Source organism: Aquila chrysaetos, chromosome 10 (genome assembly GCF_900496995.4).
Source record: "Aquila chrysaetos chrysaetos chromosome 10, bAquChr1.4, whole genome shotgun sequence".
NCBI lineage: Eukaryota > Metazoa > Chordata > Aves > Accipitriformes > Accipitridae > Aquila > Aquila chrysaetos.
The window spans coordinates 41,152,344-41,216,053 of NC_044013.1; the positions used below are offsets into that span (position 1 = coordinate 41,152,344).

Here is a 63,710-nt window from a genome sequence, read left to right on the forward strand (position 1 = left end):
TGTTGTGTGTCAGTTGAAAGTAGGTTTAAATTAAGCTGCCCAGCAGTGCGTGGCCAGCGGAAAGGGAAGGGGGAGGAAACACCTTCAAAAATGGCTTTCCCAGCATGTCCTTGCATTTTCCCCAGCGGTAGATGGACCCTGGAGGTCAGCAGTTCTGACCGACTCCTGAGCAAAGGGGGTTATCCCTTAAATTTATCCCAGTTAAACTGGGCAGCTCGTTATCGCAGCACGGTGAGGGTGGCAGAAGCGTACCTGGGTTCACAAGGCAGCTGGACGTACACACGTGGAAACGGTCGGGCTCGAAGCTGCCGAGGCTCCAGCTGAGGCAGGACGTGGCTGCAGCGCATTGCCGCCTTCTCTCTCAGGTTTATCCTCATTTTCTAAACTTCTGCTACTTGTCGCTACTGAAGACGCTTCTGCTTTGGAGGGAATTTGTTCTGTCCTGCTGTTTAACTGCTTTACGGTTCTTACTAAACCCCTGGGAGGTCTGGGTGTCGGGACTGCGCGCTCCACTGCAAGAGAAGTCACACCCAGGAGAAAAATCCTCAAAAGCTGCATTCCGTAGAAAGCCTCATTTCCCATTTCTAACTAACCTGTTCCATGTAGAAGGTGAGAACGGCCCATCTGTCTTATTCGAGAGGCGCCTACGATTTTGCCGTGAACCTCACGAAAGACTGCAGCTGGATCCAAGCACCAATCAAAGACCTATTTTTATTTTTCTCTCCCTCGTATCATTTGTATACAGCTGGTCTGCGCCACCCAAACCTGAGTCAGGGCCCATGTTTAAGTTCCTTGTATTACCTGCGTCTAGTGGGGAGCCTGAATGTCGCTTTTTCAGCAGCAACGTGCTCCTACCTCGGATGAACGCAGGCAGGGAGCTCTGCACGACCACCACCCACCCTGCTTTCACGTACCGCTGGCTCTGTCTCCCCCAGCGATTTGAACGCCCGTGTGGTTTGGATGCCCAAAATCTTAGATTTGATAGAAAGATAGTTTTGGCAAGAACCGCAAGTGCTTATCCCTCCTTCAGGTCTGCGTGTTTATTGCCTGTGGTGGGGACCGACTCGTCTGGTTGCTCACACTCTTGTATTTACAGCTTCCCATGTGCCCGCAGCAAGTGGAGAAGGGCTGGCCAGGGCTCGCTGCCCCGTTTCTAGCAGCCATCTCTATTTCTGCGGAGTTTAAACAGAATTGTCAAATCCCAACCCTTTCTTCTTTCGTAAATCAAATAAATATCTGTGCTTTTGTCTCTTCCATTTCACTCCATCCGTCTCTTCTAAAGTTTTTGCAAGTTATTCAAGCTGCTGCCTGGTCCTTGCGAGGGGGATGACGGTCCCTTCACGAAGCTGCTTCATCCTTTGCCAGAGCTCTGCCCTCTGATCTCACCAAACACGTTTTCTCCCTCCCAAACCCACCGCCTGTCCTCCCTCGGTGTTTGTTTGGGCTCCGTGTGTCCATCCCGGCACCCACAGCTCCTTCCCAGGGCTGCGTTTTTTTGGGATGTCAATGGGTGCTAGCTGGGTGCGAGCGTCTCCTCTGCAGCAGGAGGGACCTGTCGGCAGCACCCTGTCAGCTGTGGGGTGACTGGGGAGAAGCAGCAAAACAGAGGTAAAAGATTCCCCCGTCGGTCTGATTTTCAGAACCTGTATTGCATTTTTGGGTGCTTTTTGACTTCTGTATTGAAATAATGAAGCAGCCTTCTCCTCCTCGCCGTAGGTATGAGCGACCGGGTAATTCAGTCGGTGACAGGGTTACGATATAGCTCGTGTAACTATTACCTGGTTGAAGGGAATAGGAGTTAATGCGTCCCTTTCATGCTACTGAACTATTTTTGCCTTAAACCAGCCCGCCTCTATTTGTCACCCAGCTGACGTAACTTGTTTTACCTTCAAGTCATTTGACGCCGTCTCACCTTTCTGATAGCGGGACTCTCCCTTCTCACGGGGGACATTTTGGCTTGACAGCGCCAGCCGGTCGTGACCGACCCCCCCGCTCCCCGCTCCCGTTCCCCACCCCGCGGGCTGAGCCCGCACGAACTCATCGCATGCAAGGCGGCGGCGGCGGCGGCGGCGGGGGGGGCGTGACCGTCGACTCGGAGGCGTGTCTAGCGGGTAGGGGGCGTGTCCGTGGGCGTGTCCGTGAGCGCGGGCGGGCGCCGCATTGTGCGCGGCGGTGGCGGCGGCGGGGGGGGCGTGACCGTCGGCTCGGAGGCGTGTCCGGAGGCGTGTCTAGCGGGTAGGGGGCGTGCCCGCGGGCGTGCCCGTGGGCGCGGGCGGGCGGCGCATTGTGCGCGGCGGCGGCGGCGGGGCCGGGCCGGGGCCATGGAGCGCTGGACCGGGCGCGTCGCGCTGGTTACCGGCGCCTCCGTGGGCATCGGCGCGGCCGTGGCGCGGGCTCTGGTGCAGCACGGCATGAAGGTGGTGGGGTGCGCTCGTAGCGTCGACAAGATCGAGGTACCGGGGTTGGGGCCGGGCCCGCGGGCTGCGTGAGGCGGCGGCGGCGGCGGCGGGCCGGGCCGGGTGCCGCCGGTCGGTTCAGCCCCGCTCCGGGCGGTGAACGGTGGCCGGAGCCTCCCCGGGTTGTGCCGGGACCGGTTCCCTCCCGGGTCCCACCGGCGCTCGCAGGTCGGTCCCCGCCTCCGTGGGGGCCGGGCTGCCGGCCCGGTTCTCGGCCCCCTGCTACGGGGACGAGCCGGCTCCGGCTGGTGCGTGGGGGCTTCCCCGGGTGGGCGCCTTCACGGGGGGCCCTGTGGGGTTTTTCCTGGCTCGGAGGAGCAGGGACGGTCAGTCGGAAGTTGCTCGAGGAGCAGGTTCAGTTTTGGGGCGGTTTGGTTTTGGGTTTTTTTTTTTAGTTGGTGGTGTTTTTTTTGAGCTGCTTCTTATCGAGGTTTAAAATAGCATCTGGGTGCCTGGCCCTGCGGTGGGCTGTGGGTCTTGGCTGCGAAACGTTTAAGGGCATGTTAAATCCCGCTCGCTTTCCAATGTCTGAACGCTGGCCTTCAGGAGTTGGGACCCTTTTATGAGTTAAGGTTAAAAGAGGGTTTTGGTCCTTAACGTGCTGTTGACCCCTAGGACGAGCATCTCTAAGAGCTAAGTCAAAAACCTCATGACCTTGGCTTAAAAATAAAGATGCTTAAAAGAAATAGTTTCTGTGGGTTCCTTTTTTGTAGTTGGATGCATTTGTAGGCTTCACCTCACAACGGCACGAGCTAAAGCCTAGTTACTTTCCAAGAAGTTTCCTCTGAGGGAGGAAAAAAGTTACAGTCAGACAGCTTAAACGTTGTCATCTTGGTTGTTTGGTGCCTGCTGAGCCAAAGGAGATTTATACGAACATCCAGTGTTTGTATTTCCTTAGCAAAGGTGATAAGGACTCCCTATGCACAGTTGACCACACCAAGAATAAATTGTCCAAAAAAATCATGGAAAACAAGGCTTGACGTTGCTGGTGTTGCTGAGAAGTGGGGTTAAATAAAGAAATGCTCGGAAGAAACAAAACTTTTTCCGTTCTTCATCATGAATCAGAAGGACACCTCTTGCAGAGAGGAGAAAATACACCCGCGTGACTTAGTTAACTGTCCTTTGGGGCTTGCTTCTAACTTTGGACTTCCCGACATTTTGATACTGTGGTTTACAGGGAAAGCCGAGCTCTCCAAAGGCTTTCCCGCGTGTGGCTGATGGTGTTTAATGTACTTCCATAGCCTGGCTTCATGAGGCTGTTGTAGCCTCACAGTACCTGGTAAAGGGTGCTGTAAAGGATGCCGTTGTTTCACATTCCTCTCCAAAAAACGACAGAAAAGCCATTTCCAATATTGCCGTTTCCAATATTGTCCATTCTTTGGATTTTCTTTTGAAATCTTTTGATTTTATTTGGTAAAGAAAATCAGTGGAACTTATGTTTTCCTTCAGTGCTACAGAGGAGTTTCCTTCCTTTCTAAAGCCTGAAAGCCTTCCTTTCTGAAACTTTTCTGGCTAAAATACAGTATGGATTTAAGAAAGAGCAGTCTTTTAAAGGCTTTCCCTTTTTATTTGAATCTGCACAAAACGCAATCGTGTTTTATATAGGTGATATATGGCCTTGTGTGGTATGCACATGTACTGAGCAATGCTGACTGTCTTCCAAGTCTCTTGTTACTGTCGTGTTTCAAAAACTTGTGTTCAACCCCACAGCTAATGTTTGTCCCTGCTTCATTCTTTCTCCTGTCCTCTCTAAGGGCTGAATTGTGTTTGCACGGTCATTTGTTTTGGTAGGTGGCCGGACTGTGTTTTGCTCCGTTGCTATTCTGGTTTTATTTATTGTGAAGCATGTTTCTGTAAAGAGGAAGAAAATCCCAGAGGTGCTGCTCGCTCGGGGAAGGGAAGGTGGTGAAGCACGAGGTGGTCCAGGCTCGCTCTGGGAACAGGTCCATCACCTTGGGCTGGCTGCCAGGGATGCTTGTGTCAGCACAGATGAGGCTTCTTACCGACTCCTGCCATGCCTTCAGAGCAGAGTTGTTGATGATAACTAAGCTCTCCTCCAGGAGCTTCACTTTGTGGTTTTTTCCTTTAAAAAAAAAAGGAGGAAGATGTTCAGGCTTCAGACTATTGAGCTCATACTGGGACTTGGGACTTTGGACGTGGCTGTAAGAAGCCATCTCGAGGAGCAGACGTTGGCGTTGCTTGCAGGGATGACCATGCTCCGGCTGGCATGGCGGGTGATGAAGCCAGACCCCATTTCGGGAGCTGCCGGTGGGGCTCCTGCCTGCTGGAGGGGCTTCGGATGCTCCGGGCAGTAGGAAGGCAACGGGAAGGTCCGTGCTGTCGGCGCTCTGCGAGCATGTCGTTACCTTGATTAGTTATTGTATAACCAGATCTATCCACAAAATACACTCATCTGTTATCTCCGGCTGCTGATTTTCCAAGGCATTGTTGGTCAGGAGCCGGAGGACGGCATCCTTGCAAGAAGCTGGGGGGGGGGTTCGAAGGATGTGCTAATTCGGGGAGAGTGGCTCACACGTAAAGGGCGGGATGGGGAAAGCGGTGCTGATGTTCAGGGCTGGGGCGCGGTGACGGAGGGACGAAAGGAGAGAAATACAAAGGAGCTGAAGGCTTGGTGTTGTTACATGTAAATAAAGGAGAGGTTAGAGCATCACGGCCATAATTGCTGCAGGACAAATCTTGTTGCTGTATACAATTGAATAATTCGCTCAATACCACTGTGGATAATGGTGTATGGGGGAGCGAACCCCCAAAATAAATCAAGGCAGCTTGAAATGGAAAGAGTGCAAATGGTATAGTTTAAACCCAGGAATACAGTACTCATTTTGTAGCACATAAGCATATGTTTTCATTAATGCTATGCACTAGTCATCCATTTTAAGGTAAAGTGGCTGGAACCACTCTGTATGGTGGTTTTATAACCTACTGTAAACTGGTGACTGAAAGAGTATGTTGTCTTGCGGGGAATTTAACTCGGGCAATAAATGCTGTGTCAAGATTTCTTAATCTCTTGGAAAATCAGATAAGGGCTTGAGGCAAGATAATGAAGGAATTGCAAAGTTGCGGTTTTGGTATTAAACCTGTGTCACGACTCCAGTGCTCTTCGTTTGACTTTTGAAATAAAAATGTTAATGGCTTACAAAACCTGCAAAAGTATCTTTTTTTTTTTCTTTTTCTTTTTTTCCATCCACTGGCTCTGTAGAAAAGCCACGCGCTCAACTTGCCTTGAGTTAGTGCTCTGGCTGACTTTGGTGGTATCGTTTCAAAACTGGATTTGATTTTTCTTTTGTCACATCCTCATACATGCAGGCATGGCAAACGCAGGCTCTGGCAGCTGGGTTTCCCCTCTGTAATCCTATCTAGCCCTTTAAACCAGTGTTGACCCTCCTGCAGTCCTTGCTCATAAGCAGCCTTGTGTTCCCCACTCGTGCCACTTTTGTGAGTGGAGGCTCTTCGTGTGGGTCATCCAACAGTAACTTTAATAGTCAGACTTTGAGGAATAAAATATAATTAAAATGGCTTTATTTTACTTTTGCATGCCAGGAGGTACTAACAGCTGTCATAGACATTTTGGCATGTGTTCTTGCTGAGTGTTTTCTGCTGTTCACATACCTACACATGTTCCAAGTCAGGAGCGAGTGTAAGTGCCTTAATGAATTAGCCAAGAGTTTTTAGCAGCCTGTAAGACCAGGCTTTGGTGGAAACTGCTCCCTATTAGATGATTACATTCACAGGGACCCCTCGCTGATCACTTGGGTCTCCGGCCTGCGAGAAGACTTGCTGTGATTTAATGACTTGCCACAGCTTAGCTGGTATGCAATAGTACGTTAAGCCACAGTCACTCCATCGCACAAACAAAAGGCAGAGTATCTCTCAGCGCTTTTGATGGCTTCGCTACAAGGCTCTTCAACTTTCTTCTTCCTGATGTTTTCCAGAAATTTGTATTTCGTGTCTGACTTCTTGCAGCAGCACAAAAAAGGGAGAGAGTTTCCCCATGCGTGGGACAAAACGTTTCCCCCCTGGCTGGCAAACCATTCTCTGGTCTTTTTTTCAGCATGATGGATAAGTTTTGTCTTGCAGTGTTCTTCCCCTGGGGTGGGGGAATACTTGGGAGGGTTTGTGGTAAATGTTGGGTCTGGCTCGGAGGCATGGTAAAGGCATCGAGGTACTCCAGCGCTTTTCTTTTGGAGCACAGGAAGGCACAAGACAGGGAGCTGTTTCCAAAGAGTTTGCAGTTGACGCTTGGTATTACACTCTTTTTTTTTATAATAAAATTTAATTTTATGTATTTTTATATTTACTTCTACATTTGTAGAGAATGGCAAAAGTGCTGGCAGGAGTTCTCCCTCCGGCCCCGGTGTTGGAGCACTGGATCCGTGCATGCATTGTGGCTGTGTGACCAGGGCCATTGCCGATGGGAGAAGCTGTGGTTGGCGCAGTCCCACCTGCTTCAGGTCATGCAGCACCTCATGCTGCTGCACTCAGTTTTTCTAGAAATCTTCCAGCACCTCGTTCATTGCTTTGATACCTTGCTGTAGGGTAGCCAGCGGCATCTGTCACTTATTTTGTGATTTTTTTTTTTTTTTTTTTTTTTTTTTCAAATTTTGCTTTTTTCCCAGCACCTTCCAAGTGTTGTTAATTCATCACTTGGAACAGACTCATCTGGAGAGGTGCAGGAAGTCAGACAGTTCCTGCAGTCCTTCATATCACTGCTGGAAATAGCTGAGCTGGCGGGGTTATGGCATCGGGTTGGAGCGTACGGAGCTGTGTGACTCCAGCATGCCGACCCTGGGCTCCCAGTCTGCGATGGGAATGCCTTGGGTCCGCTGCAGGCCAAAAAACAAAGCGTCCGGCTGCTCCCGGGAGACCAGTGAGCATCCCCTGAAGCTGCGGAACCTGGCTGCTCTGCCAGAGGGGCAGGATGTTGGTGGGGGAACCCGCTGCCCTCCCAGAGCAGCGAGGCTGTGTCGCAGGGAGATCGGGGCCCTTGGGCAATGTCTTGCTTCTAGGTGTTGGAGAGATTTAATCGTGGATGTCGTGTTCTAAAAAAAATATTTTTTTTTTTCTTTGTTGGGGTTCGGAGAGCGAGCTGTGCAGGAAGCAATAAATGTGGTTTAAAATACAAGGTTTAACCGATTAATTCTAATGCATTTGTGACAGTTATTGATCAAAGGTAACATTTATAACCAGGGACTGCATTGTCAAGGTTAGATCTTGCTCAAGAAATAGCCTTTGATAAGCTGAGCTATTGATTGCAGATTCGAGCAGTCCAATCTCTGAAGAGGCTAGTGCTCTTTTCGTGAAGCAGCGCCGTGCTGGTGTGGGAGGAGGAAGAAGTAGCCAAGCCTTCTACCTGGGAGCTGAGCACCCCGAGTAGCCGTTTGCGGGCTGGCTGATCACTTCCACCGGTCGCTGCCCCGGCCGTAAGGTACCAGGGAGGCTCTCGACCCCTTCGGTGCTCCAAGGCGATTAATTAACGGCTAAATTGTTTCATAGTAGCTGAACGTGGAATTTAATGACATTGCGTGCAAACCATGTTGATGGCTTGGAGGTCAACTGGTTAAAATTTTGGCCTCCCCCTGTGAGTGTGTGTCGGGGAGGGGGGGGGTCGAGCTGTGGATGTCCCTGCAGTGCTGGGTGTCCATGGTGGGGTCTGTCCCTCTGCCCTACAGCTGGGGCTGGGTCTCATGGGGTGTTCCCGAAAACACAGGTTTCACCCTCCGTGCCCACGCTGTCTTAATCTTGTGCCTTAACAGCAACGGGCTCGTGGCTGAACGCGAGAGGCATGAATTTTGGTGCCTGGCTCCCATCCGTCGGGCAGCCTGGCTGAGGCCGCCCGCTCCTGTCCTCCCCGTGCCGAAGGTGGGTGAGCCGCTGTCCCCAAACCCTCGTCGTGGACCTCGTCGCTCCCCATCTCCTCTTGCCCTGGACCCCTTGCTCTCCTGGCATGCAGGCTGCAGAGCTGCTGGGCTGCGTGGTGGCCCGATGAATTACTTTTTAAGGCAGGAGGAGCAACTCCAGGCCGGATAATCCCAAGGCACGGTCTCCATGTAGATGAATGACCTTCAGCATCTCCTTGGCCTCTGGAAGGGCTTGTTTTGTGTTTTGCGAAGGCCTTGCCTCAGGGATGGTGGGTACTCAAGGCCTCTGAGGTGCTTTTATTGCCGTTTGTCCCTGACCAGATCCTTTCCTGATAAATACGACAGAGATCCCCTAATTGCTGTCCTGAGCAGTGGGAACAAATGCTTTGCTGGCCTGATGGTTTTCCTCAGCCTTGAAGCTCAGGAGGCACGTGGGGGGAGGGTTGCTTTTAAACCGGGTTGGATTCATCCTCCTTCCCCCAAAACGTGCTTTAAAAACATCTTATTGCAGCAGCCCCCCCTTACCCGCTTCTCTTCTGCTCCCTTTGGCTTTGCAATAGAGCAGCGATACTGGGGTATGTCTTGCTTGCAGCCCTAAAAATAAGTAATAACTGAGCCTTTCCTGGGATTTTGGAGGTGTGGTGGGGTGCTTGTTCTGCCTTTGCCTTGCTGTGTAACAAGGCAGATCAGATAGCTGTCTTGTGCCTCAGTTTCCCCGTGTAAAACCTGGCAGCTGCTGCCCTGGGGAGGTGGGAAGGCTGTACAGGAGCAGTGTTCAGACATGGAGGGGGCTTTCTGGCCTGTGTTTCGGGTTTATGGAAAGTGTCCCGGGGCAGGGAGGTCTGGACGCAGCCGGCACAGTGTTGGGGAATAAATATGATGGTGGTTTTCCTCGGGCTTGTTAATAGTTTAAGCTCCGCAGAAAGTAGCGGCTGTGCTAAAGTCGAGCTTTAACCCTTGCTCCTGCCAGTGTCCATGTGGGAAGTGTTAATGGTAATTTCCTGGCTCTCAATATCATTATTTTGCCTTGGTCAGTCCTAGGTGGGTTTGCGCCCACCCTGGTTCTGTAGGGTAAAATGGGACCAGGGTGCTGCGGGAGCAGGGGACCTGCGGTCTTACTCCTTCAGCCAGACTTTTCTCCCTGTTAGGCTCGTGCAGATCAGCTGCAGCTCTGTTCAGCTTAACTGGGGATTAGCATTGGCATAGATGTGAGCGGCGCTGAGCCCGCTGTGTCCGGTGGCGTTGGCGTTGGTACAGATGTTTAATCGCGGCACCTGCAGCTGTGCAGCGATGGAAATGGTAATCCCTGCTGTCGCTGCTGCTTGCTCCAACCACGGCTGGGCTGGGGCGTGTGGGAGCCTTCGTCGCGCTTGTTGGTGGGCCGTAAATCTGGGGTGTATTAAAATTCAGGACTCGTCACCTGAATTTTGGTACTGGGGAGCGTTGGGAGCTGGTGGCGGAAGGCCCGCTCCTCTCCTAGTGTGTGTTAATCTGTCTTTTCAGAAGAAGATTTGTTGAGGATTACACGGGTGCAGGATGGGAGCCGATGAGACAGAGATGTGTCGGGACCGTAGCTCTCGCCCTGCCCTCGCAGCAGGAACGCTTGCTGCCGTATGGATGGCGCTGGGGGAGAATGGGAAAACACCCAGCTCCGTGAGCTTTGGAGAAAAGCCAGGGCTGTGCTGCGGGGTGTTGAGAGGGGAAAAGGCCGATCTCATGGTCTGACGGCGAGGACCTGCTGTTCTGGTACGGCTGTTTCGGTGACAGCGGTGGGTGCTTTGCAGATGGCCGTGCTGACAGGCGTGTTGTGTCGCAGCGAGGTGTAGGGCTTGGCCAAGCTCTGGGAGCCCAGCGGCCGCAGTCGATGCTCAAGTTTTCCTGGGCCCCCAAGCAAGGAGGTCAGAGCTCACCGGTGGGTTATCATCTGCTGCTGCTTTGTCTCGCAGGTGGGGATGCTGGGGCTGGGAAGGGGGAAAGCCTCCCGGTGAGCTTGTGACGGAGCTGGGAATGAGTCCTGGCTGTCCTCGGGAGTGCTTCCGAGTCTCACCCACAAGGTACGGTGATATACTCCATTACAACATATGTTCTTCAGGGTGGGCACGTGCTGATGGTTTCCATGGACCTCAGATAACACCCTAGATCTTTAGGGTATTGCTAGGCATCTCAGACCTTCCTTGCTGCAAGATTAGGTGGAGTTTGATTTAATTAAAATAACTAAATAAATTTTTTTTGACTTCCTAAGCGTAGTGGAGGTGTGCTCGCCTGTGGTGGAGATGACACAGAAGGCATGTGCCGTGATCTGAGGGTGTCAGGCTGAAGCTCAGGCTTGGCTCTGCCCTCCGAGTGGTGTGTTTGCAGGTTGCCTTGGAAATCTGCGCTCGAACGGGCGGCGATCCAGCCTGCGACACGTGGACCTGCGTCGGGTCTGCTGCGTGCAGGCACTTGGGTGTCTTGGAGCTACGTGGTCTTTGAACCCTGCTTGTGAAGGCAGCCAAGGGCTGGTGGAGGACTGCAAGTGGCTGCAATACAGCAGCTTCAGTCTTAGTAATATTGAGTACTGGGGTTCTTTGAGGAAGGAGAGCATTTACGTGCCTGGCTGCGTGGGAACCTGCTTTATGCATGTTGGAGCTGAAGAGCAGGCAGGCACCTATGATGCTTGTTTTAGGATAGTCATACCTCAGAATAAGCAAGAGATATTGCTCTAATGAGCTGTCATTGTAGGAGCAGCGTATTTCCTCCTCCCCCACGCCAGCCTGTAGCAACGTGATCTGAGCAAGCAGTAAAAAAAAAAGTGCCTTCAGCTTTGACGTAAGGAGCGATTGTTTGAATGCCTTAAGGTAGCAGGGACGTTCAGGGCAGCGTAAATGGGGCGATTTGGCTCGTGTGTATGACACTGGAAATTTAAAAATAAGTGAGCTAGGAAAACATAGTCTTGGATGTTGGATGTTTAACTACTGAAAATGTGCAGGGAGCAGAGAGGGCTTGGAAAAAAGCAGTGTGAGTCTGGAGCAGTCTGGGAGGACAATTACCAGTACTGGGAAGACACGACTGCTCAACCAGACCCCTGTTTAGCAGGGAGTCTGGCTTCAGTGCCTGGGATGAAACCAGCTGAGTGGCTTCCTTGAGCCACGCTGCACCCACGGGCAGGAGATGGGCAGGAGATGCCACTTGGCCCCTACAGAGCCTGTGGGACGGGTTTGCTGGGCGAAGGGCAGGTACCGTGTTGATGTTCAGTGTCCAGAGCCTGGGTAGCATCAAGGAGACATCACAGAAAGCTGATGCCAGGGGTGTGCCAAGATGTAACTTTGCCTGGTCTCTGGTGGGTATTGTGAATCGTGGCAGCTCCACGGGCGTGAGGATCCTGGCAGGAGGGAGGGCTGCTGTGCCGTGCCATGCCATGCCACCCTGATGGTGACCGTGGTCACGACTATCTGGCTGGGACTATTACCCCTTAGATGCCTCTCCACAGTCTGCTTCTTGCTACTGGAACTTGATAAACAGCAAAGAGGTCCAAGAGGTTCCCCAGGGTTTTATTCCCTTCTCTTCCACAGCATGAGATCTGATTTTTCTGGGTTATTTATTATATAAGTACTGATTTTGTATGCCACCTCTGAGTCTTTGCAAGGACTGTAAAATCAGTATGTTTAGGATGATACAGGGTGAAAAAAAACACATACAGGGACTTAAATTTTGTCCAAGTTTTGATTGCTTTTTCCTCTGCCTGTGCTGAGAGGTGGGTGGGTTTCTGGAGCAGTGTGAAAGATTCAGACTGCTCTAGGAAGGGGCTCAGTGTGATTATCTTCATTTTACAGATAGGGAAACAGCTCTGAATCTTGCCCGTGGTCACAGAGCACACTATGGAAATAAACCCCAGTCTAGTGCTTTATTCACTATATATCTCTTCCTCTATTATACTGTTGCACTGGTGTTAAATCTTAATTAAAAGAAGCTTCAAAGTTGCCAATCAGTAAAATGAAAGGATTTGTAAGCCCCCAGTTTTCTTTCACAACTGTGTTGCTCTTCGTTAGGATTTTTCTCCTTCATTTCCTTTAGACAGCAAAAGTAATTGGGGTGACTTTGGTTTCTTTCCAGTTGGTTTCTTGGTACAGCCTTGTATTTAAGCATAAGCAAAATCAGTAGGATGCAAGTACCTGTGATGAATGGCAGGTCAGATTAAAAATTACCTAATGGTTTCTTCTGGCTTTAATCTCTCTGAACTAAATGTGTCTGAAGTTAATAGGATGGTTTGCCAAATAAAGCCCTACGTGACTCTTTTCTTTTTTTCCTCCCCTTAAGAGTCCCCTTAAAAGTTTATATCAATTAGTTTTGTAAAACCATTTTACCAAGACTGAATCTAAATGCATGGCACTGTGCCCTTTACAAGTGTCGTAGGCACAAAGAGCATTAACCCCTTCTTGGGAGAACTGATGTATTCTTAACATACAGAAAATGTCCCATAAATGTGAGGCATCCTTTTAGACCTCTAAAAGCAGACAACTAAATAGTACATAGTAAGCATCATGACCAGGTATTCTTCTTTGTCTTTCTTACATGTAGGTAGGTGTTAGGTGGTTTTTTTCATTTGCTCATGCATTCATCCAACACCGTTGGAAGCTGAAATAAATCATGGCGATGTCAGTGGAAAAATTGGTGTCTAAGCAAGAGGCACATCGCAGCCTGCGTATCTAGTGCATACTGCCGTATTGGCTTGCTATATCACATGAGTAGTTTAGATGCCCTTTGTGGAAAGCTAGTCTTCCATGGATGTTGCAGAACTTGCCGGGTACTGTGTTCATGCTGGGTAGCGTATCAGAATTACAGGGGCGAGGGCTTGCATCCGTGGCAGTGGATGGCTCTAGGTTAAACATTTTAATGCATAGGGTATCTGTTTCTTATTTATGTTGCATTATGCCAGTTTGTACCAGTAGCTATAGTACCTGGCTGTCCGTTTCCAAGCATCCAGTGGTAACAGTGTGGTATAGAGATGCTCAGGTCTTGTTTCAAAGCTCCATCCCCAGCTGCTGGAGGTGTACTGGCCCTCGTATGTATTGGTGTTGCGTTACGTGGTCACTCTCAAGTTGCTAATGAAACCTGGAAAACCAACTTTTTTATTCCCCACCCCCCTCCGCCTTGTGCGTGTGGTGTGCTTAAAGTGGAATGAGCATTAATTGAGTGACTTAACGGGTGCTCTGAAAAAATATTGCAAGCTCCCTAATTCAGAGAGTTCCTTTACATAAGTCTTCTCTTGCAAACTTGCCCGCAGTTGATGTTTCTTTGAAGAGCCTGTGATGACTCTTTATCTGTAGATGGTTGAAGCACGTTCAGCTCTGCCTGGATGTCAGTGGTGTTCAGCACTTCATTTTCAAAGAGAATTTGTTAACACAAGTGTAGCCTGAGAGATGAAAGGATCTGTGTTGAGTCTCGTTTGAGGCGGCGAGACGCCAGACAGGAAAAGAAGGATCTTGAGAGATATTTGATTTCTCTGGTCAGTTGTGGCAGAGAAGTCTTTCTCTGAATGAGAAAGAGCTTTCTCTTGGTGTACCTAAGACATAAGCTAAGGAGATTGCCTGGGAAAACAGGATGGACAACTCTACCACAATAGCCACTGCTGTCCAGAGCACTCCTTGTTTCATCTCCTCCTTCATCTGGGTTGCTGTGCTGCAGCCCGTGGTGTTTAGACCCTGTCTGCCTCCATCGAGGAGCTGTACTGAACAGTGAAAGGTTTCACCGAGTAGTGAAAAGTGACAGCTGAACATGGAAATGGAGATATTAAACACAGCATTTCCCTCTGGGCTGTAGATGAGCTTGTCTGTCCTTTCCCGTCCATGCTGATGGGCCCTGCTTTCTTCCAGCCAGCTCTCCTGGCATGAGTCCTCTTTTGGGACATTTGTCCCAATCCCTTGTGCTTGTGTGTCTCATCTTTTAAAATCATTGGCGTTGCTTGATTCAAGTTCAGCAGGGCTGAGTTCAGCTGGACCGGTTCCTGCCATGAACTGTAAGCTTTCCTCCCCGCAGCTCTGCGATGCACCATGATGCTCAGCCTCCGGTTGTAATGGGTGCCCTGTTTTTCCTTTCTGAGTGTGATTATGCTAACTTTGAAAGGCAGCACCCTGCTTTACTAGTGACGAGCACTGACACCAGCAGTGAAAATTGAAGGCACCACTGGAAAGATAACTCAACCTAGCTCTCGTTCAAGCAAACTAAACACAGCCTGGCAATTTCAGGAGGTGCCAGGACACTAGCCCTCTTCCAAGAGCAAGTTAAGACCATACTTCTGGCCATAACCTGGTGAACTAGGAAGAAAAAGTGCCAGACGTGAGCCGTGGTACTTTACGAGCAAATACTGAATGGGATGGATCCCTTAGTGGAGTGCTTGAGTTTGGCAGTCAGATGGAGAGAGCTCTGAAGCTGTCACCTTGGTGCCAGGTTATGAAGAATGTGGTTGAGGGCTCCTTGCCCATTTTTGTCTCCTGTATCTTTGCAGGAAGAAGGCCCCATCTCTGGAGTGGTTTAGCACCTTCCAGCAGCCCTTCATACTGCTTTTAATTTTTAAATGCTGCTCTTGCAGATTTTTCTCCCAACTGTTTTCTCAAGTGTGTACTCTGATCTTTAAAAAGTATATATTTTTCTACTATTATCAGCGCATAATCAACAAGATTGCATGTATAGCAAAGTGAAACCAGCCCCGGGAGGGTACAGAGAGGTACAATTCAGTCCCAGGTGTACCTTTGTTCTCCGTCGGGCAGAAATATTGTCTAGCTCAGCCCAAGCAGAGCTCTCCAGAGAGCATGATGCTGTTGGGATGTATCGATCTCTGGGCTGAACTCAGCATGTCTGTCCCCTTCTTGCTTGGTGCTGTGAGAGCAATAATAATAATTCTTATGTTACTGCAATGCCTTGACTGAAGCGGTACCCAGAAAAGAGAGCGGCTTCTGGACCAGACCCTTAGACCAGGGCTGGTTTCGGCTTGTGGTCTGTGAAAGCTGTGGATTGCTGTGAAAGGCAAATCAGAAAAGCTTAAACTTGCTGTTCAGGGACTTGGCCCACCTCTGCGGTGGTCTTACGTATGGAGAAAGATTGAAAATCATTTACTGAACACAGCCACTCACCTCAAAGTAATTAAAATTAATGTGCTTGGGGCACAGAGAGGGGTTTGGAGGTCCTGGCTTGTCTGTCCCTCTCCCAGTGAGGATGCTCAGCCCTGCTCTGTGTAAAACTAGGCTAAGAGAAAGTTGGTCACAGAAAAAGCCACCAAAAAAGAGCACACTTTATGATTTGGAGTTGGGAGCCAATTCACATCTTCAGGTGGATTTTTTTCACCTTTTTGGACTTTGTGGCATCTAACCAAGTTGCCAGCCCTCCTTGTTACCGAGGCACGTGGCTGTCCTGTGTTGTGCTGGCTGGGGAGCAGAAAGCTGATTCTAACAAAACTGCAGGGACCAGGACCTGCAGGTTTCCTGGGCATGCTGGCATCTGATCTGTGGGATGGCATGCATTGGAGGCCAGCTGGATGGGAGCTGGGCCCGTGCTTTGGTTTGGCATTTGCCAGGTCCTGTGGTGTTTGTGAATTAATGCAGCCCCACAAGCTCTCCTGCCAGCCTGTGCCAGGGGAGCAGGTGCCATGCTGTCTCTGATTTTTTTTTTTTTTTTTTTTTCCTTCTCTTTCCACTTTCCCTTATGTTCCATCTCTTTTTTCTTTGGTCTAATGTTTGTTTCAGAATTTGGACATCAGGCTGGCTGATGAACTCTGTGAATGTCACCAATGCTGGGTGTTTTGGGGGGCAAGTCTGCCTCTGCAGCAGCCGCCAAAAGGCCAACTCTGCTAAATGAAAGGGGCAGGGGACCCTGGGGCTTGCTAGCTTCCCCTGGGAGAAAGACACCTTCGATACTCTGGTTTGTCACTCCTGCTTTCATGAGAGCGAGTGTGTCTAAGGCCAGCGTGGCTCTCCAGGCTCTTCCCCGTGTCAGTACACATGGTGGGGCTGGTTTCAGCATCTGCTTTCTCCAAAATGTGGCAATTTCTCCATGGATCCTCCTGGAGGGCCAGGAGGGGGCTGGACCAGTCTGGGAGGTGATGCTGTACCTCAGAGCAAGCAAAAAAAAGTCAACATCCCTCTGGTGTGAGCCAGCCCAGTGGTGTTTTGGGTGCTTCTGGGTACCGTGGCTGGTGCCCTGGCTTCCCTGCATCCTTGTTTCTGGCTGAGGCTGGGTGAGCTCCAGGGCAGGCGCTCTGCTCCGAGCTCGGCTGGGGCCGGGCTGTTCCACAGCCACCTTCATGTGCAATCACCGTCCAGCGTCCTCCGCTTCCAGCCAGGCAACTCCTGTGCTGGGCCTCGCTCCTCTTTTTATAAACGGCTGTGAATTGCAGTCCTTGGTATGCAGGGAGGAGCCGGGAGGAGTGGGAAAGCTGCCTCTGGCAGGAGGAGAGCTTTATTGCACCCGCTGAAATGTCACGTTGGTGAAACCGCCGCAGGCGATGGCGTTCGAGTGATTTGGTGGACGTTTGTAGCCAGAGTCCATCTCTCCGCAGAAACCAGACATCACGTGGCTCTCGCCTCACGCTGGAAGCTGTCACTGTCGCTAATATGACACATCAGAGATGAGATGCTGCTTCTCATTAGCATCAGGGGGTAAAGGGCATCCTCCAGAGGATTTGGCGCGGTGGCTGCCGCATCATTAACGCAGGCGGCCAGCAGCAGCTCTTGGCCTTTCATTTGCTTTATATCATCTAGTCTGATAAAAGATCTGGATGCTTGGAATAATTGTTGGTAATGGCTAACGAGGAATTGTCAGGCATGCGATTGCCACGTCTTTTATCCGCGCAGCAGTGTGGCAGACTTGCAGCCTGGTGCCACGGCAGTATATATTTGTTTTTTGCCAACACCTGCTCACCTCAACCTGCGTTGCCTGGGGTGATGGACGAGCATGGAGTGTGTCCTCAAGTTTAATAACTTAAAGGCCAAAGCGCTCAGACTGTCATGTATATCGATATTTCTTTTTTCTTAATTAGCATTTACAATTATTCTTCCCTCGTGCCTGCTTTTAAGACAGGCTCACCGGGAAGCCTGCCGTGTTTTGTTAGCCCTGGGGTGTGTTTTTAAGCAAATGGCTGGATAAGCTACTCCATGAGGAAAGGAGGCCAATGGCTGTTTTCTTCCTTCTTTTCTATTCCCTAGAAATTGGCGGCTGAATGCCAGAGTGCCGGCTATCCGGGGACCCTCATCCCGTACAAATGCGATCTCTCCAACGAAGAGGAGATCCTGTCGATGTTCTCTGCCATCAAGACCCTTCATCAAGGAGTTGATGTCTGCATCAACAACGCGGGGCTGGCTCGCCCGGAGCCCCTGCTCTCGGGGAAAACGGAGGGCTGGCGGACGATGATAGACGTGAGTAGTGCCACTGGGAGAGCGGGAACTGTGCTAGATTTTTATTTCTTCTGGCCACCAGCAGCGTTGTCCCCATCTACTTATTTCACATGTGCAGAGCTGAGGACCTGCTTCCCATCTGGCTCTGACACGGCCTGGGTTTGCTGATTGAGAAGTGGAAAGACATCATGCACTCCTGAGCCACATGCCTTCAGCTTGGAGTATGAAAACATTCAATACCTTCAGCAGCGTTTTTTCCTTTAGCTCGATGGCTTTCTGAAGGGTGATGAGCCTCACTTTTTTTTTTTTTCTTCAGTAAAATAGGAAATTGAATGCCAAGCACTGGCTTTTGTAGCTAATCCTGTTAGTTGTGGCAGTGGGTTGTAAAATGGGCAGATTCTTTTTAGCTTAAAAAGCTATAATGCTTTTTGTCTTTATAGCTTAATTTTCTGCCCATAATCTGGTTAGAGCTGGATATGAATGAGGCAATTTCATATGCTGAACTGGGAGTTTGTGCAAATGGTCCATGCCATTTACTAGCAGCGCTTCTCCCTGGGTCTTGCTGTCCTGAGGTGCTGCTGTGCATCTTTTTGGGACTTCACCATCTTTTGTCATTATGTGATGGCCCTTTTCTGTACATAGCAGTGGTAGCCACAGCTGTGGGACCCCAGGCCAGTTTGCGTGCCCTGGCAACAGCCCTTTTGTACTGGCCTTCCTGCAGCTCTGGCCGGTGAGATGCTGAAACAGGAGCTTTTCACGAAGGTGATTTTCCCCTCCTGTACTTTTGCACGTGAAAGCATTATCTTCATATGAACAGGAGTCAAACTCATGGCTTTGAGTAAGTCTTGTAGAACCTCCAGCAGCTATGGGAGCTTGTCCTAGTGAAGGAAAAGACATGTCTATTTGAAGAGCTGCTTGAAGCTGTAAGCTTGGGGCCTCTACGTCTGACAGCGGAGTCAGACAGGATCTGTGGGCTCCTGTGGCAGCTGGTGTCTGTTCATCCAGCAGTAGTTTCAGGGACTGTGTAAAGCAAAACAGAGAGGCACATCGAGGCCTCAGACTCCTGCTGCCAGGGCAAGAACTGCCATATCCTGGCTAATTAAGTTCTTGTTAGGATTTTGGCTGGTCTGCTGGCTGCTGTGACTGCAGCCAAAGCGAGCTCAGCTCAGCTTTGTCTGCCCAGCCGGGCTTTTGTGGGTTGCCCAGCCTGGGTCACTGCACAGCCGCATCTTCCCGTCCCTGGTTGCCATGGAGTCTTTAAAGAAAATGAAGTGAAGTGTAGCTGAGGCTGAGCTGGTACAAAGCAGGGCACTTCCCAGTGTTGTCTCGCTGCAAGCCTGGCCCTGCGGGTCGCCTGCGCCTTGTAAACTCCTTGTCCTGGTCACTGTGATCACATCTTGTGTGGATGCCTCTGTGGATGCTGCGTGTCCCTCGTGCTCATTTGTCTTTGTTCGCACGCATGGCTTTTGCCAGCTGAAGGCCCTTCCCCTCTCTGTGCTCCTTTCCCTGGCTCCTCAGGTGGGAGTGCTCCCTTTATCTCACCTTCCGCCACTTTTAGGGAGAAAGATTTTTGGAACGGGGATTGTCCTGTGTGAAACACTCCAGTGTTGGTATTCACGGTGGCTCAAAGTTTGGGAGCCTGTGGCATCCCCCTCCTTGCGGGTGCTGCTGTGTGCACCCTTTGGAGCTGCTTCGGGGTGACAGATGGGGTGGAAGGAGAGGCAAGGTGGTGGCTCTACAAGAGCAGCATTAGGAAACCAGGCTGGGGACATGTTTTATTCCCAGAGGTGATCTGTATGGCTATATCTGCTGTCATTGCTTCACAAAAATGCTGTTGTAGCACTAGGAACAGACCTGAGACACACCCGAGCTTTCTTCCTATACTGCCGGATTTTTTTCCTCTGACCAGCTTCCCAGCAGCTGGTGGGTTTGCTCTTGTGTGTAATTGAATAACACTTGTACCTTTAATGCAAAGGTGAAGCCCTGGGACACTGTAGAGCCAAGCGCTTCACCCACCTCAGCCTAGGCAGCCTGACAAGCCTGGGCTTTGCTTTTTAGCCTGCTGGGAGGCGGTAAAAATAGCTCAGGGTTTTTCCTTTTGCTGTGTGCTCCCGTTTTGTGGCAGCAACCTCCCTGCTTGGGAATCTCGCTCTCCAAGCGTGCCGTGGCTGTGCAAGCACCGGCGTGGCAGTGGGGTTTGAGGAGGGATCTGCAGTGACAGCTCTCCCCGCTGTGGCACGCCAGCCCCAGGGAAACACTCACCAGGCCTATTTCTCCTACATGCTCTGAAGCTCTCGGAGGGTCAGGACGGGGGAAGGTTGCCAGCACCTTTCATGGGCCACTGGGCTTTGCAGAGCTGAGCGGGAGCAGGGAGGCTTCTTCCAAAGGTCGCTTGGAGAAAGGTGTTAGAGAGCAGCACCGTTTGAGATGCTGTTGGAGAGTTTCAGTGTACTTCTGGGCTGCAAGACAGGAAAAGTTTCTAAACAGCCATCGATCTATCGATTTAGGAGGCATTAGGGCCTTAAATTAAAGGCATTTTTTTCTTTTTGGTAAATTGATTTTTGTTTCCATGCATTTTTTATGAGCTTTGAGGCTCTGTCTCCTTCCAGGCTCCCCTCTCAGTATACCTATTCCATAAAATTTCTTGCGATACATCTAACAGTCGAAATCAGGTTATCATTTACTTATTCCTCCTATTTTTTAATGTTCCAGTTCCTTATTGTCTGGTATTTATTCCCAAGGGGGGAGCTGCTTCTCCTTGGGCTGCAGGAGTCGTATGTTAGGAATTGTGTCTCCGTTGCTTTACAGCAGCACAGAGCCCAGCGTTACCAGCCGGTAAATTTGGTGTGTATGCAGGAGGGAGCGTGTTATCGCAGGCAGGTTCTAAGCCCATCATCTTTTGGTTCGCAGCTTCCCCCCTTTTCTCTCTACTTGTTTGTGAGGTTGTGCTTGACATGAGGCTGGAGCAAAGTCCTCCAGCCGTCCCTGATCCAAGCGGGAGTAGCCGGGGCTGGGTGCTGTGTACACACTGACTCCAGGCTCTGGGATTTGAACAGCTCCTTCATGTTTTACCTACTGACCTTTACAGCCAGGAATTCAAGCTGAACTTTCCATTTGCACTGTTCAGGGCACAAAGGACTGCAGCACGCATCCTCTCCCTCCTCTAGACGCTAAATGGGTTTGATTCTTCTTGGCATTATTCATTGACCAGCAAGGCTCTGTTCTCCTTGCTTTTATATACCATCTGTGCAGAGATATGTTTTCTGTAACCTGTGTTTTTATATACGCTTAGGAGCTGGGATACTCATTTTGATGCCTTAGAAAAGGCTGATTCTGGGAAGTGAAATGCTCAGTGCTTCCAGGAACAGGATCTTTTATGTTCTCCCAACCTGGCAATTGGACCTCATTAATTACTAGAAAATGTGCCTTCATTGTTTCTGTTGCATTAGCACACACACGTGGCAGTCACAGACCTGCTGCCTTGTGCAGTGTGCTGTGCAAAGGCAGAGCGCAGATTTGTTAGCCATCTTTGCTAAGGGACCTTTGAACCTTTTGCTCTAAAAATAGGAACGAGGCTGAAAAATGTCTTGCGTGGATATTTGTTAACAACAGCCTTTAGATTGTTTCTCAAAGCGATACAGCCCTAAGCCTTGCTCATTTTCCAGGCACATTTTTAGGTTCCCGAGTGCCTGTTCCGTGTTTTGAAATGGGATTTCACCCAAAAATCCTGTGGGTGCTCTCGGGAAAAGGCAGCGAGGCAATTCCAGCTCAGTTGCCTTCCAGCCAGTTGTTTTGTTGTACCACGGTGTCTTGCTGTACAGGCTCTGGACTTTCCCATGTGGCTGTTGATTAGTATCTTGCTTTGCCAGTGGTTGTCAAAATGTTGTAATTCTACCCACACAAGGAAGCATTGCTCAGCATGAATCACAGCGTTGGAGCCGGCTCTCAGGCTTTAGGCTGATGTTACCCTCTAGTGGCCTACGGAGATGGAGTAGAATCAGGGAGTGACTGCACTAAAGATGTGGTGCCTGGTGGGTTCAGGGCGTCTTGGGGCAGGGAGGAAAGCAGGGATGTTGCTCGTCATGAAGGCTTTTTATACTAAAAGTTGCCTGTATCCATATTTGAAAGGACTGGCTCCTCACTTGGTTAGTGTATCAGACTGGAGCGGGTTACTCCTGCTTTCCTTGACCACCTTACTGTAAAATCCAGAAGCCTTCCATGCCCTGCCTGCTCTGGGCTTTGCTCCAATGCTGAGGTGCTGCTTCTGCTGACATGTCTGCTAACTTTCTTCCTTGCACAGCCAAGGTAAATCTTCAACCTGGTGCCAGGGAATTATCTCTGTAGTTCCAGGTATGATCACTGACATATCCGGCAGTGACTGTGTGCTCAACCAAAGTGCACTTGGATGAGGATGATGACTCAACTTGTTGTGTTGCCTGGGTACCCCAAGATCAGATAAGCATGCTATTTATCTATCGCCAAGACAAAAACTCACGAGCATGGCCTCTAGCAATGAATGGGAAATAACGACCGAGACAAAAGCAGTGACCGAAGATCCTTCAGCTGACCCCGCTCGTCCTTTGTGTGCTGCTCAGTAATTACATCTCCCGAATCCATCCCTTTCTGCCTCTTACTTTCTGGTCTCCAAACTAATGTTCCTCTCTTGCATGTCCTTTTGTGCTAGCAAGTCATAGTTAGCCTGCCCCATTCTTGCTTACAAGTTTCACAGCGATGATAGATAGCCAACCCTCTCATGTATCCTTTGCTCGCTGTCCACATGGCCTTGTTCCTGCTGCTCCTCCCATTTATAGTTGCATCTGACTTCTGATTCATCAGAAATTTAGTTCTTCCTGAATATTTAGTTGACAGTGGTGTTTTTAGACCTGTCTGGCCTGCTTATTTAGTTAGCAAAGTGACATGCCATTAGGTAGGACACCTGGCAGTGTGTCTTGCCTTGAAACGGTGTTACATCCTTTCTAGAGGGCTTCAGCAGACACCTTCTACCTTTCAGCCACTTTTCCAAGTCTAAACCACTATAAACTTGAGCAGTTAGCACTGCTGCTGAGACAGCTTGCTCATCAGTCTTGCACACACCTCTGGGTGCTTTGTATTCCAGCTGGGGGAATTTCCATACCTCTGTCTTCCTGGAAACTTTGACTCTGTGTTTTATGGTCAGCAAATGCTCAAGGCATCTGCACATTAACGATGGCACATTGCAGAGGTGATATGACTGAGTTTAACCAAGCAACAGTGTGCTGGGCAGTGCTGGTCCAAAGAGCAAGAGCCTGGAAAGCTCTGGATCCTGTGCTAAAGGACTGGATAAGTTGCCATGTCCTTTCTTCCTTGGCTTATCCAGTTAGGGCTGAGGAAAATGTCAGCGGACAGGGTGACAGACTGGTGGCTTTCGTATCTGCGGGGTTACTTACCCGCTCTGGCCTTCCCCATGGCACAATGTGATCTTTGGCTTCATTTGTGCACAGGAGGCTCTTTGCTGGCTGTGTGGTTTGCAGTGCCTCTGAGTGCCTGGCGCTCTGACAGGCGATATCTGGGGATTTCCTCGTTAACTAACTGACCTAATTACCTGCTGTTAGTGTCCTATCAGCTGCCCAAACACCAGTGTGCTCAGTGCTGTACAAAATAAACAACTTTGTCTCCTGGACAGAGTGCTGACTGTGGGGAAGTGGGTTCGTTCTCCCTTATATTGCACTCTACCCTCACACTTGCCCGTAAAACAATTAAGTCCATTAATTTCTGGCAGAGACCAAGGCTGTCTCACAAAACTGGGTATCTGTGCCTCCCCTGCCCAAACCCCTTGTGACTGCAGCCCTGAGCTTGGTCGCAGCGTGATGTGGGGTGTGCAGCAGGCGTGCAGTGCGCGTATGCGCATTTCCCTCTGTTGGCGTTTGCAGGAATTGCTGTGGGTCGGGGACTGGAACCTGCATCCGCAGCTTTGGGCGTGCGGGGGGCAAGTCAAAGGGTGCCAGGCAGGGCTGCTGGTCTTAGTTGCTTCTTCTTTTCTCTTCCCTCAGGTCAATGTGATGGCTGTGAGCATCTGCACCCGAGAGGCCTACCAGTCCATGAAAGAGAGAAACATCGATGATGGGCATATTATTAACATTAACAGGTATGCAGGGGGGAATGTGGGATCAGCCACGTGGGCCTCCTCCTCCCCACCTTGCAGTGAGGATTTAAGCAGTGGTGCTTTGACCTTGGAGTGGGCTGATGGTGCCCAAGCAGGGGTTTTCCAAGGATTGCAATGGTTGATTTTCAAACTACTGTTTTTTAACCTCTGCTGGTCTAAATGCAAGAAAGACTGAACCAGGGAGGAAAGGATAATGCCAACCACTTGCAATGGTGTAGGGCTGAAGATTGAAAGTTCTTGACCAGCTCCAGAAAACAGCTGTGTCGAGAGGAACCTCTGGTGGTGTGTGTTTCCTGCAGGAGCAGAGAATTCCTCACGTAGCCACCATCTCAGTGTCTCTTTCTGTTTGTTACGGTGGTTTGAATATCCTGTTGGTTCCTTCTCAGGACTCTGCTTGCTCCCCCACCTCTCAGCACTTTTCCTTTCTGCTCTCTTCTCAGCATGAATGGCCACAGCGTCGTGCCACAGTCGGTGGTGCATTTTTACAGTGCCACCAAGTATGCAGTTACAGCCCTCACGGAGGGGCTGAGGCAAGAACTCAGAGAAGCAAAGACTCATATACGAGCTACAGTGAGTACTGTGGGCTCTCTTCTGCTGTCCTGCTTTTGTGGGTGGTAGAGAGCTGGCAGGCTTTATGGGGCAGAGGTTTTCCCTTTGGAAAACAGGCAAGGAAATGCAAAAATAGTGCTCAGCACACTGGGAACGTTCAAGTCCTGTGGCCAACTGTCCCTGGCCACCTCTCTTTCCCAGGCAGAGAGAGACAGGTGCAGAAGGCATGGCAGCAATGAGCTGTGTCAGGGAATAAACTTTTTGGGTGCACAAAGTGGGCAGTTCCTTGTTGGGGAGCGAAGGGGGCTCATGACAGCAGAGGGAGGCAGTCAGCAGGGCTGTTTGCTCTCATTCAGGACTTGAATCTCAGAAGTGAGGTGTCCAGATGTTAATTTGTATTGCAAGCTTTTCCATCATTTTCTCTGCTTCTCTGTCCCTTTGGGACATGAAGAGGGAAGTACCCATCAGCAGTTTCCCAGAGGTACCTGCCACAACAGTCATTAAGGCAAAGTCTGCTGTCTTAAACTATTCCCCTAGAAAAAGGGTGGAGAGGGAGAACAATAGAAAGGGGACTGGGGTTTTTTTTTGGCTTTTTCAGTGCTAAAAAGTTTTCTCTCCTTTTCTTTTATTCTTTTATTGAAGGAGAATTACAAATCCTATTAGGATGTGCTCTGCTTTTTTCCAGTGTATATCTCCAGGACTGGTGGAAACGGGATTTGCTTTTAAACTTCATGATAATGACCCCGAGAGAGCTGCTGCAACCTATGAGAGCATTCGGGTAGGACATGGAGAAATGGAAACAGAGGGAAGTGGCTCTGATTATAGTTTTAACACTCTCTCTCCTGGCTAGTAGCACAAGGAACTAGTTCTGCAGAGTGCCCAGTGCTTTCCAGGATGTAATCAGCATCCCCAAAGTCTCGGCACTCAAACCTCAGATTTTGCACTGATACTTACACGCTATGTAGATTTTTCATTCAGGTTCAGTTTCCCATTCCTATATTTTTCCTTTTATTCTGATGTTCCCGTAAATAAATATCAGTCAGCTTTGGCATTTGGCAGGCTATGACTTCTTTATTGAAGAGAAGATATGTAAGCAAACATGCCTACACAAGGAGAAATGTGAGAGCATGTTGTCTTGCAGGTGGCTAGCACAAGATTTCTTGTGCTTTTCTGGGAATTTTTGATAAGGATGGCAATGCCTGACCTGGCAGAATTACTGTGCCAGTAATAAGATTATTCACAGCAAATGGAGAACTATCAGCACCAGACATGGCCTTTGTTAAATTTTTAATGGATTCTTTTTTTCCTGCTTGCTTGCATCTTTTTGACATGCCCCAGTGACACTGTCGAAACTCGTTATTGATGGCTAGGAAAGGAGCAATCTTGTGGTTAACTTTGAGGTGCCCTTTGACTGAGAATCTCTTTCCTGTCTTTCCAGTGTCTCAAAGCTGAAGATATGGCTAACGCTGTCATATATGTCCTCAGTGCCCCACCTCATGTACAGGTAGGCTGTGGTTGGGTTGGAGGACTGCTGTGGGTGGCTGAAGGCAGAGTGGGTAATTGCTGCCCTGACATTTGCTAATCAGCATTGCGGCCGCTGTGTCAGGTGTGTGCTTAGCAGAGCCTGGGCTGGGGATTAGCAGTGATCACGTTTGTTTACACTTCCCTTATGGCAGCTATAGGATTGCGCCGCTTGGGCTGCTTGCAGCCCTGCGGATCCAGCAAAGGCTGCTCTGACCCCAGAGAAGGACTGCGCGAGGCAGGGGGAACAGGAGGGATATGGGCGTGTTTTGCTCTTTTTTTGGATGGTGCTGTCTGAGACTTGCTGACAGTCTTGCAACTGGGTCAGGTTCTGCCAGCTGCCGGATAACATGTTGGGCCTGATCCTGCCAAGTGCTGTGCACCTCCCCAAGGGTGGTGTGAGGTGCTTGTGCTGCCAGCGGGACTTCCCTCCTGTGAAGCAAGAAATAAGTGACCAGCTCTGAGCTGGAGCCGGGAGGAGGCAGAAGCAGTGTCCAAGTTTAGTATATGCAACATAAAAGTTCCTGTTGCAAAAGCAAACTTTGATCATGAGGGGTTTAGCAGCCCCTTGAGTGAACTCTGCGCCTCTGGAGCAAGACGTGGCCGTCTTGACATCGGATCAGTAGTGATAGCTGGCCTTCTTGTCTTACGAAGATAAAAAGTCCTGCCCATGGCCGATCAAGCAGTGCTTCTGCTTGACCTGCTGTGAGCAGGACCAAACTAAAGACTTGAACCATGAGAGTTTATGTATAATCAGTGTCATCTTGCACTCTTTTCTGTGCATGTTTGTGCTTTTATTCCTTCCACTAAATGCAGAGCAGTCACATTCACCTTAATTTATTTCTAATATCTCAGTTAAGCAGGCTCATTTCTGGTCACAGAAACTTTCTTCATGTGCAGCTTGCCATTGTAATGGTGCAGCATGGAAGTGCCCAGTGCAGGATTTAAAATGGACTTCAGTGCTCCGGTAAAATCCTGTGTTGGTCTCTTCTAGATTGGAGATATACAGATGAGGCCCACGGAGCAGATATCATAGCAAATGAAGAGGACCGTGAGCAGCACCGTGTATCCACTCCACTTCAAACCCTCTGGCAATTTAGGGTTTTGTCGGCTGGCTAGCAACATTTTAATCAAGTTCCAAGGATCACGTTTGAAGAATTCTTTTTCTCTCCCTCTCTCTGAGCTGGTGCTGGTGCTGAGCCAGTTTAAAAAGAAATAGTAGTGGGTCTCTTTCTCCCCCACTCCTTTCTGAAACTGCTTAAGAGTAAAATGTATTTGAAAATAATGCAGGGAAGTGGTTTGTGGAAGATTGTTGTCTCCAGGCTGGTTTATTCTTCCTTTTGCTTTCTTTTCAAGGTTTGTTTGATCTTATTTGCTGATGCTGTGTCTGGACATCGGTGAAGTGGCACAAAATGTCTGCCAGCTTCAGTGTGCTTAGGGTTTGAGATTTTCAGTGGATGTCATGCATGAATCCATCTAAATTTTGGGTTTATTTTCATCACATTGATTACTGATGGTAATGATGCATGTGATATTTTCTACTTCTTTTATACTCCACTGCCCTAAAGCCAGTGTACAATCTCACCCACCTCCCCAAACCCTCCTTTCCCATTCACATGAATTATGCCTGCCAAGTTTGAGGAAGTATAAATGTGTGTGCTTGCTATTTCTCTTTCTTTCTAGGTAGGTAGGTAAATAGTTGGAGGAAAAGTACCTGTACTTCTGCAGGTTAGAATGATCATCTAAGTGGCATAGTTACAGTAAGAGTGAGTTGTTTGGTATTTTTAATAAAAACTAAATGTGTGCTGTCTTGTGATCACCTCTATCCTTGGTATCATCTCCCAGCACTCTTGATGTTTTTGTATGTGATATTTGCATGCATTGACACTTTTCTGGAAATATTGATCGGTCTTAGAAAGATGTATGGTGCTGTTTAAATGCTGGTGCTGATGAGTTGGAAATGTTGAAAGTTTGTTTATATGCAGAGATACAAACTCGGAGAGAGAGAGAGTGAAATGAACCATGCCGAAGCTGTCCGAAATGAAAAGATATTAGTAGGGGCATTTGCCTATGAAGCAGCAGGTAAAAGGTCTGGTTCAGATCTCATACTAGTTCTACGCTGGTGCAGCCCCATTGTTTTGCTCTGGATTTATTCTAACTTGAGGGAGAAGAGAATCAGCCTCAAAGCTGATACATGCAGAGCTGGAGACGACTTGAGTTGTCTTAAGACTCTTGCAGTGTGGCAGAAACACGTCTGTGTGTAGTCTCTGCTGCAGAGCTATGGAGCTGTTAAAGTATATGTTGCCTTAAGATTGCAGACTCGCTCCTGCTGCACTCTGGACTTTCTGTAGTGTTTCGGAAGGCAAACCGTTGGTTTAGGTGGAGTAGGTAGGGTCAGTTGATTGGAGCGGAGGATTGGGAGCCAGAGAAACTTGGGTTGGATTGTTTTGCTTACACCAGTATAGCTCTGTGGGAGTTCATCTGTGTTACACCACCGTAAGGGAGACCAGCACTGGGCCACTACATCATGAGTTTCAACTCCCTGTAAAGCCTTGGGCAAGTCACTTTACCTCTCTGCCTCAGTTTCCCCGTCTGTAAAATGGGGATAATAATACTTACCTACCTCACAGGGGTGTTGTGAGGACTCACAAACTTTTGTAAAGCACTTTGAATATGAGAAGCGCTATGTAAGTGCTGAGTGTTGATATGAAGTATTATTATTAATTAAATCTTGTGATACATAGAATTCCTTGTGCCAAAGGTGAGCTACTGTGGAAGGATACAAGGAGAAAACTGATAAAATGTTCCTTTGTAATGGCAAAACAAATGCAATTTGCCCCTTTTTTTCGTCTTTATAAATACATGCTCATGGTGTGTTCTGTCCATTCCTCATCAGTCACCAGTTTCTACTGGCAAGTACACATAGCGTCATCTCTGGATTTGGCTTTCTAACTTACTGTGAGTGACATTCATGCCCTGTGGTGCAGTCTCGCACTGCTGTAATGCACTGCCCTCTTCCACCTTGCCGAGGTGGTGGCTTTGTGTGGGTTCTTTGCACAGAGCTGGGTTTCACCCCCAGCATTGGGTTAGATAGTGTCCCGCAAGGAGCGGCCAGTCCAGGTCTGCACACAGCCAGCGATCCTCACTGCAGCAGAGAGCCTGCGCCAGCTGGAAAAGCTCTTCAGTCTCCGTGCCACCGTGATCCTCAATTCGGAGGCACTTGGCTAAGGAAGGTTCAGGCACTACTGTGCTTTTTTATAACGTCCCTGTGATGTTCAGCTAGACTTGATATGAAAACTCCTAGTGTTTTCTGTAGGGCTTCTTTTGCAGGAGCCTGTTGAAATTCAGCAGATTCGCTGTGCAGTGTGTGCCATCTTTTTAAAGAGAAGATGGTTGCACTAGGAGTTGGAGGCCAAAAAAACAAGTTGAGAAATGAGGAACTTCTGAGCAGAAAAAATACAAGCAGGGATGTGGGTACCACTGGTGAAACATCTGAATTGGTGGCTGCAACTGTGTACAAAGTTAAGCAGATGTTGAAATGCGTGGCTGAAGAGAGACCCAACTTAGCTTTCTGCTCTGCAAAAGGAGGCTTCAGAGAGAATTGCTTAAAATGTAAGGCCTTGAAAAAGGGCCAGTGTGGGTAGTTGCTCCCTGCAAATACAACCTGGCTGACCTGCAGCCCTGGAAGTTTGGGTTTTTCTTCCCCAAGAACATTTGTAACATTTGCAAGTCTATAAAATAACCTTGAAATGATATCCAGTATATTTTTCCATTTCAAATGTGTTTTTAGGGGATAATTCCTGCTGCCCGTTAACTTCCCACGTGAAGCGCGGCCTGTGGAGGGGTTTGTTGCGGGTTGTCTGGCCGCTCTGCCTTGCGTAACCTGGTGGCACCTTGAGCCACCTTCCTGGGATGAGATGGGATTGGCAGCACGACTCTGAGGCATTTAAAAACCCCGAACAGGAGGGTGGACCGTGTAATTTATCAGTAGGTTTCTAATTGTGAACTGTAAAATAAAGAATAAAAAGAGAGGCACACTGTGGTTCTTTTGTTGTGTGTATGGTAGTTTTTGTGTTAAAACATACCATCCTTTTTACTGTTCACAGCTAAACCTTTCTTTTGTGAAGAGTTCAAACAGAAATGTGTGGGTTTGGTTCTTTGTGAGAAAAACTGTAATTGCTTTCTAGAGCAGAATAGCATCCAGTTGTTTCACGGATAACCTGTGGAGGTTGGACTCGCCTGTCCTTGTTCAAATGAAGCCGCACTCCACAGGGGTTCGCTGAAATCCCCAGGTAGGCTGCTGGGCACGGCTGGGTTTGACTAAACTATGCAAGGGATGAGCCGCTGTTGGTACTCGGACTTGGATATTGAACTCTTCAGTCTCTCGTGCTTGCCTCAAAGCAAGACAGATTACTGTCGTCATTAACTGAAGGCATTTTTTGTTCCCCAGTCCCCTTTCAGCTTGTCCAAGCGCAGAGGCACATTCCTGAGCTCAGGTTTGCTGTCGTTGAAATACAAGGTTTTTGCAAATAAGTAATGAATAGCTGAATTGGCTGCCATTGCTGAATTTGAGGCAGATATTTTGGATACCTTGTAAATAGGTAGAGAGCATTTGTAGAATTAAAACCATGTTTTTTTCCTATTCTTGTGCTTTTTTTTTTTTTTTTTTTTTGTCATATATAGTATATATCATCAGTTACGTTAACTTGTTTGCTGGAGGTACAGCAGTTTTATCTGGCAGATTATGTGATCTCAGGGGACTAGTCCCAGCTCTCATTTTTGGCGGGGGGAGGAACCACGAGCGCAGTTGGCGCTGGTAAGCAGCAGGAAAAACATGGTTTTACTTGAGATCTGTGAACCTGCAAAAACAATTTCATTATATTTTTGAGGCCTGAGATAAGTCGTCAATGCTTCAGACTAACAGTATAGAAAAGGACTGAAACACTTCTGGTTCTCTCTGCAAAATCCTTTTAAAATAATACTGTTGTCGTTTGTCCCCCATGACCCATGCAGGCACGTTTGACTGAGGGATAAACCCCTGGAAGCCCTAAACCTATTGTTGTGAATGACCTGGCTCCCTGTTTGCCTGTCCCCTTGTCTACCCATTTATGAAATTAAAAGATGGATATAAAATAACGCCTAATTAGAAAAGCAGCATTTTGGTGTAAAGTTACAGGTTCGGAGTGAGTGCCCAATGCTCTCAGAGCCCTTTCTGCCTGTGTCTGGAGAAGCACGTTGCCATTACGGTACCTGGGCGGTAATTAATTAGGCTAGGACGTTGCCCTCAGAACGTGCATTTCCAGCCGATGAGATGCTGTTTGGGCAGTTTCCATTGTCTGTGGGGTTTTACAGCCCGCCTGAGCACACGTGGCCTTTGAGAACGAGGTCAGAGAGAAATCCCCACTCCCTGGGCTAACTGCAGTTCAGACACTCATTTTTTTAATATTAAAAATACCTGGGCTAGGCCAGGGCCAAAGCGCTGGTGCTTTTGTTGCTGGACCTGGGTGGTGCCGGTTGTTTGGGCTGGGGTCCGTGGGATGCAGCCCCTCACCCCAGTCTTTGTGAGATGTCCTAATGAAGCGGTTAAAGGCTGTTTTCTGGTTAATTAAGGCACTGTCAGTGGAGGCTGAGGAGGGGGTGGGTGTGTCAGCTCCCCTCTGACTCAGGGCAGCACCAGCCCTGCTCTTTGCAGCCCTCGCCAATGGGGTGACCCAGCTCGGCTCAGGGGTCCGGGGACAAAGCCCCCCTTCTCCCTCACGGCTGCTGGGGGCCCCTCGTCGGGTTCTGGCTCGGGGGGGGGAAGCTTCAGTGCCCGGGAGCTGAGTTGAGGCGACGGGAGCTGAGTTGAGGTGAGGGGAGCTGAGGGGAGCTGAGGTGAGGGGTGACCGTTATAAGAGGCGGGAAAGAGTCGGGTGCCGGCTCAGCTGCGCTCCCGCCCACCGCCAGGGGGCGCTGCCGCGCGGGGCGGGGCACCCCTCCCTCCGCTCGCTGGTGCCGTCGCGTGCCCGCCCGGAAGCGGTAGGAGCGGGGAGGCGGCGGGGCCCACGCGTGTCCGCGGCGGCCGCTGCGACCGGCAATTCCTCCTGCTGTGCCGGGGAGTCCCTTCAACCCGCCCCACACGTGTCCGTGCCCACTGCCGCCCTCCCGGTTTTGCGGCCGGGCTGTCTCTGGAGTGGTTGTTCCCCCCCCCCCCCCCGCGTTCGTGTCCGTGGGGCGGTGCGGGGCCGCCTCCTGTCAGCTCAGCCGCGGCCTGAGGCCGCACCGTCTCCCGCGGGCAGGCCGCCGGCGCCTGCCCTGGCCTCTCCTGCGTGGAAAGGCCTTTAGGGGCAGCCATGGAGCGAGCGCTCAAGTCCAGCATCTGGAGGGCCGTGGGGCTGTCACCCGCGAAGTGCGGCGGCCGTGGGTGGTGGGGGGTGAGATACCGCTCCACTCGGGAGCAGCGGCCCCCGGCCTTGCGTGGGGATGAGGAAGGGCCACCCCGAGGCGGGAATGGTGGAGGTCAGCTTCCCCCACCGGCCCTCCCGGAGGTTTCTGGAGCGGTGGCGGACTCCCGTACCTCCCACGAGGGCCTGGCCCCACAGAGACGGCCACGGCCGTGGCACGTGTCGTACGAGAGAGGGGCCAGGCGGGCTGCGGCAGCCAACAGGGAGTTGTGGATCTCGCAAGAGACTGACTTCTCGAGGGCGAGGAAGAGGCTGGAAGGAAAGCCTCTGTCCGTCGAGAGGACTAAAGGCTCAGAGATCTTGTTTGGGATCGCGCCGTGTTCCCTGGCCCTCTCTCAGTCGAGAAGGGACCTGTTCAGGTTGTTCCTCAAGCAGAGCAGCGGCTCTCAGCGGCTCGTTATGAGTGAGTTTGTCCTTCAGGCCACGGCCCGGGGAGTCCCCGTGCATCACGTCAAAAGGAGAGAGCTGGATGCTCTTTGCAGAGGTGGGGTCCACCAGGGAGTTTGTTTGGAGGCCACTCCTCTCCGTTTCAAGAGTTTGGAGGAAGCTGAAAAGCCTGATTTGGGGGATGAAGAGCGTCCGAACCGACAGCTGATTTGGCTCGTGTTGGAGCAGATCCAGGATCCCATGAACCTTGGGGCACTGCTGCGCTCTGCGTACTTCTTGGGGGTGGACAGAGTGGTGACAAGCCAGAAGAACAGGTATGGGGTTGGTTATCTGCTCCCTCAGCTTTTCTCTTTCTTTTCCTGCCGGCTCCCAGAGAGGTTTCTAGCCTGCATTGCTTGACAGCTTCTTTAGAGGGCTTTCTAGGACTGAGCTTGAGAGCTGAATTTGGCTAGCTGCTGCTTTGCGTTGCGCTCTGCAGGGAGGCTGCGGGACGTGGTGTTCCAGGCTGGTAAGGAACCTCCCTGGGTACTTTTTGTTTTAACCCATTTTGTGTTTCAGTTGTCCATCTGTGCACAAAACTGCTGTAACCTATTTTCCTGGGTTAATTTCTGAGCCCTCTTATGCTCCATAGGAAAATATATCCATATAGCGAGCGAGATCTTTAGTGGGCTAGTTGGAATTGGGTTGCAGAGGCAAGAGAAGGAAATACAGAAACAAAAATTCTCCTGGATTTCTTTTTTTGCTGTCATATTACACTTTTCCTTTCTTTTTTCCTTGCAGCTGCCCCTTGACTCCGACAGTGAGCAAAGCTAGCTCTGGAGCTATGGAAGTCTTCGATGTCTACAGCACAGATGATCTCCGGAGCTTTTTGAAGGTAGAATGATCCATGGTTTTTTTTGGTTTTTTTCCCTTTCCTTTCAAGTAACCTCAAATATTGCATTTGTTGAACAGAGAGGAGTACAGGAAAAGGACTCAGTTATTTGCAGTGTCCTGTGCTCCTGCTCTGCATTCCTGTTTGCTGCCGGTGGTCTGTGCTGTCGGACCACCTCTGACAGGCGTGCACCCCCAGTCCCATTCCATCGGGTGGGGTAACAGGTCTGAGTTGTGGGTCTTTTACTGGAAGATGGCGATAGCAGGATAATGCTGTGTCTATCTCCCGTATTCATGCTGCTGGCTTGGTAAGATGGGGTCTGTCTTCCTTTCTCCACATAGAGACCAGAGCTAGCGCTGCTGCCTGCAGCAGGTCTTGCCTGGCATCTGGCAGAGGCAGCATCCTGGGCCCCAGGCACATGATGGCAGCATTGGGCAGCCTTTGGAGCAGGGGAGAAAGGAGAAACCAGGGCTGGTGTGAGCTGCTGAGAATCTTTTTATGCTGTACCTATGCAGTGAGGTGAGATAGGGCCCCTTGCAGAACGTGCTGCAAAAGGAAAGGGAACGCACATGGAAAAACGTGATTTAAACTGAAACAAACCCAGGGATGTTGGTTTGAATTGGCAGAGCGCATTCATCCCGTGGCAGCACCGTGTGACTGCCCTGACTCCTCGTGGAGGTCCCCTGTGCCCTGGCTGGGGACCAGCTGAATATTGTGTGCACGAGGAGCGGGGAGCTGCAGGCTCTCATCTGCCCTCCCCTGTTTGTGTGGGATCCCCCAGACCTGGGGGAGCAGTGGGGTTGGAGGTTTCAGCACGGGGTGGGAGGGCAGAGACTGCAGACCCTCAGGGGAACGGAGGCACCCGGTCTGCGCTCCCGGGGTCGGTGCGTGCCTGTGTCCCTTTGAGGAAGAGCTCGTCGTAGTCTGGTGCGACTGCGAGGAGGGCGAGCAGAGGTAAGCCTGGGCTCTTCCCGCTTGGTGCTAGAAGACCCTCGTCCAGCCGTACAATAGGTCTGTGGCAGCTGGAGCTCTGGATGATGGTGAAATGAAAGATACATAAAATACATTGATATTTAATTGAAACAGCTGGAAGAATCACTTTGTTACTGTAAAGCTTGAATTATTAACATTTTGAGCCATTGCAGCAGTTCATTTAATTGGACCCAGATTCCCTGGCCTAACCCTTGGCATTGCCTGGCTGGTGTAAATTTGATATAACGTAACGTAAAAAGTGCCAATTTCACAGGAAATGAAGCTGGCAAGAAGCAGCAGCTCTTTTATTGTTAAAATGGATTTCCAAGACAAATAATTAAGGCTCGTTTTACTAGGGTGTGGAAGGGAAGGCTGGTTCTTTGGTTGTGTGAGGCACTAGGTGTCGAGTGCCCTGCCTTTTGTATGAGCTGATTTTTGGCATCTGAGTTTGAAAACGTGCACTTGTGTTTGAAAAGTTGTGGGCTTCTGATGGCTGAGCCTGCACTTGAGAACTTCCACTGCGTTGCTCTGTGCATTAGCCTTATGCTAATTTGTTTAACACTACTCTTTTTGTATGCTTTCCTGGCAAAAACCTTCCTAGAACTGTTGTATGGGGAAAAAAAAAGCTTTTCAGTTGCTGTTTGTTTGCTTGCTGAACTGGAATAAACACCAGAAGGAATATTACTTTTTTTTTTTTAATTTTTTTTTTTTTCCTTAAGTCAATGCTTGTGAGCTGATACTGGGAGGACTCTGGTGGTAAAAATTCAAGGGATGCCAAAAAACCCTAGAAAAGCCAGTCAGCTTAACTGAAAGCATAAAAAAAAAAGTGTGTTTGCATACATGACTTATTTTCTTTTTAAGCTTGAAAAGTAGGTGATTTTTTAACATTTGTTTCCTTTCCCTTTCTAGGCTAAAACAGCAGAAGGCTGGGAAGTCGTGGGAACAGTCAGCAAGCCAGAGGATGTGGAAAATGTTCCTGTCATCAGTTGCTTGGAATTTCGGTGGAATAAACCCGTTATTATAGTAATAGGTATTTCAGTTTACAGAGCTTTGGGCTTGGTGGAAGTGCATGTGTGAGGGAATGATCGGGGCGATGTTTCACTCGAAAGCTAGTTGCAGGTCTGTTACATTACATCACATGTTGGTCTGGAAAGGAAAAGCTGAGCAAGAAGGACTAGAATGATCTGGCTGCAAATAGGACCTAGAAGAAGAGGGGGAGCCGAGAAGCCTCCCAGTAGGAACTGCAAGAACAAACCAGTTTGTGTAGATGAACAGGGAGTTTAGTAGCTGGAGAGGGTCTGGATGGCAATTTTCAGTGGCAGGACAGGTGTGGGTCAGTGTAGCCACAGCGTGTATTTTTGCATTGTGTTCTGCGGTGCTTTTTATCCTGTCCTAGAGGAAAATCCCCAAACCTGGATTTTCTGTGTTGACAAACCACAAACCTGAATGAGAGACCCAGGAGGTATGTGCTTGCTCTTGCTGTGCTGAGGTTGTAATGGTGAGCTGTGCCATGTCTTTGCTCTGTCATGTTTCCCCTTAAAAAAACCCGGGAGTATATCTCTGTGCCCAGGTCTGGAAAGAAGCATGAGGAGCTGTTGCTGGGGATGACCTGAACACAAAGCTGGGCTTTGTGGCACGGAGACCAGTCAGCGGCTGCTTTTGTACACCTAGGAGAAGGCAGGGGCTGTTGGCTGCTGCAGTACCAGCAGGAGGAGCAGGCGTAACCTCCTCCCTGCCAGACCTGTGCACTGTTTGAAGCAATGGGTGCCGCTTTCCTGAGCACCTAAACTGGGTGATTCCTACAGGGCCCTCTGCTTCTGCCCCCTCTTTGTGTGGAGGATACTTGAAAAGGATGCTGTCTTTTGTAGGCAGAGTTTGGGGTTGTGCAGCCTCCCAGAAGGTGAAGAGAAGGGGAGTAACGGCCTCGTGGCAGCTAGAGAAAGAAATTCACGCAGGAGTGCTGCTCTAGGCACCCTTGTGCGGCCATGCCATAGCTCCCCACTTTGTGTCACCTGGCACAAGAGCTGGTTTGAGCTTTCACACTTGGAAGTAGTGTCATGCTGGCGATGAGCCATCAAGGGGCTGTAATCCTGCCCCGTGCTGTGGTTTTCTTGGCTCAGAAGACATTCCTTTAATTAAAATGTTTATTGAACTCCGAGAAATACTGACAAGACAACACCGCAAATCTGGCATCTCTACAAGATGTGTGGAGCTATATTATAAAGGGAGTAGGGAGGCTGGCAGCACTGCTGATGGACCACAAAGAAATGCATCCCAGAAACGACGACAACACCAGGAGAAAGGAAGGGGGTGAAAGCGGCAGTGGTGTCGTTACCTTGAATTATGAGAGATTTCTCCAGGAAAAAGTCCAAATATCCTTTTGTCAAGGGAGATTGGAGGCTGATTGGTAGATGCATGAGGAGAGCTCCCGGACCTTGCAGCAGTAATGATTTCAACTCTCTGCTGAGCACTAACTCTTCGCTGAAAAGAAAATTGAACATTACAGTCGTCTGATGCTGAGGTTGTTTGAAGAAACGTCCTAGATCTGAATATGTAGCGTACCTGCAGCTGCAGAGAGCAGCAGAGATAATTTAGCACAGTAGTGAGCTTCCTAGCCTTGCACAGATTGTCTTGTAAGTTAAGCATTTGCAGACTTGAATTCACCCTCCTGGCATCCTCGCTGGCTTGGCAGAGAGTGATTTGGACAGTCCAGCTTAATCTTGTCGGCACTGGAATCATTGCCGAAGGTGACAGGCAGGCTGGCTGCCCTGAAGACTGGGAGCCTTGTGCGAACAGGAACAGATTGGGAGCAGTTAGATATCTGAGCAAGAAGAGTTTCTGGGTAATTTGTTCTTCTTACACATGCAGTCTTTAGCTTGGGGTTTAAGGCTATTCATGGAATTGGTGGTTTTATCAAGATGCTCATTTTGCATATTTCTCTGAACTGTCAGCATGGCTGCTTCTGCCTGGATTTGAACTTCCTGCACTGGAAACTGCAGTTGGTACACTGGTGTTAATTGTAAACGGGGCAGGAAACCTGTTTTTTATCATTTCAGCCAAGCTCTAACTCTGGTCTTTGAGGCCTGTCAGTGAGGGACAAAGCGAAGAGATGGAAGTCAAAGATCTGAAGTGGGAAGTGTTTTGTTCACCAGTATAAACTAGGATCTAATCTGATTCAGTCAATACTCCCTCCCTTGTGTCACACTCTGTGCAAGTCTTTTTGCCCTGAATTTATGGTTCCTAATTATTTTAAGCAGCCAGAGCCATAAAAAGCTTTGTAAAAGCTGGAAGCAAAATTGCTGCCTTTATTAGGAATCGTAAGACCCTTATCAGGGAGAGGAGAGGATTGCTACAGGAGCTATTGCACCTCTGGCAATAGCTGCTGTCCCAGTTGGAGAGTCCCACGAGAGTGTGGTTTGAGAGGCTCAGGAGGCAAATACGACTGTAACTTGTAAAACTTTTCTGTGTTGAATCAGGAAAAAGTAGGATAATACAATCTTTTTTTTTTTCTTGAAGCATCCCTAGAGAGCCACAGTCTAGCGATGAAGAGGCAGGCTGGGCCGTGGGATGCCTGGCTTCGATTCCTTGTGTCACCCGGGCTTCCCCTGTGACCTTGGATAACTCACCCAGGCCTTGTCTGCACTGCTAGCTTACAGCAGGAGGAAAATAATGGTTAGGATGGGATTTCGGTTTTCTGAAGGTTTGTTTACCCCAGCCAAAGGATGCTTTTGCCTGTATGGCTTATTTCTTGTGGGAAGGTGAGGCAAGATGCATTACCCAAAGCATTCTTTTCCTTACACAAAATGCATCTTGCCAGTTAGATCAGGCCAGCAAAACATGAGACTGGGCCTCAAGCTTCCAGTCTATGAAATGGGAATAACAACACTTTCCTACCCTGTGCAGTCGGAGGGCTGTTGCACAGATCAATACACAGGGATGGGACAGGGGAGCTGCTGGGGAGGTGCTGTAAGTAGGCAACAGGGGAAGGATTTTGTGGCAACTTAGCCGAGCAAGGAGCTCGTTTGCCTTACAGAGGAATAAGTCTCCAGAGCCATAAAAGTGCCAAAAGCATCCATGTATGGTGTTAAAACTTCAGGTAAGTGTCTACATTTAGGTGAGCTGAGCGAGGCCTTGGTGACAGCACTGGTCACGCAGGCAGAGGCGCAGAAGCCCTTGGTAGGCAGCGTGTGCCCCACCAGTGCCGTCCCAGGACAAGTCTGGGGTTCAGCTGGAGTCGGGGTATGGCTGTTGAAGGGGAACGTTCCAGCATGCTGAGCCTGTTTTGTCAGAGGGTGAGCACGTCTTTGAAATGAGCTGGCTATTCTAGCAGCCGTGTAGCTGTCTGTGTAGCTCTAAATAATGAATGTGGAAGAATTCTTTGGGGAGCCAAGCGGGCTGGGAGGTCTGTGGTCTTCTGCATTTTCACTTGTCTGCACGCAGGATTGTTTAAAGCCTCTCCCTTTCCATTTCCCTTTGTGACAGTGTGAGTCAAACAACTACTAATGACCTGGGATAGATTTCAACTCTGTTTCACCAGTGTATCAGCCCAAACATATCAGGGCTGTTGGATGGTTTAACAACTAATCAATTGAAGCCTCTGGTTAAACTGTCTGCATTCACAAGTTGCACCCAGCTGGTGGTACTGTGTGCTGAAAAGGCTGAACCCGTCACTATCAATAGGGATGTGGGATTTGCTGGACCAGATCAGGCCTGTGGCCTCTTGTCTGCCTTGTCCCTCTGGCAGCAGCCCACGCACGTGGGCAGCTTTCTGCTGGCACGGTGGCTACTTGCACAGGGGATCTTTGCGCTCGGACTACGAGGCTCTGCGCTTTACGCTGTGCTTGCAGGCGTGTTGCACAGGTATTCCTCAAAAATGCCTCAGATATTGGAGAACAGAGCTGGGGAGGCTGGAGTGAGCCAGGAAGGGAAGGCAGGTAAGGTGCCCATCTTGCTTTTGGTAGTTCTTGGCTGTTGCTGCATGGGAGCTGGTGAAGTTGCTGGTGAGCTTAGGGGCAAGGGTGTAGTTGTGACAGAGCACTAGTAATAACTGTACTCGGGAGGGGGGGAAAAGGGACGTGGCAGCGGCTGTGAGCTGACCTGAGCAGTGTCTTTCTTCTGCAGGTAGTGAAGGTGACGGACTTTCCCTAGAGACGCAGCTCTTGTGCCATCGGATGCTGGCCATACCCCCTGGCAGAGCGCTTCACCCCGGGATCGAGTCGCTGAACGTCTCTGTTGCTACTGGTAAAAACAGTTCTGAGCGCAAAGGCATCATGGTCCAAATTTCTGTATTTAAAAATCAAACAAACATCCAGGCCTGCAGAATGATTTTCTTGTGGTGTAAAAAAAGATAGGTTTTCATTTATTTATTTATTTTTACTTTCCTACAGGTATTCTCCTGCACTCCATCTGCAGCCAAAAGCTGAGGCATGGTGATTGAAATTTTTTTTTTTTTTGCGGGGAAAGCTGCTCAGCATTTCGTGGCTGTGCTCTGTTGGTGTGGATATGGAAGTGCTGTTTCCAGGGTCTTCACCATCGCTGCAAGTTACGGGGAGAGCCCCGCTGACCTGAGCTGCATCTTGACTGACTTGTGATACCACCAGAACCCTGGCTTAACGCTGAAGTCAGACACCTGTGTGTACTGGGTAACACCTCCCACCGGCAGCTCAGAGGAGCAGCTGCAAGGAACAGAGACAAAGCTAGGTTTTAAAAGCAGATAGCCAAATCCTTCAGTTCTTGCAGTAAAATACCCGGTGATGGCTGCGAGCTTTGTGCTTTTTTGCACGGGGGACTTTGTACGTCGCTCGTGCTGTGGAGAGAATTTGGGCTGTAGGTGAGAGAAGGTGCTTGGCTGGTGCTCGCGCTGAGAGCAGCCATGCCCCGTGCCCACCCTGTGCCCCATGCCCGAGCCCACCGCCCCCTTAGCAGCTGAGAGGGAGCTGGTGAGAGCCAGGTATGATTTGGGACTACTCGGTAGCAATTTCTTCATGACGAGGCGGTTTCTCTGTTACGTATTGCTGCTTGAATGTCTGAAAACACACCGTGTTGTATTTGGTTGTAAACTGGGTCTGCAGCCCTGCCAAAGGATGGACGTGAGCTGTTCGAAAACAGCTGTAGTGGGGAAAAACACAGCCCATTGAAATAAAGCCTCTGTAAGATTGGTTGTAGACTCAAATCAATCCTTTGTGTGTCGTATATAAATCCAGAGTGTGATTAGTGGAACAGAGCGCTTCCTTCAGGTGGGAAGGGGAATCAGGAGCTTGTTCTCTTCTTCTGGGGAAGTTTCCTTTCCATGTTGGGGCTGATCCTACTGGATGCTGAGCTGCCCCAGCACCACCGTCCCCACTGATGGTATGGGGGGTGGGGTGAGGGTGGCTTCATTTGCAAATATCCTGGTTGAAAACCAGGCTGGCTAAATTATTGAGAACCAAATGAATGTTATCACTTAGCACCTTAATTATTTTATTTAGCTACTGTGGCCCTTTGCATAGGATTCCTCATTAACACTTAATTTACAGTGCCCTTTAGGGATAATTTCAAACAATTCAGCTTAGTCTCCCCCTTCCCCCCCTTCCAAATGAACAAGTAAATCACTCAGAGTGACTAATTAGGACTTTCCTTTGAGCTAAATGAAGTCTGTAAACCGGTCTGTGGATGTGGTGGTTTTTCACGTGGGTTCCTGGGAGGGCCTGGCCGGTGGGTGCTGCGGCAGTGGGTGGCTGCGGGGCTGGGGATGCCCCAGGTTCCCGGGACGGGGGACGGGACAGGACACGGAGCTCTTGAAAGGTGTCGAGTACTCGCTTCTGTTCCTGCGATGGAGAGGGTGCCTGGCGCGGTGGCATGTATCCTGAGCTGTGGCTGCCCCTTCGCCCTCTCCAGTGGAAAAGGACAAAACCCAAATCCCTGCGAAACGACGGCTGTCGTGCAAGCAGGGCTTTGCTGCCTGAGTCTGAAGGTGAGCTGGTCGCTGCGTAGAGGTGAGCTGGTGCATTGCTGGGGTGACAGCTCTTGCGTTTTGTGGGCTGAATGTGTCTTTTTTTTTTTTTTCTTTCCCCCCTTTAATGCTGAAATAAAAAGGCTCCGGGCCCGGGAGGCTGCAGGCCAGCCCCACCACCAGCCCTGCTCACGCAGCCGTGGGCGCCCCAGCAGAGGGTGCCCGTGGCTCAGATTTGCTCATTTTTTGGAGGAAAGATTCAGCATTTGGGGCTAACCGAATCCTTCCTTTCGAGCAGCAGGGATGAGGATAAAGCTGTTTCTTTATTCTTGACCTATAGGTAAGTATATGTATCTCTGATTTCATAGGAACGGCAGTTTCTCTTTTTTTCTTTTTTTTATCTGAGCAGTACTTTAATAGAGGATGCACTTCACTGGCTTTGCGTGTTTGGGAAAGCTGGGTGCTGCCAGGCTGTGCTTAGCCATGCCGGCTCACCCCCTCTAATGAGGAGGCAGGTGAGTAACGATGGAGCAGTTACTTTACTTCTGGAAGGCTTCCAAAAAGCTTTGAAACCTCGGTGCCCACAGCGGCTCTGCCGATGGGGTGAGTGAGGCAGGTTGAAGTTCCCACAGTCACCCGTCCCGTCAGTCCAGCAGCTATCGCGACTCCCCTGCAAATTTCCCCGTACAGCCGTTGTATCCACGGAGCACCTTGATTTGGCGCTGGAGTATCAGACAAGGTTTACTGGGAGTTGCATGAGGCTTGAATTTTAAGAGATGGGAATCTGAGCACGTAACTAGGGCTGCAGCTCAGACTTTTTTGCTTGAGAGCTGCAATACAGGCGTTTGTGAGTGCAGTAAATCCCACTCCAGATGGCTCTGCTGTTTGCATTTAGCCCATTTCCCTTGCTGGTAAGTTTTGGCCCCGCTTTGTTTCACTGGGATGCGCCCTGCCATCGCCCGGCTGGCTTTGGATGTATCTGCCGCAGCTGATGCTTTCTCCTTCAGCCCCAGCTCCATCCTGCTCTGGGCTGAGACCCGCGAGGAGCACGGGGACCTGTGCACACTCACACCTTTGGAGATGGAGCTTTGTGCTGTGCGATTTGCCCCTGATCTAATAAATGCGATCCATTAATTGGATCATTGCCTGCTTCTCCAGTTAATTTCCTGGATATTTTTAAATGTTAAAATGTAGTTTTTATAGTCTTTCATTATTTTTAGCCTTAAGCTTGACTGTAATCGTCCCTGTAATGTAACTGTAAAAAACTCCCGGCTTTATATCATAAAGGAGGACATTAATTGTCATTTTTTGTGTACATCAGCAAGATCAAAACATGCTTCCTGATTACTTCTGTTTGTACATACAGTCTCTTTGATATTTAGATATGAATAAAGTGTGCGTGTGTGTAATTTGAAAGTCAGTTCTTCCCTCTCTGCTGCTTGTCATGGATTCCTTTCAGAGGCTTATTTACCAAATTGATTTTAAAATTTAGTAATTGCCCTTCCAAAATGATTTCTCAATAATCAAAGTGTCTCTAAGCACAGTGGCAAAATATTTGTCCTCCTTGGTCAGAAGATGCGCTCCCCGCCTCGGCCTTTTTATCCTCAGACAAGGACACACACAGATCTTTTCATCCCCCAAAACCCACTCCAGGGAGAACCCGCTGCGAGAGCCGCTCAGCTCGTGCCCCAGATTTCGCTTTTGCGCACAGATTATCAACGCGACCGAAAAAAATCCCGTTCCATCAAATCCATCACCGGGTCCCAATGGGTTTTCCTGAGGCTGGAAGGGCTTTGGGACAGAGAACACCTTTGTCTTTGCAAAGCTCGAGATGGTGCCGCGGCTGAAGGGAACGACGTGGGATGCTGCTGGGCTGGGGCAGGAGCGGCCGGCGCTGGAAATGCCGCCCGAGGGGAACCTTCCTCGCCGGCGGTGGGGAATCCTCCGCCGTGCCGCAGCCCCAGTCTGAGTTTGTAAATGTAATCAACCTTGAGGTCTTGTTACTTCCACAGGTGCAATTAACATTACCATCTGCTAATCCGTGATTAACGATGTTTACAAATATGCTACAACATGTTAAAATGTGCCGGCGCTCTTCCCCTTTTTTCCCCGCCTCTCCCTGTTTTGGCGCGGGAGCTGTGCCGCCGGCAGCGGCACGGGAGGGCTTTCCCGGCGGAGGGCTCCCCGTACCCCACCGTTAACTCGCAGACATTTTGTTTTCATTATTTAAAAGTGCTGTTAAACTCCAAACCAGCTGTAGGAATGACAAGTTCAAATCGGAAGGTCAGTGCTGCTAAATGGGATTTAATTGCACGGGGGTTGAGGTACAAACTGATGAATCTGAATAATAAAACTTTGTGGGGAGCGACATATGGTGCGGTTTCAAGTAAATTTTTATTGATCATCCCACAACTGATGTGTTAATGGGATGGCAGTCTTTGCTTTGGGTTTGATATTGATGTGGAGTTTTAATAATGTCACACAGGAATATTGTGGAGGGGTTTATAATTTAAAAAAAAAAAGAGTATTTTCTATTAACTGCCTTTTTCTTTTTAACAGAGAGAGGAATACATTATATCGCTACTGTATGTCCTCCAGATCTAGGTTACATGTAATTGCTCGGTAATTGGTAGAACCATGTAAAAGCCATGGTATTTGCCAGTAAACCCTCCTAAGTTACCATGAAATTGAAGTGTGATATTTATTCTCTACAAAACTTGCTATCCAAATATCGTGTACGATCAGGTTTGGTCACCGCAGAGGCGTTTCTGCAGTGGCTGTGCCGTGCGTGGCGCCTGCCCGGCTCGGATTTTGTACCAGTATCATCCGGAGGGCTGGGGGGGGTCTGACTGGGAGGTTAAGGACTTATTTTGCTTCAAGGGAAGATGGTTGAACCTCCCTTGGGCTTCAGTCTCAGGATTATTAAAGGTATTTTGAGGCCCAACTCAAAACGATGGAAGTTTGGAGGTAGCTGAAGAAGTCCTCATGTTTTCAGTGGGTCTGGGAATAGTAATTACACTTAACGATGGTTTTTGAAGCCTCTGGAGATAATTTGTCAGTACACTGGGGGTACATCCTCGAGTCACCTGTATTTTACCCTCTTGTTAAATAGGATGTCCAAAACTGTTCCCATCTAAGCAATTTTCACGATTTAATTGTGACTCTGGTTCAGAGACCTCCAGCCCCATGGACTGGGGTGGCCTTGTGTGCGAGGAGTCTCTGCTTTGGCTTTTCCCTCTGATGGAGGTTTTTTGCTTCCTCCATGTGAAATGCCTGGGTGGGTTCAGTGATGGCTCCTTATTGCCGGCCGCATGGCTTTAAATATGAGCAGAAGTAATTGCCTTGCTTATGATCAATAGTTTTATATACTTTAAAAATGTAACAATACGCTGTGAATTGATGCAAAGTTAAACCTGCCAATTTTTTTTTTTTTTTTTTTTTTTTTTTTTTTCCGCTGGCCTGTTTTAGAAGCTGCGAACTCAGCAGTGTTTTCCCCGCTCTTGGGAAGCGGTAGCTCAGCTGTTTTCTCTGAAGACCTGAACATCGCATCCTGCGCGTCCCGCGGGTCCGGCCCCGACTCTGCCGCGTCCCTTTTCACGGCCACTCGCACAGGACAGAAGCTGTACTGTCTGCAGTTGGGTATAAAAGTCCTTTCCGAACCTTTTTTAAAGCTGCCTTTGAAAGGTTTGTACAGCAGATAAAAAGTCCGCCTGACCCTGCGGGTTCAGGGTCCTGCCGAGGTATTACCGAAATGTCTGAGCGCCAAATTGTCCGGGCAGTTAGAAAAAAGACCAAGCGGGCAGAGGGGACACAGGATCAGCCCTGTGGAGCAGTTTGGGGTGACCAGCGCTGCTCAGGGCTCGGAGAGCCTCAGGTCGAAGCCTCCATGCCTACACAAATCATTAGCACCCTTCCAATGTTTAATTAATTGTGGGGGCAAGCGTTGCCTGCTTCTCCTGCAGGAGGCAATGAATAGTAAAATGATGCTTTCCCTCCTCTCTTCTTTCCATCACCCAAAACTGCAATCGCTCTTCCCATTTTGAAAGCTGTTGCTGCAGATGTGCCTTTCCCTTCGTACTTTTGAGCCTCCCCGGGGTCGGGGTGCTGTAGGCTGACACCCCTGTTTGCAGACTTGGCTGGGCACACCGGCACGGACCCGGTCCCGCGGGAACCCCTCGCCGTCACCTCACCTTCCCTCAGGTGCCGGTGCTTTGGGAAATATCCCTTCTCCTGGCTCTGCAGCGAGGGCTCGGGCGGTCGGGTACCGGCGTGGGGGTGGGACGGGGGGAGCTGGAGGTGGGGATGGGAGCGATGGGGGTCCCGCGGTGAGAACAAGTAGCGGATGCTGGAGCGACGCTGCAGGCGACGCAGGATGGATGTTGTCCCACCAGTGCTGCAGCCAAGTCTCTTCGTTCACGCTTATATCGAGGTATGGGATAGTGTCGTACAGGAAATATATGTGACACAGAGTTACAGCAAGGAGAGATACTCCTTTTCCATTTGGGATCGTTCCTGGCACACAAGCTCCATCCCGTGAGCGGCAGCTGGGAGGAATCGGGCAGGTTTGCAACCCGGGACCAAGGCGCTTGCACGGCCCCATCCCTGTCCGCTGAGGATGGAGCAAGTCGGTGCCGTAAAACCGTCTCGAGCGGAGCCCGGGCAAACCCCCCGCTCCCCAGCAGCACCGCGGGGGAATCGGCGAGAGGGAGAATAGTTAAAAGCGAGGGAGATGCAAGAGCGATGCGCGAGGGTCCGCCTTACCCGGCAGAATAAATGAGGTGGTGGTGTCTGGTGGCGCCTTCGCAGCTTTGCCAACCCTCATTAGCACCTTTCAGCAAAGCGGAGCTTATTCAAACTATATCACAAGTCTTTTGCTGGAGATTGCATCTGTGCCTAATATGCATTTTTATATAAACAAGGGTACTAAATGGCCTTTCAGTTCCCTCTGTAATGTCTTTTTTAATGGAAGGTCCTGAATTAAGAACATATATATATGACTCTAAGAATTTTCTAAGTGATATTGAAAACCTATTGTAAAGTAGGATTTCTTCCTGTAAAATTATTTGAATGAGGTTCCAGTTTATTTTCTGGCTATATTTTACTTATTTAATCCTCCAGAGGGGCTTTTCAGAGGCAGCATCTCATTTTCAATGCAACTATTCTTAACATTAGGGAAAACTACCTTTCTGAAATGCATGAAGGAAAAAAAAAAAAAAAAGAACCAGAGGAAGATGTACGAGATAAGAATAAACTTGAAAAGCTTTGAGGTGGTTTATGGCTTCTCTTGAAAGAATAACAGTTCATGTATTTTTGTTATGGTGTGGTTTAATGATGCTTGCAGAAAAAAGATAAGGTAGAAATGGAAATATAAAATTAAACCAGCAAAGTGAATGTGATTATTTTAGTTACTAGTATTACCTGGGGAAAACGCTCTTGGGGTTTTTTTATCTAGGCTAAATATTTGCTTTTCTAAAAGGGAAGGCCCTCTGCATCTCCCGGCATGAGAGTGGGAAGTGAAATTTTTCCGTGGTCCAGCAGCCGTGGGAGGACGGCGACGTCTCTGCCGGAGCCCCGACCGCGGGCAGCCCCTGCGGCAGGTTCGTCGCAGCCCGACACGGGTCGTTCCGACGGGCTCTGAGCTCGCTCCTCTGGCCCTGGGGAGGAGAGCTGGCTTTGGACAGGATGCTTTTCTGTTATTTTCATGGAAATTGGGACTGTTTTTAAGGAATCTGGCCATTGCTGCTGTATTTGCTGCTTCTTCGGATGCCCTCCTGCTTCCAGGGACGTCCGTCAGCATCTCCAGCCGAGGACCCGATGGCGCTTGTGTCTCACCCCGGGTCCCGTGGGCACACCGAGGGGGAGGCACGGTGGGACGCGGTTCCCAGCGACTGTGTGTGACCGGGGCTCTGTGCCTGTTCTGGAGGACCTTCCTTCACCAGGATCTGTGCACGGCTGGGTCGGCATGGTCGTGTCCCATCCTGTCTCATCCCATCCCATTTATCCTATCCTGTGCCATCCCACCTGTGCCATCTCATCCCGTCCTTCCCCTCTCATGTCACTCCATCCCCATCTCCATCCCCATCACCTCCATCCCCATCACCTCCATCCCCATCACCTCCATCCCCATCACCTCCATCCCCATCACCTCCATCCCCATCCCCAGCTGTGGGTCCCAACCTGGGTACACCCCGTAGCCAAGAGCTCAAAGGCCATAACGCTGGCGCGGTCTGAGAGCTCTTGCCTTCCCTGGGGAGCTCTGCAGATTTCCAATCCGAGCCGAGATGTTGCGGGATCGTGCTGGCCGTGCGGTTTGATGGGGACTCGACAGGATCAGCCAAATCTCAAGTCAAACCAGACGCAACAGGCAAGACCCGGGCCGAGTGCGGCCGCGCGGCTCCCGAGCATCCTGCTCCAGCTGCTGTTGGGTGAGCCCAGCCGCTGGGTCACAAGAGGTAAACCCGCCGATGAATTAAGCCTGACATGTGGCCTTGAGCTTCAGTGGGTAGTTAATTTTTCAATTTCTTTCATGGATCTGGAATAGCAAGAGTTTGTTTATAATTAAAGTACTTGAAGATTTATACTTTAATTCAAATAGCTGAAAAGAAGCAGTTTCTGTGTAGGTTTCTTCACTATCAGAATCTAAAACAGATTATTATGTAAATTTTTTTGATCCTAAATTCATTATAATATTCAATTTCAGGAAATGCTCTTGACCATCTGCTACTGCTCTAAGAAATGAGTCTTAGAGATTGTTTACTACCAGAAATATTGTAGGTATTTAGGGTAGATCGCAGTGGAGTGTAAGGGCAATGTACTGATTTTGGCGTCTGGTTATATAAGCCCGTAGCGCTGAAGCCACGAGCTGAGCCAGTTGGAAAGCGCATCCGCAGCGGCGGCAGCTTCTGCTCTGCCAGCATCCCGTCCCGTCCCGGCTCACAGCACCGGCGCCAGCCCCCTTCCCCACCCGCGGCGCGGTCCTGTCTGTGCACGGAGGGTACCGGTCCTCCCTGGTCTTGTAGGTAGGGAGGCAGTACGGATTAATTCCTGGTCTTAATAGAAGTGGCTTGAGATCCCTGGGATGGAAAGTACCGTGAAAGTATCATTTGCTGTTTGTTGTAACCTCCAAACTTGCCATGAGAAGCCACGTGCTGATCCCCAACGAGCTTTCCCTCTTGGTGATTAGGGCAAGAGGGGACAAAAAGCGGGGAGAAGCCCTCGTCACCCGCACGTGCGCAGGACCCGGGGGCCCAGCAGTACCACTGAGCTGTGTGGAAGTATAATCTATTTTTTCCGGTGTATTTTACTACCAAAGCTTGTATGTCGTTAGCCGTGTCAGGTGCAATGGATGAAGCCCAAGAGCGGTGATACGGACGTGCTGCAGAACGGGCTCGCGTCCCGAGGTGCCGCTCCTCCCCGGCTCCCAGCACTCGCCGTCGCTGCCATTATTCAGCCTCTGCAAGACACTAAAAGATGTTGCTGCCCCGCTGCTTGCTCCTACACGCTTAGGTTTGGCTTTGTACGGAGGAGGAATGTATTAAACGCGGTTTCTATTTTTTTTTTTTTTTTTTTTTCCCACCGCAGCCTCGCTCAACAAGTGCAGCACCCACGGGGCCGGCGGCTGCTGCCTATCGATCGGGGCCGGGGCTGTGCCTGCCCTTCCCAGCGACTGCGCCCAGTATTGACGGATCGAAGCGACGAGCGGGGCCGAGGCTGGGAAGCAACGGCTGCTGGAGGGGAGCGGGAGGGGGCCGCGGCGGGGGGCGTCCCCAGGGCTCGTAATCCCGCTGGACCGGCAGCCGAGCATCACCCGAGCATCCTCCCGGCACGGGGGGGATGCGGCTGCCCCGCCTCGCCGCGGGGTCGGGCTGGGGACCGCGCTGCACGGAGAATATTCGTTAATATTGAATTACGTACAGTATTTGGAAAGACGAACTGTTGATGTAGTGGAATAGACTTCAGAAGGGCACTCGCGTCCGTCCGGCTGCGTAGCGTAGGAGTGTTGCGTGCAGGGGGATGCCTACGGGTGATAGCAGCGAGCGTCTTGGATAGGTCTGGCGGTTTCTATAGGGGCGTACGCAAGGGGCTCGCAGCACCGCGCCTGCCGGCGTAGGAACGTCAGAACATTGCCCGAGGTTGGTTTTTTTTAGCAAACCCGGTTTCACTCGCCTGTGCTATCAGCAGTGTGTAGGAAGGCGGGTAACATTAGTGTGGGTCTGCAGGACGGGGACTGTTCAGCAGCCCTTGGATAAATATCAGAGCGTAGAGTATGACGGAGAGGTTTTTTTTGTTCCTGTTGTTCTTCATTCATGGACCAACTATGAAACCAGCGCTTTCTTATCTGGAGCTGTCCCAGGCTTCAGTATTCAAACCCTGGCGATCACTAATCGCCTTATTTCCCCTCCTTCAGGGAAATTTTAACTCTTGTCCTCTGCTGCTGAGTAGATCTTTAAGCCGGTAATAACGTGAGACAGAGGGAAATTAATGGCCTCGTCCTGCCCCTTCCCTGGCTGAAAACTCCTAAAGAATTAAAGAATTAAAAAGGTATAAAATTGCATTCACATCTTTTTTCCTGCCGATGAGGGGTTCCGTTTTAACGGGGTGCGAGGGGAGGTGTAGACACCTTGTGCCCTCACCCTTCCCTTTCCCTCCGCTCCGAGCCCCCGGCAGCCCCCGTGCTTGCGGGGTCGGTCGTGGGGGACGGGGACCCCGCGGTGCTGGGATGTCTCCACCTGCCCGAGCCACCGTGATTGCCCGGGATGGGATCTCTGCGGCCAAGAGCCGTTCCAGCAGCTCGTTCCCCCTTGAAGCCCGAATTCCCATCGGCGACGGCCGCAGAGGGAGGAGGAGGAGGGCGGGTGGCCTTCCTCCACTGGCCGGGGATGCTGCGGTGGTCTGCTTTACTGGGGTGTAAGTCCGGAGGTGGGGACGGGGAGGGGGGGGCACGGGGCCACGGTGGCCTTTGTCTGCTGTGCCAAACAGATGTGAACAAACCCGAGTTCGATTTCCAAGACCGCCTGGGGAATATTGCTAACTAATTATAGAAAACAGAAGATGCGCTCCCCTCCTCTTGCATTTTTTGATAAACATTGTCTCCTCTCAACAGCTGAGTATTTAATTAGTGTTGATTGTTGTTCGCGTGTTCAATAACCACTCATCAGGAGGGGGGTGTCCGCTGGGGCGGCGTGGCCTGGAGCACAGAGGAGCGGAGGGTGTTCATAATTAAGGATGCAATTTATTTGAGTAAGTCATGTGTACAGCACCCTGTGTTTTAGGTTAATTTTCAAGGTTAAAGGGTAAAAAAAAAAATAGCTCACAACTTCAGAGGGTGAGGAGCCACGGTTGGCAACTCAACCCTGAAAGCTGTGCAGGGGGAATATATATATTTATATATATGTGTGTGTATACACACATGCATTTATATATACACACACATGCGTGTAACGCGTCCAAGCCCCTGCGTGTGTGTACGTATGTGGCCGCACACGTGCTCCCACCGGAGCCCTCCAGGCCCCTCTTTCCCTACAGCCTCTGCCTGTTTCCCAAGTTTTGGCTGGAAAACGCTGCCATGTGGAGTTGGACTTTCCGGCTGTGGAAAGGCTTCTTAGGAAGCGGGTTTAGCAAAAAAGAGAAAAACAGCTTTTTCTCCGTGCTGCTGGGTGTGGGGAGGGCTGAGGTTCACTGTCGGGCTGGGTTTCTCGCATCGCACCGTGGTGTGCGGGAGGCACGTTTTCAGCCTCGTGTTTGCCTGTGTTTACCCAAGGAATAGCGACGTGTGCCGGCATCCCCGCGTGCGGCTTCGCTTGCCAAGCACCGTACGGATCGCTCCCCTTTAGAGGAGGACAACTAAAAACCTCAGACAGAAACAACGGCGGGTTTAAAGGTGTGTTTCAATGCTGGCTGGAGACGGGACGAGTTGGCACATGTCGCCTCTCCTCTCTTTTCCTCGTGACCATCCGTGTCAGGCTTGCACCGGTGTCCGGAGCAGGACGGCGAAGGTTTTGGGGCGATGTGCGTGTGTAGGAGCATCCCTGCCAGTGGGGACACGGGATTCCCTTCACATGGTTTTAGGGACATCGCTATCGTTGTGTGTGACCCTCCGCACCGGGCAGGACTCGTCCCGGTCCCCCACGGCACCCGGGGCGGGGGGAGAGCGGGGCTGGGGCGACGGGCGGGCGTTGGGCACGGCCCCGTTCCCCGCACGGCCCCTGTCCGGCTGAGAGGATGGTTTGTGTGCGCGGGTAGGGGGAACGGCAGCTAAAATAGTAAATAAGCAAATGCCCGTCTCCTCCCTGCATGATTTCCCCTTTATTTATTTATATGTTTATTCTGCCGTGCCTCCTGACAGCGGTGATGGAGCTGTCATGCTTTGGTGGCCACCGGCTCGTGATCTGGCACCTGTTCTCCGTGCTTTAATCTCTCCGCTCCGCTCATATAGGGAGTCTATACATAACCCCCAGCCAAACAAAACGTGAAGAAAAATCAAAGCTAATTACATGCCATTGATTTCTTTCCAAATTTGCTTCTAATACACTTTTTGACTACTCCTTGATTTTATTTTTTTTTTTAATTTTTTTTCCCACTTTTCCTTTCTCCTCTCCTTCCCCTGTCCTCTCAGGCGGCAGCAGCCTCCTCCCAGGGATGCGAGCAGCTGCAGTCCCCGTACTGGACACGCCGAGCCCCGGAGCAGTTGGGAAATGCATAGACCGGCGTGGTTTTTTGTTTGTTTTTTTTTCTCTTAATAGGGAGTAGGGATGATCTGTGCACTGAGCCTCTTCCTAAGGGACAGGTAGGACCGTACAGCTCTCTTCCTTGCTTTTCCCCTTCCCCTCCTCTTCTTTTTTTTGTAAGCCTGAGGGTTGTTTTCAGTGCCAGCATCGCTGTGGTAAGGGCTGTGGGCAGAGGTGCCGGCCACCAGCATCCCCCTCCGGCTCGCCGGGTGCTCAGGAGGCGGCAGTGGGTGCCCCACGGGCTGTGCCCGGCTGCCCCGGCGGGCACGGGGGGGGGGTCCTGGGGTGGGTGGCGGGGGGCTCGCGCTGGTCCCAGCCTCTTCCACCGATCAGCGTGAATAGAGGGTCGGCTGCGGAGCAGCTCCCGCGTGCCTGTTCCCGGCGGATGGCTGTGTCCCAGTATGCCGGCATCGCTCGGGGAGGGGGGAGCCCGGCAAGAGCGAGACCCTGCGGGACGCGGGGGCCAGCGCGTCGGCAGCCCCCGATCCCGGCTCGTCCCATGGCGCCCTTGCCCTGGCCGCGTTGGGCCAGCGCTTTGGTTTCGTTCCCTTGCAACGGCAGCTCGGCACAGGTCTGGCCCTGGCCGGGCTGGGGGCTCGGAGCGGGGACACGGCGGGGTCCGGCACGTGTTGGTTATGGCAGGAGAGATGCTCCGCGCTCACACGGGGCTTTGAATTCTGCGGTGATGGCGGGGAATCGCTCACCGTCGGCTTATTGCCCGGGTCTCGCTCCCTCCGAGCTGCCGCGGCGTGCGGGGAGCCCGGGCTGATACGCCGGGTCAGCAAAGAGGCGCGGGGCGCAGGTGGGGGACGTGGCTGGACGTCCCCAGCCCCGGTGACGGCTTTGCTGGGTCCAGGGGAGGCTGGAGGTACAGGGTCCTGCCGGTGAGCTCTGGGCAGCGGCTGAAGCGTTAAGGGCAGCGGGATGCGGAGGCGCGGGTCACTCGGCCAGAGCTTTCTCTTGTGCATCAATATATTGAATATCCTCTAATCTGGATCCGCGGGAACCGCGTGAGACCCGCGTAGAGCGGCCGACGTGTCTCGTCCTAAGGGTGACGCGGGACGGGAGGGCTGAGCGGGGCTGCCCTCCCTGGGGCAGGTTTGGCAGCGGGATGGAGGGAGGTGAACCGGTCCCCTCACCTCCACCGTCTCCCTGGGAATAACCTGACCCACCGTTCGCAAATCGGACTCCTAAAGATGTTATCGGCTATGAAAATTAAGGAAAAAAAAAAAAAAATCCAAAAGAGAGAAAACCCAAGGATTGCCCATCCTTTCACTTCTGTGGGGGACCCTGAGGCCACGTCTTGACCACAGCCACCAGTGCCACCTACGCGTGGCCCCAGTGTCACTGGTGCCAGGGGGATGCAAACCCACATCCACGGTGCCCCTGGAAATACCCGCTTCCAAGAGAGCGGCCAGATTTATAGCATAAGGAGATGTATTTAGGCCGAAGACAGTTCAGTTGTGTTAATTATGAAAATCCAAAGATAATCTATATTTAATGTCAAATTTTTCTCAAATTTACTAAAGAATGAGGAGAATATATGCACATGATGACATTTAAATGAAGAACAAGGTGCAATTAAACTCCAAAATGTACAGTAGACTAATTGGGAGAGGATGACAAATATAGTTATCATCAGCAACTAATTAGGGACCTGCTTTAGCTTTCCCTGCTTGATTAATCTTGACTAGGTGTTAATAAGTTACGCGGGCCCGGCCGTAAGTTGTGAACAGGCTGTTTGTTGCTCCGTCTGGCGTGGCAGGGAGGTGGTTTATGTTTGCAGCCTCGCGGGAGGATGCTTTGTGCTGAAGAGGGATGTTGGCGTTAAGGGGGTTTGTTTTACGGGGGGGGGGGGGGAATCGCCAGCGCACCCATCGCTGGGTGCTGCGGTGGGTGCCGGATGAGGCCTCATTTCAGCGATGGCGATGTCCCCAGTGCGGTCACTGGGCTGGGGAAGGTCTCCCAGTAAGCCGAGCGTCGGCGCACTGAGGGAGGAGGACGAGTGCCCGCGCCCGGGAGCGCTGGCTCAGCTCTGTTGACACATCCCTTGTCTCCCAGATTTACACTCTTATCTTTTTGCATTGAAAGGTAAGAATAATAGTAAAATGTTAATGCCGTACTCTACATATAATACTGTACATAAACGGATGACATGACATGGGAGACAGATAAATCACCGCTGTGTTCAGACAATAATCTGCGGGAGACAGAATAACACATGAGTTCTCCGAGCGTAGGAATGTGCTTGGGAAAATGGGGTTTTACAGCCCAAACCCTCCCTGATTTTTACTAGGATGTTTATTAGAGTTTGATTTTATGAAATTAGATATATTTTTAAATATGCTGTTCCCTACTCATAAGGGACACTCAACGCTGTAAGAGCCTGGAAATCCTCGCGGGTAAATGACTCGCCACACTTGGTGCCCATTAGGACACCAAATGCGTTCGCTAGAGCCACGCTAAAATGGGGAGGAAAATGTGTTTCTACCTGGAAAACATCTGGGGGCACGTCCCGGGCACGGCTTTCCTTCTGGGTTTGCAGTTTGTTGGAGTTCACCGGGGAAGCTGCAGCCCCCCTAAAGCCCTCGCTCTCCCGCGGGAAGGCGGTGGGGGAAAATTCCCACGGCTCGGCCGTGCGGGACTGGGATGGACGTGATCCTACAACCGTCCCGGGCTGTAGCTGCACTAGAAAATATGAAAAACAATATCGTGTGCTGGTCCTGCTTATTGAACGCCATTCCCACACGGAGAACGTTTGGCGGGCGGCGTGCCACAAGCCCCCGGCACCGAGCGGCTGGGGGGGGAACGGTGCCGCCACCCTTTAAACATGGCACTTCTGCAAAATACACCTGGAAAGGCCCAGGGGGTTTCTCCCGCACGGTCCCCAGCGGGGTGCGGTGAGGAGATGCCGCTGACAGATCGAAGGCTGGTTTTTTTTTTTTTTCCCCAAGAAACAATCCCGAGCCGTGGTGGGAGAGCAAAGCCATTACCACGGAGGATGAACTTGGCTCAGTCGCCATGGAAACGCTGGCCGGGACCCGGCGCCGCTCGCGTGTGCACGAGTCCCGTTGACCTCACTTAGAATTATTACCTTTAGCCAAATAAAATAATTTGTGTTAATAAAGAGACCATTTTCTCTCGGCTTCCAAGCGAGCCTTCCCCAGAAGGCAGAGTGACTCCTTAATTACACTTTTACTGCAAGGTGATTAATGTTCAATATGTGATACTCCGTTTAAATAAGTCGCTTATTAACACCTTTAATATGTTTTAATTTTTTTTTTTTTTTTTTTTTCCCTTTTTCCCCCCCCCTTCCCCCTCGCCTTGGCAGGCCGGGCTGGCGGCGGGAGGGGCTGCGCAGCACTAGGTGGAGCTCTGATATTAGGCATGGGCACTCGTGGGCACCCACCCGGCACCCACGGGGGAGCCCTGGGGGCCCTGCAATCTTCCAGAAGGACAAAATGATGGACAGCAGGAGGGGAAACCCCAAGCGTCGAGGTCGGGCGCCTGCAAAAGTTAACCGGGGAGCGCGCCAAGAAACCCGCTTCGCTTTTTCCCGCCGCGAGGCGGTTGCGGGGTGGTGTGTAACGAGCGGGTAAGGGCTCAGCGCGTCCTCGGTGAAGGGCTGCAACAGCCGTGGGATGTTGGGTGAGAGCTGCCGGGGCCGGGCCGGTCCCCCCGGGGTGCGGGACACAGGCTGGGTTTGGAAATTCCCATCCCAGTCCAGCTCTGCCCATCTCCTCTGTGGCCGCGGGAGACGGCACATCCCTCCTGTGAGAGACGCACATAGAACGGGGCTGTCCTGAGAAATTGCTGGAGCATGGCAGAGCGCTGAGAAAATGGGGAAAAAAAAAAAAAAAATCACCTCTTTTTTGGTCATTCCTCCGTTAGTTATGGAGGGTCTGTTTTGGGGATGGGTGATAGACGCTGCCGCCGTCCCTCCCGCTGCCCAGCCCGGCACCCAAGCGGAGGTGGGTGAGAAAAATGTCACATCCACTCCTCAACTTTTTGCCTTCGGATACTTGGAAGCGGCTAAAGTCCTAACGGTTTGGGCCGGGCCGCTCTCCTTCGGGACCGCGGGATGGTGGCCGGGTGTCCCCATCGGCTGGGTGCAGACGGGACCCCCCCTGCGCCCAGCACCACGCAAAGCACCGCGCCGAGCCCGCGGACCCCGACGTATGTAATGTGCATTGCGGCCGAGGCCATCGGAAACGCTGCAGCCGTGATTCCGTGTAATAGCGTTATTTAGCCGGCGTGGAGAGGTAGAAGAGGAACCCTAATTATAGTAATTTGTTATGCCTCTTGAAGCTCTATATATATGAAAATATATATGTATGTATATACATTAGCTGGGCTCTCAGAAATACAAGGGATTCTTCTCTTCCTTTCTTAAACCAGCGGGTTTGAAAATGAGCGGCTTCTGGTATCCTAAAGGAAACACCTGAGCCGGGAACGGTCCCCGGGAAGGGGACCCAGGATAATTGTATCTCCAGCTCAGGCTGTTTGCTCCTCTCTGCTCAGCTCTCAAGATTGCAGAGAGAAATTCTGAGGCACCCCCTCCCCTTCTGCATGTCATTTTTAAGGATCTTCTTTTTGGCTCCTGCTCATCGGTTGGTTGGGTGCTTGGCTGGTGTTTAAAAAAAGAAACTTGTGTTACTGTCTGAAATGGATTGTTTCTCATGATTGCTACTGAATTTCTAAAGTTAAAAAGTCATTTTATTTTATATCAGATTTCTTTTTTTTAGAACTATTTTTATTTGTGCAGCAACAGATGTTTATAAATACACGTTATTATTTGTCATATAAAAGAATGCATTAATGGTAGTAGTATATTCCAGATTGTTTTACCGTAACGTGTGTGATTTTACAAGGTGCGCTTTAAACAAATCTCAACATAATTTGCAAAATCTCTGCTTTCCCAAGGCCAAGTCTCGCGTGCGATAATTTCCTTACAACGCGGCTGGGCGATGCCTGAGGACGGCAGCGCGTCCCAGGGCACCCACAGCCACCCTGCAGCCTCGTCCCTGCGCCTCCATTTTAGTTCCCCAAATGGGAACTCCCTTAAGTAAATAAACACCTGGCATCGTCGTAGAGTTTGGAAATAACGGGGGCGGTTTCTCCCTTTGCAGCCAGAGAAGGTGGTGGGAAATGTCGGCAGACCCGAACGGAAGGGGGGGAGCAGGGCCGGTCAGCCAAACTCCCCCCCGGCACTGGAGGGAGAGGACGAGGCGGTTCGGCTGCGCGAGGGATGCTGTGAGGAATGCGGGATGCCGCGAGGGATGCGGGAGGCTGCGAGGGATGCGGGATGCCGCGAGGGATGCGGGATGTTGCGAGGGATGCGGGATGCCGCGAGGGATGCGGGAGGCTGCGAGGGATGCGGGATGCCGCGAGGGATGTGGGATGTTGCAAGGGATGCGGGATGCCACGAGGGATGCGGGATGTTGCGAGGGATGCGGGAGGCTGCGAGGGATGCGGGATGCCGCGAGGGATGCGGGATGCCGCGAGGGATGCGGGAGGCTGCGAGGGATGCGGGATGCCGCGAGGGATGCGGGAGGCTGCGAGGGATGCGGGATGCCGCGAGGGATGCGGGAGGCTGCGAGGGATGCGGGATGCCGCGAGGGATGCGGGATGCTGCGAGGGATGCGGGCTGCCGCAGGCGCGGGTTTGCCGCTCAAGGGTTAGTTCCTTCTTGCACGCGTCCGCATCGGGACAGGGTGTCCCATGGAGGCTGTTGCCGGCGGAGGTTCCCCCTGTACCTGTCACCCCGTTCCCAATTTCGCCTTGCAGCACGCTTTTCCTTATTAATTTATTTTGAGCAGCAATCGCCGCTTAGCCTCGAGTCTTGTTTCGCGGGAGTGGAAACAAGAGAGGGGAGGGAAGCTGGCGAAGAGGACACCGTCCTGTCACCCAGACGCATTTACAGCCGTCGCTGCGTTTTGTTTCACGGACACCGGTGGGCTTCTCCGGGCTCTGGGTTTTCAGCAGCGGGTTTGGCTGCGATGCCGCTGCCGACGGCACGTCCCTGCCCGTTTGCTCTCGGGACGTGCCGGAGGACCAGGGTCTTGCCTTCAACTCCTGAGTGAACCCGGGGGATGAGCCAAGAGCAGCAATGACAGGAGAACTGCAAAGGGGTGATGGAGAGCAGCAGCGGGCGGTCAGGCGGGTTATCTGGGGAGAAGATGCGAATCCAAGGAGGTTCATGCGAAGCAGAGGTGAGCCAACGTGATGGGATGGAGGAAAGCCCCGGGGCTTCCACCGCAGCCAGCTCTGCTGCTGGGACTTTGCACGGCTCATCTTTGCACAGCCGAGGGGCTGAAGAAGCAAACGCATCCCGGATTATCCGTGTCTGAGTTCAGGCCCTACATCTCCGTCTCCTCCAGGGCAGCCGTGCTGCGCGCAGAGCTCTACCTGCCCAGCGAAACGCCAAATAAAAAGACTTTCAGACTCTTTTGCTGGGGGAAATGCCCTCCCTGTTGCTGCAGGGGAGGTGTGCCCCACGGAATGGTTTTTGGCTAGCCGGTCGCAGCATCCCCTGCCCTTCCGCAGTCCCCCACGTCCCTAAATCGCGACGACGGTCTCTTGGTAAAAGATAATTTTTTTTTCCCCAGCACTTGCAGTGTATCTCACAGCCGTACGCAGCTGTACATAAGTATATTATCCCAGAGCTATTCGTTGTCTATCAGCAGTATTTAAGGCTGCGAGCTGCTCCAGGGAGCCGTGCGCCTTGCGGGGATATTTGTCGTGTCTGAGCGGGTGTCGTTTCTCCTGCGCCGGGGGCCGGATCCAGCCCACGGCTGCCCTCGCCACGGAGCTCGGGGGGAGCTGGCACCCGCTCCAGCAGCTAACGGCGCACGTCATCCCACCCGCCCCGCCGCTGTCGGATGCAGAATCACCGGGTTTCTCGTAAACGGCTAGGAAAACCCGCAACAGGAAAAAAAAAAAAACCCTCGTTGAAACCCCCAAAAAAGCGAAGGGCAGGACTGCGCGGCAGGCCGGTACCCGCAGCGGCTGGAGGATGCTGCCGCACGTCGGGAACTGGGGACCAGGCTGGTCGTTTGGAAAAGCTGGTGCCTAATTGTAAAGGAGCTCAAGGATGCTGCCAAGGCAGGAGCCGAGTCCTGCTCCGGGCACCGCGGCTCCCCGAGGCTCTCGGGGCGGCTTCACCCACCCCTCGCATTTGGGTCGCGGGTTCCCAGAGCTTTCCGCATCCCCGCGGGCGCAGGAGCAGGATCAGGCCCTGCATTCGCACTGCATTGTGTTACCGCCTGATCTATGGTGTCCGTCAGCATCGCAGCCGTAATACTGCGAGCTCCCGTACACCTTTTTAAAGAACTCCATTTACTGCTACAATGAACACAGGCTGCTCGGCGGAAAAAAAATGGAGACAAGGGGGGAGCCTTTTTATTTATATAGACAGCTAAAAAGGACAATCTCAGAAGATATGGCATTTACCCAGTGGACAGGAGCTGCCTTCCTAGGTTGGGTTCTTTCTGCTTTATGTCATCTAGTTTGGATCTCTGAATTTCTGCTTGGCCCTGCGGTTCAGAGCCGGGGCGGGAAGGGATGCTCCCGGCAGTCCCAGTGCCAAACATGCCAATTCTGGGCCAAACTACCCAAAAGTGCAGCTCCACGTGGCAGGGCCTGACTCCCTTCCCCCTCTTTTTAACTGCTTTCTGCTGGAAATGGGGTTAATTATTCCTCTTATATGGAGGAATATTCAAGGAAAATAGTTAAAAGAGCTGCCCTGGCTGCTTGCTGGTGGGGTTGTGCTGAGAAATACTGCAGAGTTAAATAAAATTGCAGAGAAACAAATGATTTCTCAATGAACTTGTCCCTTAATTCGTCAGTGAGAGCTTTGGAGGAAGCACTCAGGTGCTCCCCGTTACCAATCTGGTGGAGCTTTTCCTCCAGAACCTCAGTTCCCCCAACCAGGTTTCAGGTGAGGATGGCTGAAGATTATAAATGCCTGAAATGCAGCTCATCTCCTTGAGTCATTTTGTTTTCTACCTTCAGCTTGGAGCATTCTGAAGGGAACCAGAGGTTTGCTGCTGTCTATACAGGGGTAAGGTCTGGTCCCCTTGCTACTCGTTTTGTTTTACTGATTTCTCCTTTTCTTTTTCCCTTCTTGACTTGCAAAGAGGGGTTTTACCAGGGACATCGGGGTACCTCTGAGACCCCAGCTCCAGCTGCTCTCCTTTGCTTGCCCTGAATTCCTTCACTTTATTAAAAGGTGCCAAGAACTGGGAGGAAATAAACTGAAAAACAGTTGATGTAATTTCTTAAAATTAGCAGTAGCCCCCTTTGGTTAAGGCTGGAGGGGACCCTGGGAATAATGGCTCATTAAATGATGTTAACAATTCTAATAATAGAAAATGCCTTGTAAAACCCTGTAAGAGAGGTAATACCTCTGGTTTGCTCTGTGTTTTTTCTGGGGTGGGGGATGTTTGTTGGTTTGGTTTTAGTTTCTTGTCTCCTTTGAGTACTTTGGAAAAGGGAGGAACTTTGCTTAGGCTCAGTCTGTGAAAATAATAAAGCTCTGGTGGAGGAATAGCTGTTTAGATGGTATAAATCCTGAGAGCTCCGTTAATTTCAGTGCTAAATTAGACTTTTTCTTAATTGTTTGTCCTGTTAGCCACCTTTCTCTGACAGAAAGGCACCAAACACCCCCCACAGCCCCCTCCCCTGCACTTCACCGCTAGGTATTTGGGAGTTCATTAGTTCAGAGGGCTGAGCTATACATCATCCAGCATTTCTTAATAGTCATCTATTTCAGGACTAATTCTCATTGAAAATGAGCTTTTATTGCATTAAATAAAACTTCAGGTAATTCTGAGAATAATATTTCTCTAATGTTCAAGACCCAGGGAAAGTCTCCAGCCAAGTCGATGCTGTTTAATCGTCGTGAAACTATGGATAAGGCAGTGGTGGTGTGTGCGGGTTTCTCCCCCTCTCTCTTTTTTATTTTCCAGCTTTGAACCTTTTAGTATCGTTTTTGCTTGCAGCCGGATATTTTGCTCTGTAATTTCTTTCTGACCTAATGGCACTTGCTTTTACTGGCTGTTTAAGCCGAACAAGGTGAGCAGCGAATAAAGCGAGGTTCGTCTTCGCCGCGTGATGGCAACGAGCTGGCGGTGCCTGGTGCCAAGGAGGAGATGGGCCAGTTACTGACCCCAGCCCTGGTCCTTCACAGATGCATTTCTGATTATGCCTGGCGTTGCTTGCCTCCCGTCAGAGACCTTCAGCACAGGGCGGGGGGAAAGGAATGGGAAGCCCCGGCGTTTGCTTTTTTTATTACGGGACCATTCCCTGTCACTGGGGTTGGGGCACCGCAGCGGCATCCCTGGGCTGCTGGTGCTGGTTGAAGCCTTGTTGCAAGCAGAAAGGAAAGGGTTAATCCGGCCAGCGCACCCTTTCCAAAAGTAGAGAGCAAACTTCAGGGGTGCTGAGCTGGGGCATGCGAGAAACTGAGCAAACGAAGCTCTGATGGGAGACCCCATCCCGTGCCACCGCCAGCGGGGACAACGCCATCAGGGACCTCGGTTTGGGGGAAAAAGTCCTCGCGTGGGGTCAGCGATGTCCCCTCCCTGTCCCCAAAACCCACCTCTCCTCCTGCGTGGTGACAGCACGCAGCGAAGCCAAGCGGCACCCGCGGGGACGGGCTGCGCCTCCCCTACGTGTTAAAAAACTCCTTTAAACTTAACAGTGGCCAGTAATGAACCAGCAAAGGTTTATTGCCTATAAAGGATAAAATTAATGTAAGTTATCCTCATAAACTCTCCTGATTTGTGCTGGTCCTTTCTATTCTCGCCGTGCGGCTCTGACAGCCTGTTCTAAATAGCTAATAGGGAGCTCTTAGGTCTACGGGAGTAGGTTAATTAGCGAGTACCAGCGTGGGTTTCGGTGGCATCTTCCAGGGGAGACCGGGGTGCTCCCCTGGCCTCTCCATCCTACGGCAAAGCAGAGGCACAAATCACATTTTTCTTTAAGAGGCTTCCTCACTAGGATACAATCTTTAGTAAATATACTTTTCTAATGACTGCCGGACCATAACGAGGCTTTTTCCACTGTCAGTCCACACTGTGCTCATGTTCCACCCACCTCGCTCGTGACTGACCAACTGCACTGAACTCCCCATCACGTGAATAATTCTTGGGGGGGGGGGAATCGCCCCTTGGTTTTTCTTTCTCTAATACTGTAGCCAAAATCGAAATGAGAAATTCAGCAAAAAAAGCACAGAAGACAAATATATAGAGGCATGTACCTCTGACTTATAGTCCGCAGCCTGTTTTTATGGTGGTTACTTATTTTCAGTAAATTGATGAGGCTTAAAGGGGAAGCTAAACTTTCAGCCGATATATAGGTGAAATAATATTAAATTCCCATATTAAAGATCATCATTAACCTGTTTGGTTTTTATTGGACTAACAGTAAACACAACAAGCTGTGAACAGGGTGTTTAATTATTTCAATGAATATTCATAATATACAGGACCTTTAGAGTAAATAAAGAGAACAAATTGTTCCACAGCGATTAGAAGGTTGATAAGCAAAGCCTCATCTTTAAATTGAGTGAGCAAAATGAAATACACCTGCACTGTAAACCCTCGGTTTTGCAGTTGCTATATAGATATATATGTATTTAAGAAACGAATACAAGTCTTGCTAAGCAACTTCTTAAGGGAGTCATTTGTTTTCAATGGACACTAGGTACATTCGGGATAATTTTGGTCTTAAATAGGAGAAGTATTTGGAGCCCAATGCTGCGGCACCATGACTCGTGATGCAGACAGCATCACTGGTTTCTGTAAAACCACCCAGTTTGGGGGTTTCGGCTGAAGGAGTGCCTGGAGCCCCTCTTTTTCCCCATTCCCCCTTCCTGCAGCATCCTCACTTGGTGCAATAACTCCAGAAGTGTTTTCTGCACTTGCCAGATATTTTAGGGAGTTGGTTAAATAAGCCATCACATGGGGATGAAGTGGAGAGCCGCACAGCTACTTACCGGGAGGCTGTAAGAGGTACCAAAACACTGACTGAAGTCCTTTGTCCTACATTATATATAAGGGCACGTGTATGTTTAACTGGTACAGGAAGATGGATGTTATAAAGCTCTCCATACAGACAATAGGATTGGATGCCATAAAGGGACGTGTGACTTGTGAATTAAGAGACTTGGTAACTTGTAGAATGATGGTTTAAAATGACTTTATTTTATAGCTAGTTTCTGCCATTTGAGTGATGTTGCATGTATTGGTTGTATTTATAACTTAATAGCTTTTCTCAATTTTATTATACTTTTTATGATACTTGTGGCTTTATGGTACTTCATAATTTTTCTCAGATTCATTAAATCCAGTTGAGGGTGGAGCTAATGGCAGAGCAGGTAGTGCATTCCCAGCGCCATGGAGCAGTCCGTAATGCCCCTGCAAAGCGCAGGAGCCGGCCTCGGGATGCGTTCGCGCCGTTCGAG

The 63,710-nt window shown here is 50.5% G+C and overlaps 3 protein-coding genes and 1 long non-coding RNA gene across 8 annotated transcripts in view; all 4 read left to right on the forward strand.

The window, feature by feature from the left end:
* The first annotated feature begins 2,274 nt into the window (after nucleotides 1–2,274).
* Nucleotides 2,275–29,954, forward strand: DHRS11 (dehydrogenase/reductase 11). 3 transcript variants are annotated; one of them, XM_030028954.2, is made up of 7 exons: nucleotides 2,275–2,453; nucleotides 17,512–17,721; nucleotides 23,730–23,824; nucleotides 24,283–24,412; nucleotides 25,077–25,169; nucleotides 25,830–25,895; nucleotides 26,907–29,954. In XM_030028954.2, exons 1-7 carry the CDS (start codon nucleotides 2,322–2,324, stop codon nucleotides 26,946–26,948), a joined length of 768 nt encoding a protein of 255 aa, XP_029884814.1. In that variant the 5' UTR covers nucleotides 2,275–2,321; the 3' UTR covers nucleotides 26,949–29,954. The 3 variants fall into 3 exon arrangements, with proteins under 3 accessions (XP_029884814.1, XP_029884815.1, XP_040982926.1); XM_030028955.2 differs by lacking the exon at nucleotides 2,275–2,453 and adding an exon at nucleotides 9,599–9,634; XM_041126992.1 differs by lacking the exon at nucleotides 2,275–2,453 and adding an exon at nucleotides 10,324–10,389.
* Nucleotides 29,955–31,925: 1,971 nt separating this feature from the next.
* MRM1 (mitochondrial rRNA methyltransferase 1) lies at nucleotides 31,926–40,743 on the forward strand. Its single transcript, XM_030029046.2, has 5 exons — nucleotides 31,926–33,056; nucleotides 33,523–33,616; nucleotides 35,495–35,615; nucleotides 39,707–39,826; nucleotides 39,973–40,743. Exons 1-5 carry the CDS (start codon nucleotides 32,245–32,247, stop codon nucleotides 40,020–40,022), a joined length of 1,197 nt encoding a protein of 398 aa, XP_029884906.1. The 5' UTR covers nucleotides 31,926–32,244; the 3' UTR covers nucleotides 40,023–40,743.
* Nucleotides 40,744–45,576: 4,833 nt separating this feature from the next.
* On the forward strand, nucleotides 45,577–50,401 carry LOC115347798. 3 transcript variants are annotated; one of them, XR_003925611.1, is made up of 3 exons: nucleotides 45,577–45,716; nucleotides 46,993–47,968; nucleotides 49,098–50,401. XR_003925611.1 is itself a non-coding variant. In XM_030029500.1 (3 exons), the coding sequence occupies exons 2-3, from the start codon at nucleotides 47,218–47,220 to the stop codon at nucleotides 49,453–49,455; spliced, it is 1,155 nt and encodes a 384-aa protein (XP_029885360.1). In that variant the 5' UTR covers nucleotides 45,850–46,436; nucleotides 46,993–47,217; the 3' UTR covers nucleotides 49,456–50,401. The 3 variants fall into 3 exon arrangements, 1 of the variants encoding a protein (XP_029885360.1); XR_003925610.1 differs by having other exon boundaries at nucleotides 46,993–47,113; nucleotides 47,298–50,401; XM_030029500.1 differs by lacking the exon at nucleotides 45,577–45,716 and adding an exon at nucleotides 45,850–46,436 and having other exon boundaries at nucleotides 46,993–48,014.
* A 1,602-nt stretch (nucleotides 50,402–52,003) lies between these two features.
* Nucleotides 52,004–63,710, forward strand: part of LOC115347693 — a 27,522-nt gene continuing 15,815 nt past the window's right edge. The window contains exon 1 of the long non-coding RNA XR_003925574.1: nucleotides 52,004–52,302. This is a non-coding gene — a long non-coding RNA (uncharacterized LOC115347693). The remainder of the gene's footprint in view (nucleotides 52,303–63,710) is intronic.

Excerpts from the sequence above, each read along its gene's own strand:
- DHRS11 (XM_030028954.2), top strand. The coding sequence starts at position 2,322 with ATGGAGCGCTGGACCGGGCGCGTCGCGCTGGTTACCGGCGCCTCCGTG. Across the intron at positions 24,413-25,076 it reads AGACTCATATACGAGCTACA|TGTATATCTCCAGGACTGGT; the intron begins GTGAGTACTGTG and ends GCTTTTTTCCAG. Across the intron at positions 25,170-25,829 it reads CAACCTATGAGAGCATTCGG|TGTCTCAAAGCTGAAGATAT; the intron begins GTAGGACATGGA and ends CTGTCTTTCCAG.
- MRM1 (XM_030029046.2), top strand. The coding sequence starts at position 32,245 with ATGGAGCGAGCGCTCAAGTCCAGCATCTGGAGGGCCGTGGGGCTGTCA. Across the intron at positions 33,057-33,522 it reads GTGACAAGCCAGAAGAACAG|CTGCCCCTTGACTCCGACAG; the intron begins GTATGGGGTTGG and ends TTTTCCTTGCAG. Across the intron at positions 39,827-39,972 it reads GAACGTCTCTGTTGCTACTG|GTATTCTCCTGCACTCCATC; the intron begins GTAAAAACAGTT and ends ACTTTCCTACAG.
- LOC115347798 (XM_030029500.1), top strand. The coding sequence starts at position 47,218 with ATGGAAATTGGGACTGTTTTTAAGGAATCTGGCCATTGCTGCTGTATT. Across the intron at positions 48,015-49,097 it reads ACATGTGGCCTTGAGCTTCA|CCTCGCTCAACAAGTGCAGC; the intron begins GTGGGTAGTTAA and ends TTCCCACCGCAG.